At 38.0% G+C, this 72,089-nt stretch overlaps 1 protein-coding gene across 1 annotated transcript; it reads right to left on the reverse strand.

Moving 5' to 3' along the window:
• Window positions 1–50,991: 50,991 nt before the first annotated feature.
• Window positions 50,992–55,307, reverse strand: LOC122824215 (serine/threonine-protein kinase pim-1-like). Its single transcript, XM_044104557.1, has 9 exons — window positions 55,180–55,307; window positions 54,536–54,781; window positions 53,288–53,422; window positions 53,057–53,151; window positions 52,274–52,321; window positions 51,958–52,176; window positions 51,573–51,750; window positions 51,304–51,474; window positions 50,992–51,203 (listed from the first exon to the last, which is right to left on the reverse strand). The coding sequence occupies exons 1-9, from the start codon at window positions 55,232–55,234 to the stop codon at window positions 51,112–51,114; spliced, it is 1,239 nt and encodes a 412-aa protein (XP_043960492.1). The 5' UTR covers window positions 55,235–55,307; the 3' UTR covers window positions 50,992–51,111.
• Window positions 55,308–72,089: the final 16,782 nt, after the last annotated feature.

Below are 72,089 nucleotides of genomic sequence, written 5' to 3' on the forward strand. Positions count from 1 at the left end.
TTGTCAATGGGTGAGAGGCGGGGTCACCCTAAAAAGGTCACCAGTTCATCACAGGGCAACACAGAGACAGATTGGACAAACAATCACACAAACCTAGGGAGAATTTATACAGACCACTTAACCTAACAGTCATGTTTTTGGATTGTGGGAGATAGCCAGATTACTTGGAGAGAACCCGCCATGCACAGGGAGAACATGCAAACTCCATGCATAAAGACCCCGGACCGGGAATCAAACCCATAACCGTTTTGCTGCAAGGCAACAGTGCTACTAACTGCACTATTATATTTGGTATTTTATATTATTTTACATAACATTATAGAGTCTTGGACACATTTAATCATGTCTAATGTAAAATGTGACAAAATAGTATGAAAATATTCAATCACTTTGGAGAAGCAGAATTCAGTTTTTTGGCCCATTAATCTGTAATAAGCTGTTAGAAAATGGCAAAACATCCTTTGTTGAACCTCTTTGAACTGTCTTGTGGCTGAAATGGTGAACAATTCCTCACCTTGTCACATTACCACCTCAAACATCTACGTATTTTAGTGTGATTTGATGGAATAGCTAACAAAAAGTAGGGCACACAACAAAGCAAAGGAAGGATAAATGCTTTTGATTTTTTTTCTTTGTTACAAAGAAAAATCTGAGAGACATGAAATGCATTTTTATCTTGCTTACCCTGACTCTGTATTTTGTAAGAATCAGCTTTTGCTGTGGTTATATTATAGTCTTTACCAGCTCTGTACGTCTACAGACTCACGTTTTCCCTCGTTCCTCTTAGCTAGATCAGTCATGTTCGATGGAGGGAGCCTGTGAGTATGATTAAGTCATGAATATCCAGTAAGAGCTGCTGCCAAAGTGGCTTTTGGAAAAAACGAAACATGAGAAAGGAAAAGATTTCACTTCACTGAGACATTTATTACTTGTTCTAAAACAGTTGTCTCATGAATGATGTCCTCAAGCCGCTGGTAGAGACTGTATAATAACATTTTATGGCTCCTATGTGAACAGATGCTATCACATGGGAAACCTCTATTTTGGTTTTGTAAAATTGCTTTTCTGAGTTTTCCTTTTTTTGGTTTTCTTTTCTTTGACTTACTTCTGCCTGGTGATAATATCAGAAATAAATACCCCAGGGTCGTGTTTTGGCCTTGTAGTTTGTAGTGCTGCAGTTCACTAAATCTGAGTCTGTTATTTTTTAAAAAGGCAGCTTAAAAACAGCCTACTGCTCTGGTTCTATATGGTTTCCAGACTTTGGACAGGTAAGCTTTAAGGCTCAGTGGAACTCAGTCAGTGAACCACAGCCAGGTAATGTAGCAATGCTAAAAGCTTCAGGTCCAACACAATCACAGGTGTGCAGCCAATGAGCTGTATTCAGTCAGGTTTGACTGATTGCAGTCAAACCTGAATTGAGTTTTCATGGTTAGAATGAAAATGCTTTCATTCCAACCATGAAAGCATTTTCACCACCAACGGCCTCTGTGTGGGGCCAAGGCATGTATGGAGACGGGATTCACAAAAACCTTTTTTGTGTTGTTTCTTAAACAGTTTAAAGTTGAAACAACATATTAATGCGCTCTGTAAGACATTTTTTTTTTCTCCTTGAGTGTCTTTGGCGTATTTTGACCTTTTCCTCTCGACAGAGTGAATCTACCTGAGTCAGATCTGTAGTTGACCTTAATTAAATACACTTTTTTTAGCTCTACAGATTTTTATTACGGAACTGACATCAAGATTTTGTGATGGCCGCGCTTGATTCCCTTTAGTCATTTCGCAACTAATTAGGCAATATGCTTATCTTCATTGTTAAGTTGGACGTTCTACATATTGTTGTGATCTGTGTTTTTCTCTGTGTTGATTTGAGTTCTTCTGTGTATTTGAGCCCTGGCGTCTGCTCAGACGTGTTGCCTGTGTTTGTGGACTATTTTTGAACTATTATCTATCATTAAACAACCATCAATCATCATACCTGGGTCTCGTAGAGTCTGCCTCAACATTGATCACCCGCACCTCTTGACACATATGACCAGCTTTTATATTCCTGGCTGATGTGTCCAGGTTTTACTTTTATAAATTCGTCTCTATTGTGTTTGCTTGGGATGGCAGGCTCACCAGTTACTTCTGTTCTTGGTTAGAACTCACCTTTTACACCAGAATACAGTCATCTCTGTAGAATCCGACTATAGAAAATATTACTAGACATTTTCTACTTTTTGGTCAGATTTCATAGATTATTTATTTTTTTCTAAATACTATACTTAACTAAATAAATGAGTTTTAAATGCTTTGTTCAAATTCCGGTATTTACAACACTACTGTGGTGTTCACGGGTCTTTCAAATGCATAATAAAAACAAGCAATCAAATTGGTTACAAAGTGGTTTAAGATGTCATCGATCTGAATTGTCTGTCACAAATTCCTAATATCAGTAGCAAAAACAAAAATGGGCAAAGCAGCCTATAAACCTGCCCCAGATCACCAGTTCTGTCTGGGGGAATGGGACAACATTCTACTAAACTATTATAAGTCTGTGGAAAATTACTGATGATTTGATCAAAATCATCATTTAAAGGTTGCTCTAAAGGAAATGTAGGTAAGATTTAAAGCTTAACGAACATTTTTATGGTTTTTCATTACTCTGGCATTAGTCAAATGCAAGTAACTTTGATAATCATCCAAATCAGGAAAAATATTGCTTGATTTAATATCAGGCAGTGAAAATGAAATCTGTTTTTTCTTGTATGCAGGTTATGTAAAACCTGGTTTCAAATGTACGCATGCATCATTTATTTCAAATAGTTGAGCATCTCACATTATCATTACACCGTGATTCCAAACCTCTAAGGGATTCCAACATGAATGAGTTTGTCCTTGTTAGCAGCCCCACTCACACACCATGTCCTTGGGAAGCACCAGAGTCCTACCAGCCTCCATGCAGGATGGTTGTCCTTTGAGATAGGCAGGAATGTTTTCCACATGAAAACAAAGGCAGTAAACAAAGCCGGCTCAGAAGGTTTCCCACCAAGGTTAACGCAGCATCTGTACTGGAAACTCCAAGTCACCATTAGCTAGGAGCAAGTCTACTGCATTGACACATAACTGCTCACCAGTGGCCCTGCAAGCTGCTTTTCATTAACTGCTTCCCTACTCACAACACTTTATCAGAGGTGTAATTGTTGTGGGATTTGGTGATGCTGGGGGAAAGGAGTGCTGAAAATAAAATTGATGTTCAAACAAGGGAACACCTGTCAGGCGCAGCCACCTGGGGATTGGGGGGATGGGTTCCTCTGCAGAGTCTTAAAGAAAGAAAGACTTCCATTGAAGACGGCCTGATTCCATTAAGCATGATTTGGTTCCCTGACTCAGTTCAGCTCCACTATACCAACATGTGTATATGTTCTAGATAAAATTAAATAAATTCACAATAGTTGGTGGAAGCTTTGCAGAGTACATGCTGAGTCACTTCAAAGCCGCATGCTGCATCCTTCAGAGACACTCGCAGTCTGATGATTGCTGGCACCTAATGACCATTAAAAGGCTCCACCTCCACAGGCTGATTAGCAAAGTCAAGGGATGTAGGATGGCAGTGCAATGTTGATCACATCAATTTGACTAATCAAGCTAAACTCACTTTAATAAAAACGACACTCCTCATTTGACATCTTTATTTATGCTTCATTACTCAAGCATTGTTCCCAAAATGTGTAACAACAGCTGAGGGAAGTGGGCTATCTGAGGAGTTAATCAAAGCAGGAGTTTTTTAAGCATATTTAATCGCAGAAAGATTCTTTATGTCTAAAAACAAGTCATTAATGTGATTCATCAACATGTACATGCACAAACATGCCTGAGAACATACTTTTAAGAGCTCATGTTGAATTTCTGGGGAACAGCCAAATGTGTTTTTATTCAGTTTGAGAAAATAATCTGGCTCTAGCTAACTGAAAACAAGGCATATCTATTTCACTTCAATACTTTAACAGTGAGCAGCTTAAAATTGAAGGTTTATGGATTCTTTTGTCAGTTTGTATGGTAGAAAATTTGAAGGAAATATGTTGCAATAATTCTAATCTGTACAAAATGGACAACACACAGAGATTGAATGAAGGAATAAAGGAAACTAAGTGCTTCTTATTTTTGTTTTTCTAATACCTCTGTTCACTCATTCATTCCACTAACTGAAGAATTTCAATATTACTAGGAAAAATGATTAAAATACAAGTTCAAGACAATTGTAAGCATGTTAAAGTGAATTTATTACACATAAAGTTGAATTCCTGAAAGTGTTTTTATTGTCATAACAATGAAGTAAAAAGGTTGGGTTTATTTGATCATTACAAAAACCAAACTAGTTCAAAGAGATGGAGAGATGTCTTTTACAATACCAGCTTTTTATTTATTTATTTATTTTTTTCATGTCTTGTCTTGGCATTTCAGGAGTTCCGTATAGAGAAGCTTTTTTGCCTTACTCAGCTATAACATTTTTTTTTATCCATAGGAAGGAAATCTGAAGATGGAGCTCTAATTGTATGATTAACTTTATTTATATACTATATAAACGAGACAACAAAAGAAACAATAACTCTCAGACAAACCTTTTAGTATTCAACTCAATAATAATAAAACAATCTGACATATTATACTGCATTGATTAGAGCAGCTTTTATGGAGTTACAATATAGACTCTGATTTACTGCACATTTCCCACCACAAATGGAGAACATTTAGTAGTTTCACTCTGAATATCAAGGCTAATTAATATTTAAACTAAATTTATCATTTGTTGCTACTTTTTTTTCCCTCTGTCTGTGTAAAACCAGACAGAGGGATACAAAACAGAGGGATTGCTGTATAAAACAAAACAGACACCAAAGAAATTCACATACCAAAAACTGATTCTGCATAATACAGTCCTTTGTTTGAAGCCAGTCATCATGGGGGTGCAAACCGGTGAAATGCGGTCAGAGGAGGCAAGTGAGGCAGAGAATTGTCTTTTTGCCCTTCAGCATTGTTCGCATGTGTTCGCATATGTAAACAATAACATGCAGGTGGTCTACATCTGTATATCTGACTATGATTACGTCAGTACATCACCAGGTTTGCACCTCACTGCACGTCACTGGTGCAAACATATTCGAGGTTGGACTCTCTCACCCACAACATGCAGTGCAGAGGTCCTTACTGGTCCTCATGCCTGAAACTCTTCTCCTAGAATCAGAAGTAGGAATGCTCAACATATTTATGCTTCTTTTGAAGAATATTAGTTCAACACCATTTCTAAAAGTAGAATGGGAGGCAGATCTTTCACTTCTCAGGGTCCTCTCATGTCAAACCAGATTCTAGTTGTAGCCTGCAAAGCAGACCCCTTCATACTTTTAAGACTCAAAACTTTCCCTTTTGATAAAACTTAAAGTTAGACTTAGCAGCTGCCATAAGCTTCACTACTCGACGACAAACTGACCACATTTTCTCACTTTCTTCTTCTACTCTTCTACTGTCTCTGTAGTTTGCATGGTTTGTTATTTCAGCTGTTAACTTTGTTTTCTCTCAATTATTTTTCTCTCTATAAAAGTTACACCTAGTCTGGCACTCTGTTTGGTTGTGAGGACATCATCTGACATAATGCTGACATCAAACAATTCTCCCTCTCCTACTGTTAACTTTTTACTTTTCATAAACAGAAAGCAATCCTACATCAGTTCTTCTGGTTTTTTGAGTGTCTCTGCTCTGTCTTCCTAAACCCTCAGTTTAGGAAGGATGACTTTTTTAAATCATCACAGTATGATGAATCTGCACATTTTAGTTAAAATCAGACTTGGTTGTTTTTTTTGCTGTTCCTCATTGTCAAACTCACAGCTGGAGGATTTCTGTATCTTATGTTTTCTCCTACATATTATGTTGTTTTTAAGTTATTTAAGTGCCCAAAGGTCTGTATTATTATTATTATTATTGTTGTTGTTTTCATTTTCTCAAAAGAGAAAAACAAACAAACTTTACATCAACGTTCTGATGATGCAAACATACATGGCACAAGCTCCTAGAAAAATTACTTCTGCAAATATGACAGTGTTAATTTAACCTGAAGCAGCAAATGACTGAATTTAAAGTAGAAAAATGTGGGTTAAAAAAAAAATAAAAAAATAAATTTAGATGCATCTTAATCATGTTTCCATCAGAGAAACTTCAGCTTGATGACGGTAACAGGTGGGAGCGAAAAACATTTGGTGTGAAAGAAAAAGCAAGAAGCAGAACAGAGATGTTTCACCATCAGCAGAGAAGAAAAAAAACAACAAATAAAAAAATGGTGGCAGCTTTTATTTGACCTGTTTGACCATGGTAGATGGCCTTGATATTGAAACAGGTTCTGGTTAGGTTGGAGGTTTCCTTCTCTTAAGGAGAGTTTTTCTTCTTCACTCTCTCTACATGCATGATTAGTATGAGGGATTTCTGTAAAGTCACTATTTGCTCATCCAGAAGGGGAGAATGTTGCATGTCAATGACTGGATGCAACTTGCTGGGTTTCCATATAAAGAAACTTTGCTTTGATATATCTTGCTTTTGACTAAATAATGTACCTCCGTGGACAATTAAGAACCTGTTAACCCTAACTTTTATGTTTGTTGAGAGGATCTGATAATGATACTGAGCAAAGCTCTTCGACAAATATGAAACAGCTGCTGTAACAGAGAAATAAACAAGCTTTTTGCTGTTTTTTTTCTTAGAAATCTCAAACTGCCAGTGATAAAGAGCAGAACACCTTCACCTTTCTCCCACAGTAGAACAACAAGCAGAGAGAAAATGCTCAACATTCTCTACCTGCGTCCGGAATGGGCAGAATGTGGGATTATGGGTAGGCATGAGGGGAAATGAGATTGACTGTTTTTCTGAGCTTCCTTTTTATAAACAATGCACATTTGAAATAGTGGTCAGCCGTGTAAAGGTGCTATCAGGGGCGCCACTACATACTTTCTGAGGTGTATGCAAACATGTCATCGGCGCCACCCCCCCAATAAATAATGACATAAGCTTGTACAACTCATCTTAAATTAAAGTGTCAATAATAATAAATGTACAGATATGTGAATAAATTGCTGCCTGCAGGGCAATTATAAAAAAATAAAACAAAAAACAGGGCAATTTAATTTAATATTTTGACACAAAGAGCCACTTCTATTAGCTCGTGTCTAGAACCGCCTTTGAGCTGCAGGTCTGAGGCATTTTGTTAGCATGTTTTCTATGATTCGTATAACATGATATCTTGATGTCCTATTTAGGTCCCGCAAAGACAGTTTAGCTGACCTTAATATTTCCCGTGTTTTTACTATTGTTGAGATGTGTGTGATAGCTGTGTCTATCAGACATTTATAGCAATATGGAATAAATCGTGTCCCATATTGTTTCAATACGGGGTGAAGTCAACAACATTGGAGTCATTTTAGTCTAGCTTAAGTTAACTTCAATATTTACAACTCTCTTGTTGATACACTGACATTACTTACCTACTGTCTTTAAACCACTTTGAAAAGCTTTTCTTTGTCTCTCCAACATCTTTATCCTTCCCCTTCTTCCGTTTTCTGTTTCGTGCCCCGGAGTTTTCTTTCTGCCGCTTGATCTTTCGCTCCCTGTTGTCGAGTGCATTACTACAATTCAAATTTAAACAATAAAAAAAAAAAAAATGCACCTCAGCTTCTCGTAAGGACGCTGCCCAAGCTACCTATATGGGAGGGGAGAGCAGCTGGTTGGAAGGGAGGCGCCTAATCAGTGCTGTTCCTCTGTAATTGATCATTTCATACACAAACAGCTGTTAAGTACATAAAATCCAGACTAGAAAAAAAATTCCCACATCGTTTTTGCGCCCCCTCGAATGGAGCAGCCCTAGTAGAGAGAATCTTTTGATTTGACAGTAAAGGTTACCAGAGCAAAACTGAATAAGTCTGACTCAGCGCCCCGCTGTCTGTGCTGCATCCTCAGCGACTGGCTGTCTGCTGAAACTGACTTATGAGTCCAGTTACGTTTTGGCCACAGTAAATGTCCTGCTGATAGTTTAGCCTTAATATTGCAATTTGTCTTGCCCGTCACTGTGAGGACCTGTGGAAGTGAGCGGTATGTAAAGAAGGCCCGGAGGAGTTTGCGTGCCTGGCAAGTGAAAGATGACAAGCAGCATGTCTCTTTCATTCAGGAGAGCGGTTCTGCTTGACTGGCTACGCCTAGAAGCAGGCAGACACAGTGGCACTTCACCTAAATTAATGGCTGACCCACTCACTACACAGCAGAGTGAAGAGTTATGGCCAGAGAGCGGTGGCAGGATAGGAAGCAAACATGGCTAACAATGGGGCAGCAGGATGTTTGATGAGGGGAATCAAAGCGGAGGCTCGGAGGTTAAGATGGATGGATTAGCTTTGTTATCAGGGAGGCCATGGAGGCGCAGTGCCAGCTGTCCTCACTAGCTTATCTTCACATCCAAATGGCTAATCCAATCACTGACCTCCTCTGTCTCCCTTCTTCATATTCAGTGATGCTGCTAAATTTGTGACTGATGTATCAGTTTGGTGATTTACTGCTCTGGATTTCCAGGTGTCTCCTTCAGAGGTGCCCACTGTATTTTGAGAGTTTATTTATTCATCAGTCTTATAATGTGTGTGTTTATTTAAATTTTTTACTACTATAAATTATAGGTTATCAGTCAAATAAAACTAAATGTTTATTCTTTGCCCATTGGCTGTCAGTTTATTGATCAGACTTTTATTGCATATTTTGTCTTTTTTTAATTATTTGTTTATTGTTAGTATTAATTATATCAAGTGTCCTACAGGAATGGTTGGGATTTTTCAAAGAGGTAAATATCAGCAAAAACTTTCTTACCTGTGGTAGATAAATGTTATCTCACACTCATTCTGTAGGAGAACAAATCCTTAAAGCAGTAGAGTGCTAACATCTATCCCGTCTTCAGCTAATATTAGCCATTTCAAGGTCAGCCTAAAATATTCATGTCCTTCTCAAAACCATGGAGGGGTCCAACAGACAGAGACCTGGATAGAACTTGCCTTACCTTTAGAGGGGGCAGTATTATGTATTCTCCAGACACACAGTGTCATTTATAACACAATCAAGTAACTGTGTTAACTTCAGTTGCTATAAAAAAATTTAAAAAATGCTGTTTTATCAAAAATTGCATCATGGCTGTAAGTGACAGGTTGAAATTGGCCTCTGTCTCTGTAAGAACCTCCTACTCCTTCCATCACTCCCCACTAAACACATCATTACAACGCTTAGGAGTGTTGAAGATCCTATGATGAGCTTAGCAAGCCCACCAGGCGTTTGCTAATTGCTGCTGTCGCTAGTCTGGAGGAGGTAAGTGGGGGAGTTTTCGGGAGGGGTGCTGGGTGAGGAGCTCGGCTGGAGACGCAGCTCCAAGGCAGAGCTTTGTGGAAATAGGTGGAGCTCCGTGAGAGCATGCAATTACACACCCCTGAATGGACTGAATGGATTGCAGTCCTTTGAGCATGAAGAATTGCTCCTTCATGCATAAGAGAACAAAGCAACACTCCATGTGTTTCTTGTTTCTGATGAGGGAATAACATCATAACACAATGTAAGATTCACAAATGGAAATGGTAACATGATATAAATCCTTTTAAAAGTTAAGAGTTATAAAGAGTTATAAACGACAAGGCTCAGTCATCAATATACTGCAACTCAAAAGATTCTCGCTACTTTAAAACAGTCTGTGGAACCTTCTGGCTTTATTAATTTTCTGATCATTTTAATATTATATGCTCTAATGTTTGTGTTTGTTCATTTAGTCATTCAGTGATTTTGTGATGGCTTTCTCTGGGCTCTTCATGTTAATTGTTTTTATCCCTACTGGAAGAATGTCATGTTATGATGAGCCCAGCATGGAATAAATGGTTTTGAGGAACCATTTATTCCTCAAAATAAATGGTTGGTTCTAGTTTATTTCAAAGAGGAAATGCTGATTAAGAAACTTGAATACTGTGCCAGACTTTGCCAAATAAATTATTTTTCATTTTTAATACTTGGTAGATTAATATAATGATCCATTCATCCTACCAGACCAGTGCTGTTTTTTAATCTTTAATGTTATGTTTTTGTTGCCTAAACACAGAAAAAGCATCATAAATAACCAAAATGAAAGTTCAAAAACATCAATCTGTGTATAATTAATGTATAATTGTGTTTTACTTTGTTGCATCCCATTCATCTAGCCCACAGGTGTCAAAGTCCAGTCCTCGAGGGCCGCTGTCCTGCAGTTTTTAGATGTGCCACAGGTACAAAACACTGGAATGAAATGGCTTAATTACCTCCTCCTTGTGTAGATCAGTTCTCCAGAATCTTGCTAATGACCTAATTATTCTAGTCAGGTGTGGTGCAGCAGAGGCACATCTAAAGGTTGCAGGACACCGGCCCTTGAGGACTGGAGTTTGACACCCCTAATCTAGCCAAACCACGTCAATAATTAAAGATGAGGGCCAGAGTTTAGAACAGTTGTAGGAAACTCCAGGCCTCGAGGGCCGGCTCCCTTCAGCTTTTAGGTGTATCTCTACTTCAACACACCTGAGTCAAATAATGAGGTTATTATCAGGACTCTGGAGAACCTGACTACACTTGGGAGGTGATTCAGCTATTGGATTCAGGTGTGTTGGATCAGGGAGACATCTAAGAGTTGCAGGACACCGACCCTTGAGGACCAGGATTGCCCACCCCTGGTTTAGAAGGAACTCTTACTGTTAAATATAAAATGAATCACTTGAAATCAGTTTAAAGTCTAGATTTTACCCATTACGTTTCTGCTGCTTTAGTTTTGTATTCTCTGATAATAGGTTAAAATACTTTAACTGGCTCAGTGCTTCCTCGTTTTGTGAGTTTCTCAGATATCAGCACACATTAGTTCTATTTGATTAGCTCACAAAAGGATGTTGAAACCAGTTTTCATTGACATGACAAAAACATGGTGGAACATTTAAATCTCAACTGAAAGGATAATTAATTTTGATGAACCAATATCTTCAATATCTTTAGATCAAGTTAGGTTAGTCATGCATGCTTAAAATCAATATGACATGTAAATCAAAAATGAATGAGCTTTTCTTTTGTGCTCCATGAACAATGATTTCTAATTAATGGTGGAACAGACTTCAAGGTCTGAAGGAGTCCAGAACCGATCCAGGACTGTTTTACATAATGCATATAGTGCAGGCTGGATTTAAAACAATTTACTTGTGGGGTAAACCAGGCTAATGACATTTTCATTTTCTGCAATGGCAAGCTACACACTGAATACAAGTAATGAGTTTTTCATTGTCTGCTGGCACCCACTCACCACTTAGTGCACTCAGCTCTGGGACAACAAAGGCAGGAAGAAGTAAGATTTAAATGATAATGGGATTGGCCCCCAACTTTGAAATTATGGAACAAAACTTGAATTAATATTGCCTTGTGGTCAAAGTCTTTGTCAGGGCATGATGTTATTAACCTCTTAAATGGGTGAAAACTGTAAATCAGATTGCCCCTGATGTACAAATATGAATGTGGAATGAATGTAATGAAATGAACTGTTGCAGCAGCAACACAGAACATTTCAGAGCCCAACTGGCCTGAAAAATCAGTTAATCAGCAGAATCCTATAGAGCTAAAGTGTGGAGGATGATGTAAAGAACTTTGGTTGTTATAGATGTGGAAAGTCTGAGTTAGAACAGCAACACAGAACTCCTCCAGATACAGATGAGCTGATGATCTGCATTTTGTTTAGGTGATTGCTACAAGCCTTTGGTTCTGCAACCCAGCTTGCAGCATCTGAAAGCACACTCTGATCTCAGTGGACCCACTCATTTTAGGTGAAGAGGAATGTGATCTAAAATGGGGTGTTAGTGGTTATGTGTTTATCACAAAGTTGAGAATGTGTATGTGAACCTTAAAGATGGCATATTTCAAAAATTGTTTGAAAATGTTTTATTTTTATCAATTGTTCATTTAAAACAAACAATATGTGAAATACAATGCCGCTGACCCACAACAAAGAAGCAGATGATAAGTGGATGCATTACAAAACATAATAAATAACATAGAACTTCTGATTGGTTGGTCACAGGTGACGGCTAATCAATCTGGAACTTAGCTAATGCAGCAGATCAGTAGGTCTGATGCATTCATGTGTTAAGAACTCAGAACAAACCTTCCATGTCCAAAACATACGACTTGATGGGAAAACAAACGAGTAAAGCTTGAGACTTTAACGTAAAAGGCTTCAAGAGACTAAATAAACACAACTTAGTTTGTTGACCCATAAATACTGAAGCATGCTCTGATGCATTTATTTCTCCCTTTTGGGGCCTTTCAAAACTGTCATGAATAATTAATAATGCACACATATCAAGCATGTCCCACTGAAGTTCAATAGTGTTTCTACAGTCAGTATCACCTGTATTTCTCTGCTGTTTGACGATGTTGACTGGATGAGCAGTTACAAATTAAAACATTTTGTCATGAAACCTAATTTAATGGAGACAGTTAGAGAAAGGAGGTGATTTTCTTCAAATTGCTTGTCATCAACAGTAAAAGTGCCACAAGAATTTGAAATGACAAAATTATCAAAAATCACCACTGAGACAGATTAGAATGTCATCAGATCAGACAAGAATGCTAAACAGTGAAGGAGTTTGGTTTCCAAACCAAAAAGTGATCACATATTGAAGAGAAGGAAAGTCGTCCACCATGAGCCATCCTGAAAAAAATCCATCTGTAAGTAAAACATCTTTCGGGTAAAAAATTTAAATAGAAAAGACTGGCAACTCAAAAGTGTCAATCCAGTTGACAACTTGGTTGATATACAAAAAATATTGATTGAATCATTATGAGCGTAATGACTGAGATGTTGGCCGATCTAAGTCTTGTAAAAATGTCCTAAACCTTTCACTTGTTTATTACGCAACATAAGCATGAGTGTTACATCTCATGAATGGAAGAATGACATTCCTCCATAATATTGTCTACAAGTTAATGCTGTTCACATGAAGTTCAAAGGTTCAGTTTTAAGATTTTACTGGCAGGAACAATTTTCACCTGTGTTCTGCTCTCTGGAACTCTTCCTGCACTGACAAAAATACCTCTTTGGATGAACATAAAAAAAATCACGGAATGGTTTTCCACCTGATTATTTTGCTTTATTTCAGCACCATGTAATTCTGTTACTCCTATTTAAAGCAAATGTGTTAGGTCAACTTCATTTATTAAGGTTATTCCAATGTAAAGCAATTGTGTTGACTCAACTTATGTTATTATGGTTATTCTATGGGTGATTCTAAATCAAACGTGTTGGCTCAACTTAATTTATTATGGTTATTCCAATTTAAAGCAAATGTGTTGGCTCAATTTAATCTATTAAGGTTGATTCAACTCATTTACTATAGTTGGTCCCAATATAATTTAAAAGAGGCATCCCAACTAATTTGCAATACTTTGGACCAAATAAATTTTTTTTCCCCCAAAGAGTTTTTGCTGCGCTAGTGGCTCGTATTTTTTTGACAGTAGGCAGACATGCAGCAAACGTTGCCGGGACCGGGAGTTGAACCAGCAACAGCTGCGTTGAGGAACAAGGCCTCCAAATGTGCAGTGCGCTAAACACTTGGGCCACCACAGCACGCCTGCGAAATTAACTTATGTTACAGTGATACCTTCACACTACTTATTAAGTTGATCCAACTCATGAAAATTAAATTAGCTCAACAAACGTGCTTCCTGCTGAAAGAAAGCTATTTAATTGTGTGGAAATCCTTTCCATGATTTAATTGCGTTAATTCAAAGACAATTTTTTTTTAAAGTCAAAGACTTTTTTTACAGTTCTTAAATGCACTACAACAGTGCATTTAAAAACTGAACTATTAGAGTGCAGTTCTTAAAAAAACACTTTGAACCACTTTGTAGTCTTCCCAGGTGCAAAAAGTTATGTTGTGTGATCTTTCATAATCTCTTGTGATCCCCTGAACTTGCTAGACCCTCTTCGGAGGGAAATGAATCTGACTATAATGAATCATGTTATCTCAACTGGAAAATATGTTGTTCAAGTTGAGGCAAAAACGATTTTCTCGTGTGAACTCGCGTGATATTTCGTGATCTCACTCGTTTTCTTCAGCACAAGATCAGTCTTACTATAATGAATCATGTTATCTCAACATGATTAAATTTCAAAAACGTGAAGTTCTTAATTTTCTTGTTTATCCAACATGATTGTATGATGTTTTTGTTTGAAACATGAAATCATTTAGTTAAAAGTACATGATATTCTTTTGTTAATGTAATAACCCCCAAAGTTCCTTTTTTACAGTGTGTTAGGGTTGATGCAGAACAAGAACACTGCGTAGTCAGAATTATTGGATATGGGTAAATATTTTTAATATGTTTTTTTTTTTAAATAAAAATGAAACATAATAATGAACAGTATGGCATTTTTAGGTGCACAGTTCATATGGTTCCAAAATGGTCACTTACTATTTCTGTAATATTACATTCCATCATTCTACCTGACAATCTGGAACCACCCAGAGACTTCTCTGATTCTGGGTTTCCTCGGTGAACAAAGTCAGTCAGAAATGGCCATCTTTGCTGCAGGTGGTGAGTATATTCCATTGCTGGCAAGTCAACAAGCCAGGCTGAGCTTCCTGATCGGATCCATCTATGACTTTGCAATGTGTCACAGAATCCTCCCTGTTCGCTTTACAGACCAAGGAATCCAAACCTCTTGGATATTTTGTTGGACTTCAAGACAGATCTATTCCATGTCTGGATGTGCATTTGTCCTCATAGTCCTGTCAGAACATCCAACTGGACACTGGGTGTGATGTATTTTTCCTAGAACGTGGATTTGACAGTCATCAACATGAGGGATTAATATAATATGACTTGAAACCTCAGTGGAATACTTTCAAAATACCTAAGTGTTTTGAAGTAGTTCCTCCAAATCTAAGCCTAAAAATTTATTGACAAAATACGAAGCAAAATATAAAAGTGGCTAAATTATGTAATTGTAACATTAACAGAATTAAGCAACTATTTATAAATTGCGTTAATTCAACTGATTCAGTTTCTAGTTCATCATGAGTGCATCTGTCTCAGCATTGTATTATGTCAGTTTTCATCATTTCATCATTCTGCTAATTGATGGAAGAGAGCACTATGCTCTCTAAGGACAACATATTGTTCCATGAAAATATGAATATCTCTGATGACGAACTTTAAAGTACATCATACCACATTCATTTGACCCTGAAGGGTCTGGGCAGTTTGTGTGTGACTGGGTTTCCATCTGATGAAGCAGAGCGAGTAATGAAGGCTGCGAAGGAAGAAGAAGTGCAAGGCTTTGATTTTTCAGATTTTTTAGACTGCTTAATGCAGTATTAAATAGATAGTTTCAGCCCCATTCCAAGTGCCTGATAGTAACCTCTGGTCCCAAAACCAGAGTGTTAATCAAAAATTAGCTCTCTACATTCCTGGATTGTTTTTTAAGATCTCTGCAGAGGGAGAAATCACACAGCAGTGTCTGCAAAATGCAACATTTGACAAATTCTATAAATTTTCCAGCATGAAACACATTGAGGCCAGGTGGATTTCGATATACTCTCTAATTGCACTGTAAGCTCCATTACATTGGACTCGTGCCTCATTCCAGCTCAGCATTTGTTGATTTTTCTGTGGAATGTAACTCAGAATTATTCACAAATAATTTGTCTAATTTAAGAATTTACATAAAACATGCAAAACAAAATGCAAAGAGGGAAACTGAACCTTGAACAGGCTATTGGCATTTGACAAGTAGCCAATCCTGGAGTTCCATGTATTTTTTATTTCATTTTATTTTTTTTTATTTTTTTTCATGAAAACTAGCTGGACCCATAAGAGCATAAATGAAAACTTTAGATATTAGTTTCTGCTGTAGACAGTTTACACTGTGCATATTAAAGCATATTTGGTTTTGAACTATTGAAATGGTCAGTTCTAGAGGCTGACTAAAGTAGTTATGGGCGACTGTGTTTCTTGACCCCTGTGAATGGGGTTCACTGTACAGTGTATGCTGAACACTCATCTAAATGTAAAAGCACAATGTAAGTACTCACTACAAGTAACAGGAATGTATTTTCTATTATTTGCTGTGATTTTCTACTGATCTAATCAGAAGAAGTTGGATTTGAAAGAACTCTCGGTCTGCTCTTCCTCCAGGTCTTTGTCTTGAAAGATGTGATGTAATGAAAACAAGCATTTTCTTGTTTGATGCACTGTGACAGCAGCAGCTGTGGAACCAGAGTACACATAAGAGCACTGATGTAATGTAGTCAAAGTGAACGTGATGTCCATACTAACAGACTGCTTGTTCATGTGCTTTTAACTTCTGAGAGGCCTTGTTTTCTCCCTTCTCGTCTGGACTCCTTCCACACTACAGAGCTCCCTAATTGTTTTAGTAAATACTAGCGATGCCTTTAAACATTTTCTTTTACATTTTCCTGCTCTTTAAGGGAGACTTTGTCCTCATGGGGATGGTGGTGAGTGACAACAAAAAATGGGTTTTATAAAAGAGAAAGGTTGATGTTGCTGAAAGGTGACAGTTTCCCTGACGTTATTTTGTTAGGGATTAAAGTGCTCACTTCATTTCTTTCATGGCAGAAGTGAAGGGAGATTGAGACAAATAAATGTTTTAACGCAAGCTAGAAAGAATCCACAGGGAACATTTAATGTCAGTTTTTAAATTAATGTGAGAGCTTTATTTTTCTTTTTTAATTCAATCAAATATTTACACTGTAAAAAAGTGCTACTTATATAGTCTTCATCTAATTTGTTTTAAGTTTTAAGGTAATTTAGATGATTAATCACACTTTTTGGAAACACTTTCAACTCTTAATTACATACTTAAACATTGATGCTGGGACTGCATTAATTTGAGTCAATTTATGCAATTAAAACTCAGTTCCATTTTTCCTCCTGTAAGGTTAGGCTGAATCCACCTTCACTTCTTAACTACTCTTTGCTCTGATTTTCTCCAGTCCCCAAGACGATTCCAGCTCCGTCTTTTCTTAAACTTCAACAAAACAGAAAGATGAGCTCTTTTTCTATTTTCATACCACTGCTTAAAACAATTTATGGTTAAAGCACTGGCCAACTGTGAGGCCACTGGGGAATAAACTGATCTGATAGAGTTTTCAGTTGCCTTTGATAGTTTAGATTACACCATCTTAATAAACAGAACTAAAAATAAGTGTTCACAGCTGATCACCTGATAGATCATCAATCAATCATCAGTATTAAATTCCTTGTCATTTTGTTATATTTCATCCTCCCATCCCTATTTAAAGCAGGACCACTGTCGTCTTTCATGAATCTATTGTTTTTTGTTGTGGTTTAGAAATGTTTTAGAATTTCTCTTACTTTTGAATAAAAAAGTCAAAAAATTCTCTACAAGGCTGTGATATTTATACATCAGTGGATTAAGTCCATTGATGAATAGTTGTATAATTGGCTTTGTTAAATGTTTACATGTGAATCTGGACCGCTTAGAAGATGAGGGAACATTAATGTTTTTACACTGGCTCGGTGTGGACAACTATCAGCAGACTGATGATGGCAACATCCTTATTTTGTAACATTACATTGCAGGTTAGACATACTTATTTCTGAATTATTTGAAAGGGGAATCATGCTCTAAAACAACATTGTTAACTTCTGCTCTTTAGTTGTTTTTTCATAGTGTTTAAGATGCATTATTTTGTGTCGCTTACATAAAATCTCTCTTAAATACATGTACGTTTGTGACAGTAATGTGACAGGAGATGGGATATGAACATATTTGCAATCATTGCAGCCCAGTCTCACTGTTGTCATATCTACAATATAAATTTGGAAAAAATATTGAAAACATGCAGCTTTCATGTGCAGGCCAACACCTGGTCCGTCATCAGACCAGAGTTCAGTGATGAATCAACTTTAAGTTCACAAACCACCACCCCACTTCAAATCCTAAAGTAACTGATTCATCACATTTTATGGCTTAATTTCTCTCACCACTCTAAGGATTGATTTCTACTCTACCAGTGGAATTCAGACAGTCTGAAGGCTCTTTGATATATAAATCTGTTTGATGATCTAAAACACTAGAGTGTGACAAAAAAGTTAAAAATGACTGTCTGCTTCTGGAAATGTTAAAATGTTTACAATTAAAAGACACAATAAATCAAACAACAAATTCAGTCTAGAAAACATTCATACATTTTCAGCAGAAACCTTACTAGGAACATGATGATCTATTGGGGAAAAGATAAGCACAGAAAATGTTGGTATATGGTAAAGTAATTTTAGTACATAAGAGGTTGGCTGAGATATTAATTATGCATCACAATAAAAACAACTTATTTATGTATGAAAAAAGCCTATTTTTCATCTAGTAAGAGGATTTGAGTGTAAATATTTTTCTACTGATCCTCACACAAACTCAGCTGATTAAAGTCACTGCTACTTACTAATGCTGGTGTTTACTCCAGCCTTCTCTCCATAATGAAGACACACTGGATAATTAATGAGTGACCTTCACACACTTTAGTCTAAAAGCACATTTCTAACAAGAACACAACTGTTTTCAGTTTGTTGTTCAACAGTGATGGTGATTTTGTTAGAACAGCTTTCATACTATTTTACTTTATCATCTTCATGCTCATAGAAGATGATAAAGACCTTGGAGCCTTTCTGTATTGGTCACTGTGGAAGAGGTGGGGACCACCCTGGACAGGACACTTGTCCACCACAGAGACACACAGGACAGACAACCATGTATGCAATGTAACGGCAGAGAGAGAAGGGGACGACATGCAGCAAAGTTCCAAGGGTTGGAAATCGAAGCCTGGATGGCCATGGTAACGACTAACAGCCTTTTTATATGGAACTACATCAACACCAAGCACCACCCCAATGCTGTCAATCTGTTAAATGCACCAGTCTCTCCTGCTGCCACTGGTCGTTCGAATGGTGGACTTGGTAGTAAGATTTTATGTTTAGCTTATCAAACAACAGAAATTGTTCAGAAGATATTTAATTTCAGTTATGGGTTCAATACATCTCCTAATGAAAATCTATAAAAAATAAATTTAAAAAAAATCCACTATTAGTCATTAATTATGATCACCATGGTTACCTCACATATGGGATGAAGTACCAGCTATACTGGTTTCCACCAACAAACCATGACTTCAAAATGAAAATGACATACTGGGGTCCAGTGATGTGCAGTGAGGTTCATAGCTGATGAGACACTGACTTAATCATAATCATATTTACAAATATAGACCCCCTGCATGTCATTGTTTACATGAGGAAATTCCACATGTACAAAGGACCAAAAGACTATTCCTTTACTTGTCATACATAGCCGCGCTAACGCCGTAGAATAATTCCATTTTCTCAATCAAACTTAGACATGTAGATATTATTCATTTTGTGCTGTGCTCCACAGCAATGGGAATGGGAAAAAACATTAAGGTACAAAACCACATCTTTCTCACTCTCTGAATCACAGAAAAATTGCAAATATCTGAATCTGCAATCTAATACAAAACTGCAAATAGGTGGCATTCCACTGTTCTTCTTTCTCAGAATGTAAGTAAACATGGAAACACCGTTTTCTTTTTTTCATCAAATCTGTAAGGTATGTTGTTGGGTAAATGATAAATGAACTGAATTTATATTGAACTTTTCTAGCCTTTTCTAGCCCCAAGCAGTGATGGCATAGTTACTTTGAAAAAGTAACTTTAATCGGATTACTGATTATTCCTTGAAAATGTAACTTAGTTAGATAACTGATTATTCCTTGAAAATGTAACTTAGTTAGATAACTGATTATTCCTTGAAAATGTAACTTAGTTAGATAACTGATTACTTGATTTGAAAAGTAACTAAGATGCATTAAAAGTAACGTTTTTAGATATTTTCAGCAGCTGCTAACAACAATGCTATGCCACCTGTGAAAATTATATTGACCTTTGCCAATACTTAATTGCAAGTTAATTTATAAAGGTAATATCAACTATGTATCTCTACTTATATGGTTTAACAGAAGGGGAGATTTTTTTAATTGTTACAACAGTACAAAAAATACTTTATTAAGTTTTGTGAGTTTTTGTTTGTTCCTATATTGTCTGGAAAACTGTAAATAGGATTTTAGACACCCACTGCCCCGGCCTGCAGGTTCTGTGTTACGGCCCTGCGTTTGCTGTCAGAGCGCAGCTCACAGCGCTCCTGCTCCACAACTCAAATGGCTGCATAGATTTATGGCAATTATTTTAATATTAATGATTATAATGGCGTTCAGTTGCGCACAACTTTACAGATCTGTTCATTCGTAGCTGTTTTTACGTTTATTGTGCTGTTCATATTAGTCTCAATGTTTGCAGTTTTTTGGAGCGAAACGGAAGCTCAACGTCATTCACAGCATATTTATTTCCTTGACATTAACAGACACATCGAGACGTATCATCCGGGAAATGAAGGAGTAAATCTAACTGGATTTCAGACAAAGTCTGGGGTTTATGTCTGCTTATTTCCACGCCCCAAAACCGCAACTAGCGACGCATTAAATCTTCAAGCGACTTTGAAAAAAAAATAAATAATAATAATAATAATAATAATAATACACAAGCTTAAAGCCGCTTATAATAATCGGACTTGGCGAGCGAAATACAAAATAGTTCCTGTTTTTCCAGCAATAAAATGCACATCTCCCTCCATTGTTTACATTTCAGTCGCTGCTGACACTATTGCATGGAAACGGTGGTCACTCCCCAAGACTTGTAGAGGAAATAAAATTAAAAGTGGTTTCGATAAGTAAATGTAGTCTGACTACTGGATTTGAAACAGCAATGCGTTAGATTACTCATTACTGAAAACAGTGGTCCGACCTGAGTAACGCCTTACTGACATCACTTCCCCCAAACACATGCACCTTCACACAAAGGAGTCAGTGTTTTGCCCAAGGACAGTGCCGTTGTGGGGAGAAGCTAGATCACACCCTAAAAAACATATGACTGCTCTTCCCATTGCTTTATCCCATTAAGACAGAAACATGTCCTCAGAGTGACATGACTCCTGGGGAAGCAAAATGCACACAGGTAAGAGGCAGTGGACCAAGCAGCAAAAAGAAAAACAGAGTAGACTGGGTAGGAAATGTTTCTGTATGCACCAGTGGCCACAAGCAACAGCAGGAGATCACTGTTTGAAGTTATGAAAGTAGAATAGCTTCTTTCCCATGGGTATTCAAATGTCTTTACCAGTACTGTTCGAGATGATGAGATTGAGCCAATGATGAAGCATTGTGCCATGAATTACTGAAAGGGTATAAACTCTGGTATAAAACAAAGTCCCTCATGTCCACTTTAGCTACGGTGGACGTTCTATGATCTTGTGGGCATTTCCAGAGAGTGCACAGCATCATGGGATATCTTTGACTGTGTCAAACATACCAAAACCTTTGAAAAACCTGTTCATCCCCTCGCCTGGGGTGGTGCTGCATAGAAAACCACAGAAGGAAACAACACAAAAACCTGCTCTGTGCTATTGTTTGCTTTTTTCTTTGGTAGCTCTCTCCAGTCCGCTTGGCGTTCACATATGCATTCCAAGTGCAGCAAAGTTCACTTCAACCAAAGCAAGCCCAAGGCTTTTACGCAGACCAAAATTCACTTGCATGATCTTCTTCAGAATTCAATTATTCACTTCTCCACAAACAAGCCAAACCTTCTAGACAAACAAACTAGAGTTGGATTACAGTGGACTACACAGGGCTGGTGTAATTTTGCCCCAATATATTTTAGCATTCTTTGTTCCATTAAAATGAAAATATCAGCTTGTGTTTCTTAAAGGCGTTGTCAATTTGCATTTGTACAGCTGCAACCTAATGACGGGAGCTGAGTCTCAAGAAAATGTTTTTCATTTCTTACTTTGTGAATCTGATACCTATGATACTCAGAACCACTTAATATTTCAGAGAAAAATTAATGTTGAATTTTGTGTGCACACAGCTTTGTGTGCTGTTATTTCACTTTGGTATCTTCTATTTTGAGGGACATATATATACACTTCCAAGGTCCAAACATTTCTGGTTAAGGAAAAATATTTGAATCAATACATATATTCATTTGGATCTTGTTGTGATCAATTGGAAAGACCAGTACTAGATATTTAGTGTGATCATAGATGTCTGGTTATGTTGTAAAAAACAACACAAAAGAAAATATGACAATCGAGAGACATGGTCAGTGAAATAAAATGACAGATTTATGTTGGAATCATGTAAAAAACAATGAGATAACATTTGGTTTTACGTTTTACAAAGCCCATTTACTTAAATCCATTTACTTTAGTCCACCACAGTCTGATTCTAATAAATGAGTGTTTGTAGTCCTACTTCTCCCAAAAGCAATAAAAAGTGTGAAAACACCCAAAAAAGAAATAACAATTTGATTACGAGACATTGAGAGACGCTTTCCACCAACCTGTAAAGAGAATGGAGTGGTAATTCTTCTCAGCATTTACTGTTAAAAACAACAAAACACTGGTGGGTGTTCAGACACAGGTGACATGCAAAACTAGTTTAGTGTCTATTATGGTGTTTGGTTGTTCCTGAGATGCAGGATTCCACCAGAGGGCAGAGCTGAGGCAGGAGCTGCATGTCCTGCGTGGACGACTGTACCAAGCAGGGGCCACCGGTACCTCTCATGTTTACTAGTGAAAAATTCTTTGATTGGACTGAATTGTATTCAGATTAATAAACCAAATGTAATAACTAATCCAATAATGGCGTATTTACATGTTACATGTACTTGTTCAGAACAGTAGCACTGACATCCTGGTGAAAACCAGCTTCTTGTCTAGACTCTCAACTTTTGAGAAACAATTACTTCCTGGAGGCATGGTCTCTGCTGAAGCTTTACATGTTACCCAATCACTAACGTTTGGCCTTGACACATGTAATTCATTTGTTTGGCACTGTGAAAAACCGTCTTTCACTCCGAAGAGTGAAGTGCCAATCCAAATGAAGCAGCTGTTAATGTTACCTCAACATCTGGACTGATCGCTCTGTTCCCTCCCTCCGCTGCCATTGCTTAAACTACAGGCAGATAACAGAAAATCAAGGTCACCTTTCACACTTCTTCTGTTCACTGATTGGCCCGGTAGAAATTCTACCACAGAAATCACTTCGATGTCAGAAAGGCCATCTCAGCTCTGTCTCCCTTCTCAGGCAGAGCTGAGAAGGGAGATGAGAATTGAGGGGAGTAGTGTAGGAAGGCAATGGCCAGGCTAGTGCTGACATGAGCAGAGTAGTAAAATTTTCCCGACAAATACACGAAAATACAAGTGGTTCTTCCAGTGAAAAAAACAATAACAATATAGATTGTGGCAGACATGTGAACAATATCAATAGTAAATACATTGAAAAAAATGTTAATACTGGGGCCCACTCTCTGTGCATGGCATGGGCCCCATACACAGAGCCCTCAGGCCTCCATCAGCCCATCACAGGTTCAAATCCCAGCCTACTCCCTCTCTCACGACCCGCTTTGCTTCACTATGAGATCAGACAGCTTTTTAAAAAAAAACTATCATCACTGAATGTGATGAAGGAAGACACACTGATGGAATAACACAAAAACAGCAGATTCTTATGTGCAACTCAATAAGCCAGTAAATGCAAAACACTTTTTTATATCAGTATTCCTTTCTCCTCTGGTCATGGTAAGACAGAGGATGTCTTAGAGTTGTTTGAAGCTTTGATTAACTTTGTGACACTACCAGGATGAAAAGAAAGAAAAAAAAAAACATCAATGTCAAGGACATTTGAGGTAGCTCACAACTATCAAAGCACGTTTTTATAACCTGGAAAGAATACATCATGGTTTATGATCTTTCAGAATCAGCTTTTTTGGCCAGGTTTGTGTGTACAAACCAAGAGTTTGACTTGGGCTTCAAGTGCTGCCTTATATGGACATAAAGCATAAACATAAACTTTAGAGGAAATATACGAAAGGATAACAAGAAAATGTGTGTGTACTTCTTTATGCACTAAGAAGAAAAACAACAAGAATTCTAGGTAGCGGAGGTATAAATATGTTTCTTTTAGTTCATAGTAGCACATCACTCAGGCTCTATGTTGTTTGTTGCGTTGTCTCTGTGGTGGCTGTTTTGTTATGTTTTTTAATAGCTTGGACCTGAAGATAAAAGTTAGAATATTCCTTCCACATCCTCTTGTTTGTAAAATTGTGGTGTATTTGGGAGAATTGTATTAACTCAGCTTTTATTTAATTATCAGTACATTTGTGAGGCTCATGAAATTCATATTCCATCTGGTATAAGCATTGTTCATAGATATCAGTGAGTCATCTTTAGAGCCTCTGTTCTTATCTTTTTTATTATATCTGTAAAGTGTTTTATTGTGTTATGAATGGACTGTGTTGTTATGAAACTAAACTGTTAACCTCTTGATAATAGGGTAGAAATTAGGATGGTGAGAGTGGAACAAACATTTCTGGAGTAACTGGCAGTCAGAACAGTGAGTGAAAGTCAGAGAGCACAAGGAGTCAAAGAAACTTAAAGAAGGGTCGCGTGCCTTTCCGAATTTAGTCCAATCAGCTGAATTTGTAACAGGTGAACTCCATGTAAGTTGTAGAAACATCACTGTAAAGGACCAGTGAAAACAGCTCAATTACTTATGTGAATGTGACTTCTTGTTTTCTGCTTTTAATAATAATTTTGCACAACAGTGGACACCCTCAGGAGGAGAATTCTGTTTCCTTGTTGACCACCAGTTACTAGCCTGTAGTTGTGGAACAGGTTCCCATCTAATACCTGTATGACTTTGCTGTGCTCTGTGGCATCTGTGACGAGACCATTTTGTCTCTCCTCAGGTTGCAGCACATGCTGTCATCTTCAATTCTAGTCTGAAAAAGAATGTTATCGTTTCATTCTAAATCTGTCTTTATCAGCAGCAATCCAACATATTCTCACTCCCGACTCATCATTTATTGACGCTTTGGGAAGGTTTCCTCAGCGTCACATGTTTACGCGTCGGGTACCTCCTTTGCGTCAATAATTGACGAGAAGGGTTCTCTCATTTTTTATTTTAATCAAGTAATAAAAACGCTAATAAATAAATAAATAAATGAAAAAGACATTTGTTTCCTCAACAGTAAAATGTGTAACATGTTTAATTCGTTTTTGGTCTCAGTCTAACCAGCTTTGTGTTACAGCCACATTATGTTTCATGATATTCAATGGTCATCTTTCTGTTAGTGTGATTAGGTAAATGACTTGTGATAAAAAATACACACTCATATTGAAACTAGATCTTATTGAAACACAAACATCAAACCTTTTTTAAATGCTTTTTTAGCATTTAATTTTATTACTGTGTCTCTTCTGCCTCCTTCACCATGTTAACAGCGGGTCAGATGATCACGTTTCTGATGTGCTTTTCCATCTCCTTTGTGTGAGAATTTTTTTTAAACATAGTCTGTTATTATCCTTCTGTATTGACAGAGTCGCACCACTGCTACTCATAGTCACAGTTTTTTACCATCTTAAAGAAGCCGTTTATTACGAGCACGACCCAGTCATTTATAATATAATGCTGATTTCAGGCTACAACACACACTGTGTATAAAAGACAGCAAAACAACAATAGACACTCTATATTCAAATCCCAAGGAAAGAGCCATTCTGCTTTTAAAATAAACAGGTACAAGTATCCCGCTGATAGTTGCCCACCCGCTGTGCCTTTAAAAGCCTATCAATGCCTCCCCAGCAGCCTCATCTCATCCTGGTGTCATATTTTTGGCCACTGATGTAGCTGCAGAGAGCCATGTGGGAGTTTTATGAGCTGTTTATATGTTCAGCTTAATGCATCTTGCTCATTGCTGATGAACTGTGCATTTTCTGTCTGCCAGAAATAGCATAAAAAATACTAACCTTTGAAATACTATCATATTATTCCTGTAAATGCTTTTTAAATGATGGAAGGTAAAACATATGCACTCAAAACAATATGACGAAAAACACTTAGTAGGATCTGTTCTAGGCTTTTGTGGCAAGGTGGCCTCGTTGTTCATTTTCCGATTTAAATTTATGTTCCTTATATCACTGTTTTGGATTGTTTCTTATATTTTGAAGTTATTTACGTTTTTTTAGAATTATTTGAGTTATATTTTTGGGGTTGTTGTGTTGCATGTTTTTGATTGGTTGTTTTTGAGGTCGCGTGGCACACGCCGGGAGACGCCCCACTGAAGCGCACAGGTGTTCTGCATCTAATCAAGCTGCGTGCAGACCAGGGAGGATATAAGTCGTGGACACCGAGACAGCAGGGCGACGAGGCAGCCAAAGCTGGACAGACCATGGGTGTAGGAGCAGCGAGAGAAGAGGCAGACGGACTTGGGCTGGTGTTTTGGAGGACGGCACGGGCAGGCTCAGGGACTAGCGACGAGAGGACGGATTGCCGAGAAGTGCCATCCGTCTGGTTGCTGTTGGAGGCAGCGAGTCACCCGACTGGTCGCCGTCAAGGAGCGTGTGGCCGGCTGGAGGAGCGGTGGTGACTGGAGCGCGGCCGAGGTTCATCAGAGACTGGAGCTAAGCATCTATCTTATAGACTCGTTTTGACTTGTTGGACAAGGACTGCCTGCGCCTCCTCTTTCTTTTGATTTCCTGTTTTTAAATAAATTATTGGAACTTTTATTGGTCGTTGGAACTCTGTTCACAATCCCTGCTAGTTTATATTGGGTACTCCACTCGGGTGCCACACTTTCAGAGGTCTGCTTGGCTGGATGGAACAGGTCAGGTTCAGTCAGTGGCACTATGATGCCGAAGACAAACAGCTTGAAGCAGAAGAAATGACATTTGCAAACAGGCAACTCACAATGGACGATTTAGTTTAATGATCATATAGTAAAAATTGGAAAGTTATTGTTTCATTCTAAATCTAAAACTAGTCTTACTGTTTGGCCAATAAGACTTTCTAAAACTTCCCCTTACTTACAACTCTCATTCAAATAAAAAGCACTAAAATCCAGGAATGAATGGAATTCTTTACCTTTTCCATATTTATCACCTCCCACAACTTCACATCTTGCTGCACTTAGTGTAGCTCTAAAGAGGAATGTCAGAACTCTTGCTTTTTCTCTTTGGTTTGAATGAAAGCAACATTTATTGGTTGCTTTGCTTGATGTTTTATTTGATCAAGAGCAGCACATTTCTAAATGTTACTGTTTGGCCAATATGATGCTTTAATATCGTAAAGTCTAAATGGTCATGCCTTACTTAAAGCTGCAGTAGGTAATGTCCTTAAAAAAAATATTCATTACATATTTGTTAAAACTGTCACTATGTTCTGAGTGATAATTTGTGAAAAAAAAAAAAAAAAAAATCTGTCACCTCTGACTTGAGAAGGTTTGGCTTGGGTGTGGTCGTGCCATACCCAACTGGGACCCAGTAATGGGACTTTGAGTCAGCTGCGGGGTCGAGGACATGCGCCAGAAAGAGAAGCTGGAAATTCCATTTCAAAAAGCAAATTTTGGATCTTTAGCAAGCATAAACTGTTCTTGAACAGCTCACTTTGCCTTTAAACACCACAAAGAGAGTCCCATGGGATTTTTTTGAGTTTCTGTTGCCAAGTCCGATTAGTATAAGCGGCTTTGGGCTTTTTTTTTTTAAGTCGCTTGCAAATTTAATGAGTGGCGGGTTGCGCCTTTTTGGGCTCATTTTTGAACGTGAAGTTGCTCATTTATGCTTGGAAATAAGCAGAGAGTCATAATAAATTCAAGAATTTGTCCGTCATTAAGGTAGTTTTAGTCAGTCTCTCCCTGTCCATCATTTCCCAGATGATCCGTCCCACTGTGTCTTTGTTAATGACAAGTAAATATATTACCTCTGAATAGGGTGACCAGATTTGGGTTTCTGAAAAGTAGGACACTTCTTTTTTTGTTGGCGGGGGGAGGGGGTGGGTAGAATCGGCGGACACACGTGCTACCGATTTCTTTGCCATACAAAGAAACCTGGAATGGAGTAGTGGAACGGAGTGGCAATGTAATCACAATGCACTGTAAGCTATGTAATGTTTTTTGAAGCAGTTGACCAAAATCCCGGACGATTTTGAAATTCCCCCCGGACATTTTTTTAGGTCTGAAAAGTAGGACATGTCCGGGAAAAAGAGGACGTCTGGTCACCCTACCTCTGAATGACGTCGAGTTTCGCGTTGCGCTCCAGAAAACTGCAAACATCGAGACTAATTTGAACAGCACAATAAACATGAAAACAGCCATGAATAAATGTGTCCATAGTTGCCAATAATTATAATGGCAACTTAACGCCTTTATAATTATTAATATTGAGATAAGTGTCACAAACCTGAGCAGCCATCTGAGTTGTGGACCTGCAGGAGGAGCTCTGTGCGCTGCGCTTTGACAGCAAACACAGGGCTACAAAGCAGAACCTGGACGCTGGGGGGAGGGGAGGCTTTAAAATCCTTCTTGGAGTTTTCCAGACAACAAGTGGACCACACAAATTACTCACGTTTTTTTTTTGTTTTTTGTTTTGTTTTTTTTGTAACTGCAACCATTAAACCATCTCCTCTTCAGTTCAGCCTTATCAGTGGAGACACATTGTTGATGTTACCATTGTAAAATAGCTTACAATTAAGTATTGGAAAAGCTCACAGGAGGCCAAGCGTTGTTGTTAGCAGCTGCTGAAAGTAATTAAAAAGTTACTTTTAATGTAACTTAATTACTTTCCAAATCAAGTAGTCATAAATCTAACTAACTTACCTTTACAAGGAGTAATCAGTAATCCGATTAAAGTTACTTTTTCAAAGTAACTATGCCATCACTGCTTTTGAACATGTAGATAATCAACAAGACTAATAAAAGCTCAGGTGATGATAAAGGGGATTGAATGTTTTTGCTACACATGCTTACTCTGATGTGAGAAGATCCGTATTATGGAATTATGTGAAATATTTTAAAAGCTAATGCAACATCTTTTTGCGAACAGTGTGATGAGCTCCCATTGGAAAACAGTGATCTCTGTGGTCAACCTGGAGAAGAACAGAGAAAACACTCTCATCTAACTCCCTCCTACACGCCTCATCATTCAGGAAGGAAGAAACTGTTCTCCATGGTTGTTCCTGGCTCCTGTCCCAACAGCCTCAGCTGGATGTTCTGCCTAATCACCATCGTCCAGAGCGCCACACGCGGAACAAAAGACTTTATCAATGCTGTATGTTGTTCCAAGACTTTCTGCAAGCAAATCATGAGTCACGGAGGAGGAAGCTAACACTAAGCTTCCAGAAATACTTTACCTTTACATGTTTTTATTGGTCTTTTTCACTTTCAGAATAAGAGCCTGAGGGGAATATGTACTGTCTCCAAGCCTACCTTCTTATGGAAAACAAGCACATTCTTTTTTCCTGGCTTCTTACAGCATTTGAAAAATAAGCGGATGCTAGATAATACATTTTCAAAGATTACTCCTGCTGACTTGAGCTAAACAATTATCTCTCCTGTCTGTATCTGTGGGGTAACACAGAAATATATTAGCAGTCCTTTCTGTGTGCAGTGGGAGCATCTCCATGCAGCAGAGCCAACCACAGAGGAGACGCAAAGGACAGCACACAGCAAAGGACAGAAACTGATCTCCATAATTCATCAAGTTCATTCACAGTACAATTTGTAACTGGAAATTGTGGTTGTTTTGATGCAATCTGATTAGCTAACAAGTTTTAACTTTGTTCTACACCGGTGGTTCCTAACATTTTTATCACTGCAGACCGGTCAAGGCTTGGCAATGTTACTGCGGCCCGGGGGGACAGGTGGGTAGGAGGTCACATGACACAATTTTAAAATTTTTGCCCTGATTTTCCCCTAATGACAATCTTCTAAGTTCTAAGATTGTCGCTTTTGATAATCGCACAATTATCCTGTCTGTGTGATGTGTTACGTGGAACGTTGGACCGCTCCCATCTAAAATCGGGCATATTCAACATATTTGATTGTCTTGGCCCTTTTATCGCAGCATGTGGGATTTTCCCTGACTGGGAGTGAGAATGGGCTGCACAATGGCGCAGTTGGTAGCACTGTTGCCTTGCAGCAAGAAGGTCCTGGGTTCAACTCCCGGCCCGGGGTCTTTCTGCATAAAGCTTACATGTTCTCCCTGTGCATGTGTGGGTTCTCTCCGGGTACTCTTGCTTCCAACCACAGTTCAAAACCGTGACTGTCAGGTTAATTGGCAGTCACTAAGTTCTCCCTAGGTTTGAGTGTTTCTGTATGGTTGTGTGTCCTGTCTGTCTCTTTCTGCCCTGCGACAGCCTGGTGAGCTGTCCAGGGTGTACCCTGCTTCTCGCCCGGAATGTAGCTGGAGAAAGGCACCAGCATCCTTCCTGACCCCATTAGGGACAAGGGTGAACAGAAAATGGATGGATGGATGGGAGCGAGAAAGCAGCCTGTTGAATGTGACAGGTAGCCAATCAGAAAGTCTGTTGGTGTAAGAAAGGAAAAAATCCCAAATAGCTGACATGGTGCAACCAAGACTCCTGTTTAGTGCATTTTGTTACGTCTTTTATCGTTTAAATGAGTCCACAAGCTATCACCATTGCTTCTACATCATCGGACATCTCTATTACTCTAAAGTCACATATAATATGTTGGGGGTTTTTACAGGATTTTCTTCAGGAATCGGGATATTCGTGAGTGGAATTGGTTAATGTGTGGTGTGTTGGTCCTGCCGTGTCGTGTGTGATAACAGAGGTTTGGAAAATCGGTCGAAAATCGTGCCATGTGAACCAGACTTAAAACTCACAAGCTCTACTCCTCTCCTCTCGTCTCGACCACTGCCCTAATGCTCTCTGACTCTGGTCGCTATGGAAACGTATACATATCCCTTCAAAATAAGATACTGTTGTGCCAAAAAACGAACATTTTACTTTTGTAAACATTTTTACTCACGATAACGGCTAATGGGAGCCCTGAGCTTGTTTGTCTGCAACCAGACGGTCCCATCTGGGAGTGATAAGAGACAATGAAACCCGAAGTGTTGCTTATACACAGGGTGCTTGGTCTATACATGGCGAATCAGTTTGAAGCTTCATCGCCTCATTAACAAGCCGGACACCATGTCATGCAGAGCTTGGAATGTGGGAATCACCTGTCAGTCCAGTATAAATACATCCTCCTGTCTCTTCTCTGGGCCTTTTCTCCTTCGCAAAGAAACTTTCCAAAGACATCTGATCTGTTTCTTACTCATTTTGCTGCTTGTGGGCTCAATGTTGGTGCACAAGACGCAACAGAGAGATTCTGGTTAATGGATTTTCAAAATAAAAGACCCATCCATCCATCCATTTTCTATTCACCCTTTGTCCCTAATGGGGTCGGGAAGGTTGCTGGTCCCTATCCTCAGCTAACGTTCCGGGCGAGAGGCGGGGTTCACCCTGGACAGGTCGCCAGTCTGTCGCAGGGCAACACAGAAAACAGACAGGACAAACAACCATTCACACACACACTCACACCTAGGGAGAATTTTAGAGAGCCCAATTAACCTGACAGTCATGTTTTTAGACTGTGAGAGGAAGCCGGAGAACCCGGAGAGAACCCACCCATGCACAGGGAGAACATGCAAACTCCGTGCAGAAAGACCCGGGGCCGGGAATAGAACCCAGGACCTTCTTGCTGCAAGGCAACAGCTCCACCAACTGCACCACTGTGCAGTCCTAATAAAAAGACCCTCCAGACTCAATTAATGCATAAAACAGAAATATTTAATTATTTCTTGTGCGGCCCGGTACCAATTCCGCGGCCCGGGGATTGGGGACCACTGTTCTACACTACCCCCTGTAGGAGTGTTTCACAACCATAGTCCACAAGGCATACTGCACTGCATGTTTAGATGTTTCCCTGTTTACATGCTCCTCATTCAGCTGATTGTAGTTCAGCAAACACCTGTTAGTTGAAATCACCAGTGACTCCAGTGTGCGGCCTCCTGTACAGAGATGCCACCACAGTTTGGCGCAACATGAGCCATCCCGTCCTTCCAAACAGACTCCAGGACCAGTCATGGATGGTGGCTCATGGGATCCTCCAGGTCAGAGCCATTATGCCCTCCTGCGGCATGTCGGCGACATCCATCTGCCCCTGACCCTGTTGTGGCACGTCCGAGTCAGTGAGGCACCTGCTGTGGGAGTGCAGCACTGCTGTGGACCTGTGGGCTAAGGCCGGCTCCTTGCAATTCCCATACTTGCAAGCAAGGGAGGTCCTCGACCCTCAGCTAGTGCAGAACTGGGTGAGCCCCCGGAATATAAAGGACTTTGCGGAAATGTGGCTCTCCCTAGCCACCATCAAAGACGCCATATGGACCTCCAGAAGCTTGCTGGTTACAGGCACAGGCAGATGCCACCCGTGGCTGTGATTCAAATGGTGACACTGAGAAGAGAAACATCCAGAGCTGAGAGAAGAAAAAAAAAGTAGAAAGAATCGCCTGCGCCTCCTTGGACGAAGGAGCGGGCGCTCCACAGACAGGTTCCAGTAGCGGCGGCGGCCTGGCTCTCCGAGTGAGGCAGGCGGGAAGGAGCTTCAGGGTGGGGATCCCCTCTGAGCACCAGTGCTACTTGAAAGAACGGGACGGCTCCATCACCCCAGTCCTAATCAACCTTTAAACATACAGAGATTTTGTTTTAATATCCTTGTTCTTACCTTATTTTAGTTTAATTTAATTGATGAATTGTAATTATTGAATAAAATTAAAAAGAAATTCTGTATAACTGTGCAATACCATGTTTTAAAATGTCCCGAATAGCAATAAAATATTTTGAAAGAAAAAAAAAAAGTCAGTTGAAATCACCTGGGCTGAAGCAAGGAAATACCTAAAACATTCAGGGCAGTGTACCTTGAGGACAAGGGTTGGGAAACACTGCCCTATAGGTCTGGCATGTGTAGGTTCATGTGGATGAGTACATTTCTGGAACCGATCCCATGTGTATGAAATGTTCTTTATAAAATTAAATATCTCCGCCACATTGTTTAATAAAGAGCTGCCTACAAGTAAGGCAAAGAGACAGTAGTTATTAACAATAGTTTTACTACTACTGTTAAAAACAGAGAGCATGTTAGCATGCAGTGCATACAAAAGTGTGTATGCAAACTATATATACAAAACAGCAGTGTGTGTAGCATAGCTTGCTGGGCTGCAATGGAATTAAAAGACAATTTAGTTGTAGAATAATTAGGAATACAACACTTAAAGCAAGCTCTGAACAATTGAGCACAACATGACAAAATCTAATTCAAACAAAAATGCTGAAAGTTTTTGAAATAGATTTTTTTTCATGTGAAAGATTTTAATGATTTAGCTCTGACATCTGATAATTTACTTACAGTGCAGAGATTATAAAAAGGAATTTCAGAATTAACAGAATAAGTAGTGTTTTGATGAGCTGAAAGTGTACTCACAGCTTACATCTAGGCTTTAACTAGAGGAACCCTATAACCAGCTCTAGCATAGTTATAGCTATTTATAGCTGTAGACTAGTTACAGCTAGACAAAGCCTACATCTAGGCTATAACTTGCTGTAGGCTAACAGTATTAGAGGTAATTAAAATTCATACCTAAATCAACCTACCACAGTGTTTGGTTCCAGACACATCTGCACAGTTACTAGGAAACTACAGCTATCACAAATATTATGAAAGCTGTAGTTTAAGTCAATAGTTCACAAATATCAAATGCTAATAAATTATGCTCATGCTAAACAGGAAAAACATGATTATCACCTGATAGAGGTGAGGTCTGCTGCCCACATAAAATTTTGGTTTTCCTCCCTATTAAATGAAATAAACGGTCATTTTCAACCTTAGTCTGAGTAGAAAAGGGGCTATTTGGATTCGAGCTACATATGTTTACTGGGTTTTGTAAAATATATTCAGGAGAAGAGTTGTTTTTTTCATGAAAGGGCAAATCTGAGGTGTTTGTGTACATTACAAAAAAATAAATAAATAAATAAACAAGAAGACAGTACATATCCAGGTGTGAAACTCAAAGCAATTTTACAATTTCTGTCCAAAATGAATCAGGGACAGAAAAAATGTAAAGAAGAAAGAAGCATTTCAGAATTAATCCAAGATAAAGAGCCATGACACTGAAATGACAAGGTTAACCCAGAAACAGAAAGAAAAAGATTGAAGCAAAAAACAAATGGACCATGACACTCTCTTACCTCTATTCCACATCCTCCCTGTATCAGACCTGAAACAATTACAAGGAGCAAACGTAGAAAAATGAAGGAATGCTTCAGTGAGGAACAGATCTCGCTTCAGAACAGCTGACTGTGCAATAGGAGTAAAATGATAAAACAGACAATAACCTGGCCAATGTGAATGAGTATAATACATCAATAAATGGAAGAATAATAAGGAAATGGGCTTCACAAAGGAAGAGCTACCAGCCATGTCTGCTTCTTTGTGACACCATTGTGTATCTTAATAAGAACTTACACACACGCAGAGTTTTAGACAGGGAGCGGAGAGAATGTAATAATGTAGAAAGACCTCTCGGCACACTCACAACAGCTTTCCAGCAGATGATTTCTGCAATATTTTCCGCCTTATACATACCTGAGGTCATGATTTCCTCAACACGCACATTCCCATTGTCTCAAGTGAATCATGATGTGTCATCAAGGCTCTCTCAGACAGAATCCTCCTCAAATTATTTGCAAAAACAGTCTAATCAACTGGCATTTATTAAAACAGGATCAAAAAAAGATATCTCTAAATCAGCGCACATCTGAAAAGAGTGGCCTTCCCCTGACCCTGATCTCTTACAAAATATAGTGTAACTTTCAGAAGTCCCTTAATTAGTCCTTTATGTATGATTTAATTCAATCCATCTGCTTTGTGAAGGTCTCAGAGGTTTGACAAGGAACACTGGAGAACAAACTGCATCATGACACAAAGGAACACAGCAGATGAGTCAGAGACAAAACCATTGAGAAGCAGGTTTTAGTCAATCAGATCTTTAAGGAAGAGTGACAAACAGAAAACCAGAAGTTCACTTTGAAGTTTACAGCAAACCATCCAGGGGACGTTGCTAACGAGGAGGGAAGAGATCTGGTCAGACTATACCAAAACAGAATTTTTTTTGTCTAGATGCAAAAAATTGTTTATTGGAAACCAAACTTTGAGCACAACTTTTCAACTGGAAAATACATTAGTAGCAACACCAGGGAGTTTTGTTGATTTTTTTTCAGTAGGGACAATGAAGCTGGTAGGGATTAATAACTGAAAATGGGTGGAGCTAAAGACAGAATAATCCCACAGCAAAACCTTTCACAGCCTACAAGAGACTCAAGACCGGGGCGGACGATCACTTTCAAGCAGATCGACTCTACATCTACTGGCAGAGGTACAAAGGAATTGTTTGATAATTTACTGTCAACACTCTACTTATGATGATGAGTTACAGCTGTGGTCACTGCAATTTCCCACCAACTGGAGGGAGTAAACAACCCAACTGAGAGAACAAGGTGAGGAAGAGAAAGGAGGAAGGGATGTGTGAATTGCCAGGATATGAAACCTGTGAGGTAAAATACTGCGGTGCTCTTCGGCCCTTCAGCCATCTTTTTTTCAAGTTGAACTTGAGTTGTGGAGAGCTGCTTTGCTAACAGATGCACCAATCAACACAGAGGGAAGCCAGTTGCAAGCCTTGAAAGGATTCTATAGGAAGAAGAAAATCTTGAGAGGAGACTAGTTTTATTAATTAGACAAGCTTTTCTGTCTGGGTAGAGCAAAGAACAGAACCCTTTGATTAGGTTAGATTACATTTTCCTTGATTATTATTATTTTTTTATTATTTTGAAATGTTCAATTAAGTGTAGTTGAGCGTGACACACTAAAATGGTAATTTGATCTAACCTACATGCAGTCCTAGATTGTAATGAACAGCATGCCAAAATTTGAAGGTAAAAAATTTTAAAATGGGATTGAAAGCTCTGCTCACCAATCAGATTAAACTGTGTATGGTGTCAGCTGGCCTGGGTAAATATAATACCAGAGGTATGCTGTACATGAAGAGAATTTAATTCGCATTAAATGTGATGCAACATCAGGTTTTTTATCCAAATTCCATTAAAAATGACCCCTTTTAAATTTAAAACATGTCACTATTGATAAAAACTTGGCTGCTGACATTTATAGAAATCATGGATTTGGAAAATAACAACTGAAGCTTTAAAAGAAAGCCTCTAATGCTTGTACAGGTCAAAGGACTGTATGAACATAAACTGGAGATGTGTTTGTGCAGATATATATATATATGATAAAGGTAGGGACAATGAACGGTAATTAGCAGGCAGGGAGATTGCTGTCAGCTGAACCAAGCTTTTGTGGTTTGCACTTGTGCCTCACAGTTGTGCTGCCTTTACAAGATGATTTGAAATGCTCTCTTCATGTATCTGTGAGCTTTCTCTGGAAGAAAGACGAGAAAAATAAAACCATGAGACAAAATCTTATACAGACACAAAGACTAGTAGAAGCTAAGATGGAAGTCATGGAATTTTTTTGAAAATATTGAAAGGTTTCTGTGTTCAGCATTCAAAGATAGTGCTGTGCGTATCTTGGTTAAAACATGAGGTCATATGACCTTCTATTGCCTTCATCAACCTAAACCAGCCTGCCCATTCTCCTTTGACCCTTTTGCATGTTTGTGGTATGCAATTCAGACTCAGGCACTAGTTCAAGAAGCTTCATAAATAAATAATAAATACAGTGAAAAAGAAACAATATATTAAGAAATCAGCCAAAAAGTTAAAGTTTCAGTAGAAATGAACAAAGCTCAGGGTGTGCTGTGATGGTGCAGGGGTTAATCACAACCCACATATGGAGGCCTTAGTCCTCGACATGACTGTCGCAAGTTCCATTCCCAGCTTGGTGACCTTTGCCACATGTCTTCTCCTTCTCTCATTACCCACTTTCCTGTCAATTCACTATCAAATAAAGACCACTAGAGCCAATAAAACCTTTAAAAAGAAATGATCAAAGCTCTAACTAGACAATGACCCTTAAAATGTCACTGACAATTGCCTACATGATTTAAAAATACGAATTACTCAAATTTCATTCTGTACACACAAAAGCTTTAATAACACATTATTCTCACAGACTACTGTAACTTGAAAAGTGTTGCAGTTTTTATCTGTAGTAATTGGGATAAAAACTAGCGCCATCTTGTGACGGAATGAGGGTACGTCCAACTCTTTGCCGCCTGTGTTCCTACGCACATTGTCCACAGACAGCTGGGATTTCATAACAGTAATCCTTCATAATGCCCATTGCCCGTGCTGATGTCAAATTTCTTCATTTCCCACAATGTGAATGATAGTGGGAAGTAACACTGATAGAATTAAAATAATAACCCATATAAATACTAATCATTATATTTGAGGACTGTTAGATTCTGTCTGTTTCTGTAATGTGTACCTTGTGAGAGATGTCTGCAGGAAGCGATAAGTGTGTCAAACTGAGAACTGACCTGGCAGGACAAACAATGGAAGATAAAGGGTCAAAGGTTATAACCCAGGGACACGGGAACTGTGCTTGAAACCACAAATGCACAAGAATTGTTCTGTGAATTTATCAGTTCCTTATTGCTACAGAAGGAAACAAACAGGAACTGAACTCTGCACTATGCACTACGTCAGCCCGTAGTTGCAACATGCCTGTGACTGAAGAGAACAGAAGAAACAGCAACGCTATATAATTAACTCAAGACAACCGAATAACCTATGTAACTAGGGACTGCCCTGAGGAAATAAAAGAGAGGGCTTGGCAGGACGTACTTCAGAGCGGAAAGAAGTTGTAACTAAGCACGTCTCTGTCCGTTCTTCTTGCAAGTAAATCTAAAACTCACTTATCTCTCTCTTCTTTTTGTGGATGCTCAGATTCTTTGAACCTAACAAACATCCAATGAGCACCAAACTTGCAACATTGATGCCTTATCCTATTTCTTCCCTACCAGGGCAGCTGTCAGTGCTGACCAGAGAGTGGCAGTCTAGCTGCTGTTCATCCACATGACTGGGCCAACTCTCAAGCTTATCAGCTTGGAGTCACATGTAAAACAGTTCAACTTGACCACTGATTACTGTGCAACACCAAGTATGCTTACCAGGGTGTAAAATTGTACCTTTGCTTGGACGTCGGTATTGAGTCCATCTTAAGTAAATGCAGGCTTCCAAGTAGTGAAGTACGCCTGAGTATGTGGAGCCTTCAGTGAATGACCTATTTTGATAGGAAGTGGCTGAAGGACAATAATAGTAATGCTTTTAAGAGACAAAACAACCCTTTGTCCTGGTCAGGAATAAGCTAAAATTACAACAAACTAAGCTGAGAAGCTTGTATAGGCAACAATTCTGCAAACATTAAAAGGATATTTTCTTGACACATTGAAAGTCAATGTGTCAAGAAATATGTCAGTTTTTTTTTTAAATGCTACACACATCAAATATGACTTAAACACATCTGGAATCATAACTGGGCCTCTGTCTCTTTAAAAGTCCCTGCTCCTTCTGAAACTCTACCTTCAGTAAGTCATCACTACAATATGATGACTTACTGAAGTAATTCATCACTTCATCACTGGAAAAAACCTTTAAAAATGTTTTTACCAGCGATTCATTGAGAACTAGCTCCTAGAACAAACTCAGCGGACGTGCAGTTCTAACAGGTGTTTGCTAATTATAACAGGCAGAGTCATAGGGGAGGAGCTGTGTCTTGAAAGCAGGGCTAGATCCACCCAGGTGTTTTGCACAGTTCAAGGGTCGCCATGGGTGACTGAAGGATTTCTCAAACATGCATGAAAGAATCAAGATAGCATGTATGCTTTTGATAATAACATGATGTAAAGCTGAAAAAGGTTGATTTTACATAATAGTATCACTTTAAGAAAATCTATATAAACTTCAAGAAACAAAAAAACAAAACTTTAAATGTGCTGTGATCACATAAATTACTTGCACACACAAGTAATTTATATGATCATAACAGGACTAATATATGAGAAAGATTAGTATGAAATATCAGAGAGTGAAAAAAAGCCGAACGGATGAGAAATACACTTACACCTTGGACAGTAAACAATCCATCCACAGAGGCTTTGCAGTGGGTCCTCCCACCCAATCAGAGCGGCTCCTGCTGAAGCAGTCGATGATGAAGGGAGGGCTCTGCCTTTGCTCCGATTCCTCTGTGGGCTTGTTTGTGCCACAACCTGATTAGCATAAATTTCTCAGCAAGTGAGATGAAACCCCTGCGCTCACAGCTGATGAAACTGTTGCCCTAAATACAAATTTCTACATCAGATTTTTTATTTTTTTTTTAAATCTTGGTTCAAGAGTCTCAAAACTTTCTTGTCCAATGAAAAAACTGGCATGACAATCAAGTGGAAAGATGATACTGTAATTGGATACCAGATGTTAAAACAGCTGCTGTCTTATACCGTCTCCACACCCTCAGTCAATTGTGTGGGGACAGTTTTTCTATCATAATCATAAACTGCAGATACATTTAATCATTTTTTATACTTGTGAGCCAGTTTCCACTTGTTAGTATTTACAGCAGTTTGCTGTGTTTATTGAGCTGGCTTAATATGCGCTGATCGTTGCAGAATGTGTCGCTGTTTTGGATGTGATTTCATTTGTTTGTGCAATGAAGCCATCTGCTTTCTATTCTCCCCATACAATTCCATTAATTAGTGGCATATTTGATAACATTGGAGGGAGAGTGCTGCAGGGAAATCTGAGGAGGTGATGGAGGGGAATACAGGGGAAGTGAGATGTAGAACAGGTAGAGAAGAAAGAGTAGGAAGAAATAAAGAGTATGTGTGTACCTGGCAGTGATTGCAAATGCAGATGGTTGTGGAGCAAAGGCAGATGGCATGTCAGATTGATTATTGTCGCCAGCCCTGCATGATAGATGCAAGGCAAACAGTGAGCTCTCCCCTCATTTCAGATGACTCGGAGTGATAGAGATGTGTCAGCTCGCAAAGTTAATCTTACCGTCATTTGAACCGTTCCGAGCCATTTGTGGCCACCTCTGTGTGCCAGGCTGTTCATTTCCATCAAGGCGATTACACCTGTAAATAAATATGGCCTCCACTCCTGTGATCACGCCGCAGACAGGTGAGAATTTGCCACGGATGTGCTCGGCCGTGGTGCTTTAGCACAATCTCTCCTGAGCAAGAGGGGAGGCTTTTCTGTGGCACCATCATGTCATCTGCGTTTCACGCATGGCTGCCAAAGTCACTGTCAAAGAACACAAACCAATGTCCTATGTCTGTTACTGCAGCTTTACAAAGGTGCGCAAATCTTTGTCTATATTTTGCTGATGTTTAAAAAAGACAATTTCGTAGGTGCAGTGTTTCCATTAAAAAAAGTAATTATAACCACAGATGAATAAGCTTGCTCACGTGAAAAATCATTAAAAAAAAACAAGTCAGTGTGGTGTATTCTGTCAGTGTCTCCAAGATGCTGGGCTTTGATGGAACAGCAAAGACTTTATTACAAACTGCAGCCTAAGTCAGTACAAGCAAATTGGAGGAAATCTTGGCCCAATCATAGAGTAGTTCCCGATCCCTGGACAGCATCCCTGCTACAGGGGTCTGCCCAACACATATTCCCCAAAGTACATATTATCACATACCTATGTTGCAGATTTACATCTCATTTGGGTTTTTGGAATGGATTGTCTGCTATTGCATCTCTATATAGATTAAATTGAAATTTTCAAATTAGGTGTCTATTGAACTTTTGAATTGACCGTTTCTCCCTGACATTTCAAAATGTCTCCCTGTATGATCAGACTACAGCACCAATAGTCATATGTGAAACAGGGACACATCACAATATAAACATTTCCATGAGACTTCCATTAAGGAATTTTATTTTTTGTAATTTCAGTTCATATTGTTGTTGTTTATCACAGCTGATCAATTCCTTAAGGAATCCAAATGTGGTAAAATTCCAATGCTTAATTGGAACCAAGCATTACAAAGGCAAATAAAATAGTGACTGTAAATGAGGCAAGGCTTGCAGTGCCATACTGGCTCGCCATCTACAGATGATTTCAATAATCATCTTTGGTGAACATAGTAACTGCTTTCTTGATGTCAAAAAGTGAGTGAGAAAGTTGCTAAAATGTTGTAGCTAAGGTTTGAAGAATGTCATTTCTAAATGAAGGAAGACCACAGCAGAGACTAAAGGAGTTCTGCAAACTGAAGGACTTGAGCTTTCTTCACTCTGTGGAAGTCCCTGCGTACCTGAGGTGGAAACGTCTACTGGTCAAGGTCAGCTTTTACAAGGACTTATCGTGTGTCGCACAGTAAACTGCTTGAGGGGAACCTATGTTTACATCAAACTGTTTTGTGTGCAACACTGAGTCGATGAGCTGGACAGCTGTGAGATGTGACTGTGGACCACATGAGCCGAATCCGTAGGTGTTAAAGGATACGTACAGTACATCAGGATATGTGGGAACCATAAGGCTACCTGTATTGTAATTCCTTAGAGTGTTTCTTAGTCTTCTAGTTTCTGTTATTTTACTACTCCCTTGTGGCAGGATTCGAGTTAGGTTTTGTTTTCATTAAAATTCAGACTGTCCAACGTTTCCGGCTTGCAACGCCGTAGAGTGACAATCTGCTCATGTATCTTTGTCCTATGTGTTGTATTGTGCTCAAATGTTGTTTTATAAAAGTTTGTCTGCCATTTAAGTTTTGTTTAATTTTTAACTTTGGTAAACGTGTCCAGCCTTCGTGTCGTGGCACTACGTGTTAAAAATTCTTTCATATATCAATGTAGTATACTTGAGACGTGCAAATTGTTCATGTATGTTTTCTTTATGCTTGTTTTTTTCAGTTTTCCCCAAAAAAGGAAAAATAATTAAAGCTCAGACGGCTCAATGCTTGGAGTTTTATGAAGTTTTTTCTTATGTTCGCTATCTGTCTAAGGCAGGTTAGCATATCCGTGTAAGGACAGAATACTACCAATCCACAGGATCACCAAAACCAGACAAGAAAACATTGAAATTATTATTTATTTTTTTTTCTGCTCTGATTAATCTTTATTTAAGCTTCAAGATCATTCTATGTTAAAAAAAATTAACTTAAACCCAAACATTATTTTATTATGATATCACTTGAATAGAACCTGTTTGGTAACATGAGATATGCTGAGGAACTCAAAAATCTACACATGGTGCCCTGATTGAAACTATTTTACAATCAAATAAGAAATAATACCACTAGCAGAAAACCAGGAAAATCTGAGGAGGTTTACTTGGTTTTTCATCCATACCATTATGGATGAAAATATGAATTCTAAGGTTGAAATATCAGTTCTAGTGACTTGGAAAAGCATATTTGGGTTAGGCAACAATAATCCAAAGCAAATCTGAAAGTTTCCATCTAACTAATATGTTGGTTACAACAAAACCAAAATATTAGTTTTGGGTTGGTCCAGTCATAGTTCATACTTTAAATCTGATGAAGATACTGTTGCATGTCCTTTGAACAAGCTGTCCCTGTTTGAAAACTATTCAATGTGGATGAATTAGACCATTCTGCAAAGCAGAGTGGATCAACACAGCTTCCATATTGACGTCATGGTTTATTTCTTCACGTTTGTCTAATAGTTTCTTTGATAATCTGAAACATCTAAGTGTGACACAAAAGTAATATGAAGAAATCTGCAAGGAGGCAAACAGTTTTTCAAAGCACTGTTGATGCTATCAGCAAATGGAAAAAAAAAGAGTGTTGTAAATGTTTTGTAATAGTTTCAAACTGTCTGAGATGCAAAGAAATAAAAAAGTCAGTTACCTCTTGGCAAATCTCTTGTTAGTCTTTGAAGTAAGTAAGAAGTAAATACAATCCTTGCAGATGACGAATATTAAAGCAGTCTTCAGATGTTAATGCTGGGGTTGTTCCTATTCATGAACCCAAAAGGAAAATAAAATAAAAGCGAACATAAGCCCCCCGCCCCCCCCCCCCCCCCCCCCCAATATAGTTTTTGCCTGGTAATCTTCCCTTTGGCAGAAATCACACTCTGCAAGCATGTTTTGTATCCAGATCAAAGTTCTTTCAGATTATGATTTCAGAATTTTCTGCTAGTCTTTCTGCAGATTAATAAACATTGTGAGATATTTTCGGCTGTCTCGCAGCACAGCCAGCTTCAGATCACCCGACTGAAGCTGGCTGTGGGTAGCTTGATACTGCCCCAAGCTTAAGCAGAACACATGACTCTCCTTTCCACTACTATAATAAACTTTAATTACCGACACTCAGTTCCCATGCTATTTGCAGTCTGTTTTAACAATTTCTGTCATCCTCTTTGCCGAGGCAGCCAGAGCATAGCGGCAGAGAGGTTGTTTTTGTTAGCTCATTCAGTTGCTAACTAATACTTTGAATTGTCCTTGAGCAAGATACACAACAACCAGACCTCACACAGACCTCACACAGCCATCAGCCAGAAAACAACATATCTCTATCAAAGGACAGATTCCAGGAAAGCATTTGTAATGACTCAAAGGAGAATGGAAGACTTCAGTGTGGAAATTTGCATTAAAGGCTTATAAACACCCCAGGTATCATATAAACTTATAAACACTGCAGGTAGAGATGTTTTTCCCTGCTCTAAAACCACCCGGGAATGCTATTACATTCCCGGGTGGCCTTAGACACTGGTTTAGAACTTCCCAATGTTTGTTCTCAGCACATCATCAGGTTAGAACTTTTCCTTTTGCACACCACCCTGAAGTTATTCTGTGATTGGTCAAAAAATGTAAGCATCCCATGTTAATGAGGAAAAGTCCAACATTGTGTAGTGATATGGAAGTACTGCAGGGTTTTTTTTCTATTCACATATGAAATCTTCTGGTCAGACTCAATTTTGATTGTGTTCTTGCCACCTTGACATAAACACATTTTGAACTTATTGTAGAGTACAAACAGGCCTTTGGGCTTAACAAATAGCACATGGTGTACAGTCTTCACCAAAGCGATACACAGAGATCTGGGGATCCATATGTCAGAAACATTCAATCAGATTATCATCTGCCTTCAGTTGGCTCAGTTCTTCTTCATCACAAGATGGCAGCCTGATGGACGGTGGGCTTATGCTTAAGGCCAAAACAAATGACAGCAACTATAATGACACACTCACAGTACTGTGGTGGTAAAAATTAAGCTGCCAACCTTTGAGGTGATCTCTAATGGTGAAGAGATGAAAATGGAACATATTCTTGTAAGTTGTCACGGCATTGAGAGCTGACGGGCAATGTATTTGGTTAAAATATGTATACAGGTTATTTTTTAAAAAGTGTCAGACATGACAAAGTTGTGAGCAAATACACTTATTTTTCAACATCACATGTCAGCACAAGATCAAGAGCAGGACATTGAACTCCAGCCAGGGTCCTACAATGTCTAGGTATCTTTGCATCAACTTGACTCAGATAATCAGGTCATAATTCAGCCATTTGACTCAGGGCTATTAGAAACATCAAAAGTTACAGGAATTTGGTGCTTGAGGACTAAAGCTGAAAACTGATCTAGAGAGAAAAGGTAAGAGTTGGTAGTTCTGTGGATGTTTTCAGTATATCCAGTTGAAACTTTGCATTCAAGGTTACGTTTAGGATCTCTGCTTTCAATTTCAGCACACGAACCTCACGAACACACCCACACACAGGCCCACACACAAACTATAATAACAATTTAGAACTTTACACTGAGTCAGTTAAATAATATCGAGAACTGATATAAAGATTGAGAGTAAAGGCATGGTAGACAATACAGAAGAACAAACAAATTGATTTTAGTGGTTTGCAATTCAGAAATGATATTTGAACAGTTAAAGATGTTAACTGGCTTAGGATTGAATCAAAAATTCTGAAAAAAACATTGCTATCTCTATTTGCAAAAAGAAATTCTGTCTAAAAGCTATTTTTCAAGATGGTGATGAAACATGTTAGCATATCTAGTAATGCTAGCTGCTGCAAAGTGTACCGTCACCTCATGCTAGCTTCATTTGAGTCAGGGTTAGAAACAAAAACTGTGAATTCAAAACAATATATAAAGATGGAAAATGGGAGAAATCTTGGAATATATGTAATATCAATCGTCCACCCAGAGTAATGCTCCGGTTCAGTACCAATATCTGAACCATGTAATGAGGAAAAAAATAAAAGTATTGCATGATAATTATTTTATCCAATTATGATTTTGGCTGAAGAGGCCAACTGACTGATAAAACGACCATTTGTATTTGTAGAGACTAATAGCAACAGAGTTGAAATGTATTAAAGCTCAGCAGAGGGTAAAATGGATTCACTGACCTCCAGCTATCACTATCAGCTATTGCTGAACGAACCACTGCAACATGTTAGGTTGATTTACATCATGGAGGATAAATGCCTTCTCGCATAATTTCTATTGCATCCCACAACTCAACGGACTTACCTGTAAGTAGCATAGTATTCCAAGGTCAGCAGCAAATCACAACTATTAGAGATTCTTGCTAAGAGAAATTATCAGCTGGGAATTACGTTTGTGTGGAGTAACTGTCTCGGGAAACAAATTACTAAAATAATTGTTTTTTAACAGTAAGTTACAGCTGTCCCCTGTAATGTAATTGTTGAAGTAGTCCAACTGTGGTTTAAATATTCCCATATACTATGCACAAGATTTTTTATTTTTGCATGCATTTTTCCTTTATATTTGATTGAAGTATTTCAATATCATAAACACAGGTGGATTGTCTATGGGCTGATCACAATATTGCATTCACTATTTTTTTTAAGTATGTCTACCTGCGTGACAAGGTTGCCACAGTTTCAGCAGAAGATGTCACTAGTGAGAAATGAATGAACCACCGAATAATGAACCTTTGGGCAAAGCAATGGGCTAGGAAGCTTCATTGCTTCACGAGGCTTCATTTGACCATCAGTAGTCCACAGACCAACACACTCTTACCTTAATACTCTATATCAGCAGCATTCAACCCTAGTCCTTAAGGACCAGTATCCTGCCGCTTGTACAGTAGTTGTGTCAAATAAGTAAAGTGCCTCTTCAGTAGCCAGTAAACTTTTCCAGAGTCCTGCTAATGACCCGATTATTTGTGTCAGGTGTGTTGAAGCAGAGCCACATCTAAAGGTTGCAGAATATCAGAACTAGAGTTGAAGACCCCTACTCTACAGGTTATCCGCAGGATCCATGCCAGGAACACAGGTTCAAAAAATATATACATTTGTTTATGTTCTATAGTTGTGTTTTTATTTGAACAAAATATCAAGATCCTATTAATGCAAATAACTTTTTTTAATATACATATTTTTTTCTTTTAAAAAGTATAAATAAAATGTTCATTCATTACAAAGTCTTTAGCAGACTGTGGATGAAGAAGAACTGATTCATTCAACTATTCATGTTCACAATACATTTTACCCATTATCTCCATCCACTAATGTAGAGAAGGATTCGTAGATTGAATTTGTTCATCAGTCTAAATTTTGGAACTTCATTTTTTAGAGCTGTCACATTATTCTGTTGATAAAAGCTCCTAGATTTGACAATAACATTTGAAAAAATAAATAAATAAAATCTCCACTACTTTAGCTGTGTCTTGCAAAAACTTGGTAACTGACTTTGTGTATGAGTTCCACTTTTACAAGAGCATCTGGATTTCACAAATAAAAGCCTGGCTTTCATGAACTGTATTACAATGAAGCTCATCCATCACATTTGCTGATTTGCAGTGAGAAAGATTCTCTGAAGAACAGCTCTTATATAACATGTAATAATACCAGCATGTTCAGGTGAGAGTGAAAAGTAGAGTTTTCACAGCCCTGCCTGAGCTTGTTGAGACTCTTGTCACCAAAAGTGGCTGATTTGATGTTTTTGGTGATTGTGGTTCAAGTTAACTGTTCACTCTCACCGTGGAAACAGGAATCATCTCACAACAAGCTTTTAGAAGGAGGATTGATTGTTAATTTGCATTGCATAACCCTCTTAGTTATCCTCTGTAACCCCAACAGTTCCCATGTGATATATCACCAGAGCGGCCTACGTCACTCTTCTACAACAGCTGGGTGTAAAAGACAGGAAATCACATCACCTATGACTGAAAGTGTTATCATTGAGCAGTGGATACTTGTGGTGTCTTGTGATGTCTTTTCTCTGTAAAGTTTGTGAAGAACATTTTCTAATAAGGCCCAAGAAGTTATTCCATTCATTAGGACCTTAGAGATATTGTATTCTCCTTTTATACTAGATATGACATAATTTATAGAGGATGGGTAACTGCAACAAACTTAGAAATAAATAAATGGGTCAATATAATCTTTCATGTGCAAAATATTGCATCCAAAAAAAAAACAAAAAACAAGGACTTTAAACCTGTTGGCACCTTTGACACAGACCACTGTGACGTGCTGATACATACTTTGTAAACTTGGGGAACAAATCTTCTTGACCACAAGCAGGAAGCAAAGCCGGCATCTAGAACACAACACACCATACCCATGGGTATCAGTCATGATTGGTTAACATGAAGCCAGTGGCCAGTCCTCCCACTGTTTCTATGATGACCAAGCCAAACCATGATGATCAAGTTCATACCTCGATGATGGACTGCCACTGATACTACAGTTTGCTTCACTTTTTGTTTATTGTTTTTTTTTGTGGATGCTGAAAGCAGTCTCGGTATTTAACGTGGTGAGAAGTGTGAGCTGAATACCTGCAGTGCTACTGAGCTGAGCCTGTGTGAACTCTGGGAAAATAAAGAATGCATAGTGTTTTATAAAAGGAGGCTGAGGAGAGTGTTATCCTTAAGAACTTTAATATAAACACTTTATGGCTTTTCTTGTCCTTCTTTAAATGAGGAGTCCAAACTGGAGGGAATAATTGCTGATTGGGGTCAAGAAACAAAACGGAGGTCCTGCAATAACAACAGGGTTCTCTATTTATTATGACAGGTAAATGGGAAGAAATAAGAATGATAGTACTGAGAGGGAAGCAGAGACACAATTGAGCCTGAAGATAATAAATAGCATCAGAATAGTTTTGCTAAAAAGTGTTTTTGAGTATTGCCAGTCCAAAAACAAAACATGAAGAAATTTGGATAGAATCAATGGGACACATTGAAAAGGAAAGAAATATTGGTACATTACTGACTTTTGTAACCAAGAAGGGATACTGGTTGAACCATCTTTGAAAGGTAGATCTTACATATGTTAATACAATGCTTTAGTTATCATAGTTTGTAAATGTTGGTATTTTATACTTTTTTACTGTAAATTTTCAGACTTTTTACACTGTGGCAAAAGTGGCAATTCTCAGAATTTTAGATGAACTGAGGACTTGTACTCCTAAATACTTTAAACTAGAAAGGACATGATGTCCCCTTGAAGCTCTTTGTAGCTGTAAGCATTTAAATTATTTTGTCTAAACTCCTCCTTTAATCTCCTTCTATAAAAAACTAACAGTTTGGATAGCATCTTAATACATACATTAGGAAGACTGATACTGACTTCCAAAGTTCCATGAGTGAATACTGAAGAACTTTTCTCAAGCCTTTCAAATTCCAGGACCTAGCTTTGTATCACTATTCATAGGCCAGAGATGAATACATTTTAATGGTAACTTGATTATGGAATGCCAACCCTACATGAACAAATCGGGAAAGCACAACAAAGCAAAATTTAAGAACCACACTGTCCTGCGGTGTGGAGATGCATGGAGGCCGGGGACTGAATACAGATGCATACAAAATTTGTCCAATCTGAATTTGTAAAAAAATAAAAAATAAAAATCCAGAAACTGTAAAATTTCCTGTCAACTTCACCAATATAGCAGTTTTGATAGAACTGTTATATTTCTACCAAAATATAACACAAGTTAGTCAATGAACACAAGTACCTTGTGTTAATCCATGAAATAAAATTCCAATAAAATAAATGGGAAAAATAAAATACTTTGATAAATGAAAGAAAAGTTGATAAGTTTAGAATGTGTGAATACTTTTGCAAGGCACTGTTTTTGCAAATGTGCTGAAATTTCCAAGTATAAATGCTCACTTTTCAGAAATTTGCTGCTGTAAAATCAAAAGTATATGCTTTTTAATAAAGAGAGAAAGAACCTTTTGTATTTATGTCCCTAAATACAGAAATATTCCACTCACATGGCATCAGTTGCATTCATGTTAAGAGGAGTTAATGATGCATTGAGATTATGGAGCGGAGGTCGACCAGCAGTTGCTTGCTAGAAGCTCTTTCCCTGCAGTTGATACCTGTCATTATTTATGGTTTTTCTGCATCAAAGTCTATGAATCGCTCTTGGTCTGACCCCGCCCTGAAGCCTTTATGCCATGTGAGGCCCCACCAGATGTGAAACCAACAGACAGTAAAGACTTCAAGACCAGAGGGGTACTCAAACCCCTCCACCACGTTAAGGTGGCGATTCTGCGAAGGGGAGGAAACCAGCAGATTGCATCAAAGCTTCATATTAATACAATCCCCCTTCCTGAGCAAGCACAGGGCAACAGTGGAGAGGAAACACTCCCCTTTCAAAGGAAGAGACCTCTAGCAGAGCCAGGCTCAGGACGGGCGGCCGTCTGCCTCGACCGGCTGGGGTTGGAGAGGACAGGAAAGTGGACAAGACAAATAAAACATACACTGGATCTCTGGCTCTGATGGACGAACAGACCTAAAAACAACAAAGAACATGTTAATGGTTAGATATTGTTGTCTGTATGAAGTTATAAAATCGCCTCATAAATGTCTTCAGGATGACCTATATGTGGAGGAAAACAGTCAACAGAACACCGGAGATGACAGAACATTACAATAACAATAACATATCAGGTTTGTTGTGTCTGGTGCCTGTCAAATCTTTGGATTTGACCTAAAAAAAAGACAAACACGGACAGTTCTCCATATTGCATAATTAACTCGATCAATCTAAAGAAAAAAAAAAAAAGTCAGATTCAGGTAGTGAAGTAGCCTTCTATGCTGTGAACCCAACCAGAGGAGATGGCAACAAATCACTGATAGAGATAGAGAGGAGCACCAGACCAGGGATAGACAACTGCAGTCCTCAAGGGTCAATGTTTTGCAGCTTTTAGATGTGTCTCTTGTTCAGCACACCTGAGTAAAATAATGAGGTCAAAACCAGGTCTCCAGAGAATTTGGTTGTACTGAGGAGATGATTTAGCTATTTGATTGAAGTGTGTTGAACCAGAGACACGTCTAAGAGTTGCAGTACTCTGGCCTTGTAGGACTAGGAATTCCCACCACTTCACTACACACTACAAACAAAATATGATGTACTGAAGTTTGGAAATAAATAATTGAATTTAAAATATAATTTGAAACAACATTTAAACGCACAATTTAAAGATTTTTTTTTTTTTTTAAGTTTGGGTGTGATGGAAGAAGTGGGATACATCTTGCACAACTCTCCAATTGACCTAACACTGATATTTTTGTAGAATAGTGATAAAAACCAAAGTATCCAGGAAAAACCCACACATCTCTACCTAAACTAGTAGACTATGTGTAGACTATAGGAGGAAAAAGAGTTCAAATCTCCAATTAAAGAATGAAACCAGAGCACACAGAGAAAATTCTTGAATCCCAAAGGAAGCTAATGAGCATTTTCTATACAAATCTTTGACTGAAAATGGATGTTTCAATAACAGGAGAAACCGGAGCACCCGGAGAAAATCCAAAATCATGCATTGACCTAAGGGATATTTTTTAGATTGCAGGAAGAAACTAAAGCACCTGAAGAATACCCACTAAAATTTAATTAGCCTAACCTAGAGGAGAAAACCCAACATTTCTACATTGATATATGGGACATTCTTCAGAATATGAGAAGAAACTGAAGCTCTAGAAGAAAACCCAACATACTAACATGTCATTTAACCCTTAATCCAATTCTCATCCTAAATTAGACTAGACTAAATACTAAAAAGTTATAACTCCAATGTCTGTGTACGTATGTTTATGAAAACCAAGGGTGACTGAGCAGTTCTTCCAGCGTGGGGCGCTCCTTTGGCTGTTCCTTCAGGCACTTGGTCATAAGATCCTGGCAGTCTGGAGGGTCAGAGGTCAAAGTGCAACAACAGTTAGAGTGGCAGACAGAGAACAGACTTATATATGCTGTGAAAAGATATAATACAAGTGTTTGTCTAACTCTTGGAAAGCTTCTTGTTGATCTTCAGCTTGTTTGTGAGGAAACTGATGGTTTTGAACATCTTGTTGTGGAGAATTTCAAACAGGAGCACTCCCAGCTGCCACACCGTTGTGGGTCCAGCAGTATATTTCTTGAGTCTGTAAAACTCTGGTGGGACGTGATCACGGGTACCTAAAGGATGCATGAGAAAAAGAGAGTCAAAAAGTTGAAGAAGGCTAAAAAGAAGTTCTGTTTTCACAGCAGAGACAGAAAAAAGAGGGATATCATACCACGGAGAAGTGCAAATTTCCTTCCGCGGTCAAAGCAGCTTAGACCGAAGTCTATGAGATAGGCTTGTGGGCCTTCTGAGCTGCTCTTAATCAGGACATTTTCCACTTTAATATCTCTATGGAAGATGTTTGCATTCTGAAGCTGAATCGTTGCTTCCACCAGCTGTTTTAAGATGATCTAAAAGAGAAAAATGATTTGAAGCTCAAAATTCTGCATAGTTCAATGTTGGACATTGGTAACTTGTAAATGTATTTCTAATAATATTGATTTTTTTTCACATTCTGTCACAGTAAAACCACATAAATTCATGTATTTCTTAGAGATATTATGTGATTAACATAAAGCATTGGAAAATTTCTAAGTGGAGAAAACATTGGACTCTACCTTGGCCTCCTCCTCATTTAAACAACCTTCATGCTCATCAAGATAGACAAAAAGGTCTTCTGAAGGCATGGGCCTCTCCATCACTAAAAGCAACTCTTCCTCCAGCTCATACCAGTCCAGGAGGGACACCATGGCCAACTGCCCTGATGAACTGGTACATAGATTCTTCAGCTTCAACATGATGGCCACCTCCAACGCGATCTTCCTGCCGTTCTCATCCTGAAACATCAAAGCAAACAGGAGATTTGTGTTTCCACAATGCACCTGGAATCCAGCAAAGTCTTAAAGTCAGTCTTAAATGCTGTTACTCACTTACCTTATGTTTGAGAAACACATTTTCTTTTGGGATGTGTTTGATAGCCACCTATAACATAGAAGCAAAGCATTGTTCAGCAATGGGAATATCATTAAAAGGAATGTTCAGACTTCCTTTGGTCAGTATGTATGGAGTTAACAGTAATACTGTAAGGTGCATTGCCACATAAATCATAGCCAAGTGATCTCATTGATCAATTTTGGTATCAAAGCTTCACAGTTTTACTTGAACAAAGAATTAAAAATAAATTGAGATAAAAATTGAGATAATATCACTTTTCATCTTATTAGATAATTGTTCAGCAACCTGCAGAACCCTGAGTGGCTCTTTAGCTCACTTAATACAGTGTTTCCCCTCCCTGGTCCTTAAGGGACATTGTCATGTCTCAGTACAGCTGATTTGAATGGATGACGTTTGCTAAAATGCAGTCATTTGAATCAAGTGGGTTAAGGTTGAAGCAGGGAAGCACAGTGTGCCTTGATATTACCCATCTACGCATTTACATTTAAAATCTCATTGGTTAATGAAGTAATTTCACTGATGTAGAGTTTTATCTTTCAGACATGGACATTTTCGGTTTGAGTCTTCATTAGCTACAATCAGCTGAAACAGAGAGTCAATCTGACTAGCTGTAAGACTTCCACGTTTATGAGGATTTTAACTCTTTTTATTTTACAGACTTTTACTCCTACTGACCGTTAGAAGAACTATTACTGATAACTTTGTAGTTATCAGTAACTTTGTAGTTATCAGTAATATCTTAAATATTCTAAAGACACCTACAGGCAATTTATCCTCCTGTCGATATCCGGCAAACACAGATCCAAAGCCTCCTTCTCCCAGTAAATGCAGCTCAGTATATTCTTTCTGGAATTTGGCTAAACACATGAACACATGTTTGAGTTTCACAAAGCATGAGAATAAATCCCTGTTCACTAATGTTACCTCAGATTTAATTGTAGAAGTTCTGATTTCTACTTTTTCTTTTTCAAAACTGTCAACTTAAATTCTGACCTCTTTGGGAAATCACTTGTTCTTTTTTTGTCTTCTTCTTCACTGGTGGTTCCTCAAAGTCATCCGCGGTCCTTTTCAGATTCCTCTTTTTTATATTTCCTGTAATGTTAAGTACTGGACTGATGTTGCTGGATCCTAACGTTTAGAATAATCAATAGAAACAACATGAGTGCTTCAGTCTTTAGATACCATAAAGCAAAAATGGCTGGACAGAAAAAAAAAAAGACTCATGTCCCTGCATTCCACTGCATTTGTCATGGTCTCATTAAATATCTCTCTCTATTTACACTGCAGTAAGTAGATTAACATAACTTTATATTATGCATTGTTTTTGGCTTTGTCTGTGCTGTATGTATTGTAGGCTTGTTGAATGTGCCACAGAAACCACACCCGACCAGGCCATCAAGCAAATAATTCTGAATATCGGTTTGGGCTTGGGCCATAAATCTAAACTCTAATTTGATTGGCGAGCTAAATATTTAGTTTGCCATATAACATAAAATAAATGTTTATGTTATATGGTAGTTTACTTGCTGATAACCACAAGTGGGATACCAAAATAAAATCCAGGTCTTGCAAACACCTTTTTAAACTCCTGCTGGTGAGACCAAATTGCTTCCTGTTACCTTTTTACTTTTCGTCTTTTCTTGTACAACAGTTTAGCTTAAAGCAAAGGATGAACCATTTTAAATGCAACACACACATTTGCCAAAGGAGCAACAATGGCTGCACCAGCATTTGACCACCAGCAGTTTAAATAGAGGTTAGTAAGACCCAGCTCTGATATTGATTCTTTAGTGAATTTACATATTACCGATTACGTTTTCATGAATATTTATGACCATTGTCATGAAGTGTCATTGGGTAAATAATGACACTTTTAATGCAAAGTTTACATTTTAATGGACTTTTAACGCATGTTTTAATGCAACATGTAGCGATCAGATTGCTATGCATCTGCTCTTTTCAAATGTGACCTATGTCAAGTGGACTTTATTTGCTTTGTCTGTGCTGTGCTTCGCAGGAAATGAATTTCTGTGAAGGCACTGGGTGCATTTTCATAGGTAATACCGAAACATTTCGGTATTCTCTTGCATCCAGCCTCTTTTACTATGGGGACAAGGGAATTTTACTATAGTAAAAGAGGCTGGATGCAAGGGAATACCGAAATGTTCCGATTTTTCAGATGGAAACCATGCTTTTGTATCAGTTTGTTCTGTCAATATAAAGTAGAGCAAAGCAGCCAACCTGAGCTGATGTCCATTGAGGAGGAAGTCTCTTTGGTTCCCTTCTTCTTCTTGGTTGGTGTTGAACATCCCTGGACTTTTTCTGTCATTTTCTTCTTGATGTGGTCCTGGCAGGTTGTGGAGGCTCCCGTCGTCACTGAGACCCTGATCCTTTTTCTGGGGGTCTTATCTTGAACTCTTTTCCTTTTCTTTGGTTCGCACTCCTGAACAGACTCGATAATTGATGGAGTCATCCAGCTGTTGTTGTCTAAAATGAGATATTGGAAATAATATGCAATGGTTTTGTCATATATTTAATATTTCTGAATCACCTCACAGATATTTGATCTACTACTTTATTACACAAACTATTCAATCTTTAACTGATTTTTACCAAGATGTGGGAGAAGCCAACAGATTCACACATTTCAATGTTCCCAACCAAATAATGAAGTCATGAGTAATGATAATACATTTTATTTAGTGGCCGAATGGTAAAAAATCAAAAAACCACCTAATTATGTATTATGAGCACAACTATAGGCTGACCTTCATTGATCAGTGTGTAAAATTTACTTATAAATCCAAACAAATCTATATTTCTCTAAAAACTGAAACATGAACTATTTCTTGATAGTTTTAAGTGAAACTCATTAACTCAGTTACCTCGTTGTCTGCTGAGGGCCAGTGTTTTTCCTTTCCTTTTATGTTCTTTGACCATCTTTGTTTTTTTTCTAGACTTCAGGGTCAATTACTTCAAATACAAGTGTTGGCAGTTTTGTCTCTCGTAGTTATGTCTCACTCTATCAGAGATTTCTGAGGAACTAAACTCGAATGGAATGTTGGGTTCTGACACCAACTAGTGTGACATCAAAAATAACATTCCAAAATTTTGTCATAAATGTCAGAATGTAGGTGATGTTGCTTTGCAGCCCTCTGACTTAACCCTAACCTCCAACCTTCAGAACACAGAAAAATCCCCACAATCAAATACAAACATTTTATTCAGTGTCAATTTTCCAGGAAAGAGTAGAGGAATGAATGCTAAATATTGGAGCAGCACAGGCATCACTTTATATTTGCAGCAAAAACATGTTAAAATTAAAAGAATTTCAGCTGGTATTTTTACAATTATGTAGAATCCAAAAAAAGATATTTTAGATTTGCCTGGCTTTCACAAAGAAAAACTGTTCCATACATTTTTCAGGTTTATTATTTTTGTGTAGATTAGATTTGTATTTTTCCTTTCCAGCAACAAGAACAGGATATAACTCACTCTTGGGTGCTTGTTGTTTTTCATAATTAATATGTGAATATGGCCCATTCCGCTCTTCGGGAACAGTCACAATTTGTTTGTGGTTCTGTTTACTATAGTATTTAATTAAACACAATAACATGGCTGATAATAAACTAATACTATGTGTTGCAACTTATATTTTCAATTTATAAGAAGGTTTTTCTTTGTTTGCAAATTTTAAATTAGTGTTTTTAAAAATATGTCTGTCCATGAATTGTAATCAAGGGTTCCCTGGGATTGTTCTAAAATTTGGATGCCCTGGGTTTACACAATGAACTAATAGAGAATAAGTTGACAGACATTATCCATCCATCCATCCATCCATTTTCTGTTCACCCTTGTCCCGTAGAGGGTTGCTGGTGCCTATCCCCAGCTACGCTCCGGGCGAGAGGCGGGGTACACCCTGGACAGGTCGCCAGTCTGTCGCAGGGCAACACAGAGACATACAGGACACACAACCATTCACACACACACTCACACCTAGGGAGAATTTAGAGAGACCAATTAACCTGACAGTCATGTTTTTGGACTGTGGGAGGAAGCTGGAGAACCCGGAGAGAAGACATTATACATTTATAGTTAATTATAAATGAAAACTATTGTTTAATCCTTGGTTAAATCAGTATCTTGAATACATTGTTCAACCATATTAATACTCTTTCACAGAAAGTTTCTTATTATTCACCAAAGCTATTATGGCATAGCCTCAGTAACTTAACATTTATTGTTACATTTTTTATTATTACATTCATTTTTTGTTATTCATCAGAACAGTCCAGTCTGAAGAGCAGTTTAAAACAACCAGTAAAGCCACCAGCACACATTACAGATTTATGCTGTAGTAAAGAATTTCCACCACAGACTAACAGGCTGGTGTCTGTTTTAAAGTGGTAAAGCCTGAAGATCATAAGGTTTCTCAGTCAGTGATGCTTCTCAGGTCGGATTCATGCATAAGAATGTTAACTGAAGTGATACTTAATGAAACACTACAATATGAGCTGAATTAATGTGCCAAATTCTGAATGAAGTTTTATTTTTTACATTTTAACCAAAAACACAATGTTGGTTAATATGCATCAAAATTGGGTTTTATAAGTTTCTCTTGTAGAACTCATTGGGTATTCACAGAGAATTCTGAAAAAAATCTTATAATAATAATAATAATAATAATAATAATAATAATAATAATAATAATAATAATAATAATAATAATAATAATAATAATACATTATATTTTACATCCACTACATCAAAATGACCAAAGTAAAATTTTTATAATGCTGTACACTGACATTTCTTCCAGAGAGCATTGCAATAGAGAAATTAATGCTTCAAAACAAAACAATGCATTCTAATACTGTTCACCTTGCAGCCTGAATTGATTTATTTATTTATTTATTTATTATTTTTTTGTGAAATCTGACTTTATTGCAGTGATCGTTCACACTTCCAAATATATGTGACTTGAATGTGATTTCCAGCGTGAACTGCAAATATCTAAAAGTGTCTCTCATGAGCAGTAGAGGGCACAATAACATCACACATAGAGAGCATGCGCAGTGTTTTCCCAACAGCCATAAAAGAAAGGAAGAAGAAGAAATGCTCAGTGTTTGAGGAAGTAAACATGGATGCGAATGGTGGAGTGTATCTTACGATTTTGAAGTTGTTATTCAACCGGTGCCAACATATTAACAACTTAATCCTCATTAATCCGCCATGGTTGTTGTCTTTCTTGCCAATTGCACGCATCAGGACTCAGATTAGTGACGCTAGTTGAGTATCAATGACGTTCAGGTCAGATGAGTGTGACCTGACCATTCAGACTCAGATCATAGTTGAAAAGTTCAGATACATATCGGAAATCCCAGTGGTCTGGGTTCCATTTGAAAAAATCCAACCTGTGTTCAGACTGTTGTGAAATGATGAGATACAGGTCGCATTAGGGGTAGAAAATTTGGAAGGGAGTCACTACAGGCTGCAGTGTGGACATAGCCTTTGATTCATCAACCAGCAGAATCACCAATTCTGCCATACTGGCCTGCAAGAAACTGTTAAGGATTTTTCTTTTTATCATCCCACCCACAAGTTTTCTGAAATACTGTAAGACATTTATTAATAAGGCGTCTACTTCTGTGCTTACTCTTTGGTTTTTACCTGATTTGTGCATGTGTGTGTGGGTGTGCGTGTGTGTGTGTATGTGTCTGTGAAAAAAAAAATAAAAGTTGTATCTGCTTGAGCTAAACCATGCTGTCATGGATTTTACTCTGTGCCTGGAGAAATGTAAAAGATTTGAAATGTTGAAAGAATTTGTAGACTCTGGATTCTGATCCCTCACCAGCCCCAAGCTCTTCTAGCTCCACAATCCAGCATTTGTGAAAGCTCTGGATCATCAATTTTCTCTCACTTTAGCTGGAAATGTGTTGATAAATAATTGAACCAAGAGAGAGGAATGAATAATATAGGACTCCAAATATTATAACATTCATGATGAGGTACAGTGGACCATGTGAGGGGAGAAGACATTTGCTGCACTCTGTGGTCTTTCTTACCGTCTTCACAGCATCTCATACTCACCATGAGATGCAGCTCATCTAGGGGGCCAAACATTAGTATTTTTCAGCCAGCCTGTTGTGCAGGGCCTCCATCTCCATCACTCTGAGTGTCTCTCCTCCAGCCACCACTGCAGGCTATGAACAGCCCCACCTCCTTTATACCACTTTCCAATTAAATCTCTTCCATTTGTCAAGTTGGAGATGCCACCTTTAAGTGAATTATGGTGGAAAATGGAGACTGATAAAAGGTGAGTGTTAGGGAGGGAGCCTCTTTGTGTCATGTGCAAACGTAAGACAATGTATACCCTCAGCCCTGAAAGCTCTGGAATTGATAGATGGATAAGGGAAGAAACAATACAGGGGACAGAGGGGGAAGAGAGGCAGAGTGATGCATGACCCCCAATTTTTCAAGGCTTTGTAATAAAAGGCTGCAGTGTGGTGTTCTTTGTCTCTGTCACATTAAAAGTAAATAAGACTAATGGCATGGTGTCAAAAACTCCACTGGGCTACGTTGTCCCCAAAGGGAAATCTGGAAGTGTGCTTCACTTGGTTGTGTTGCTGCACAAAGCATCCCGGTCTAACAGCACAGGTCCTTATAATGCATTCATATTCTTCACCATGTCCTCCACACAATGAGCAGTGAAGTTTGGGACATTTATGTTTCCAAAGAAATTGCCCGAACTGTGATGCAGCTCCGTCAGAGTAGATTTAGTGTTGCTAATTTATTCAGCGTAACCATGAGGGGAACATTGAAGCTTGGCATGAAATGTCTTCTTAATAATCATTCTAAATAAATCAAAAATCAAAGGAAGCGATATTTTTGTGTTGCTTAAATTAGTTGGAAAAGGGTCTACAGTGCATGTATTTAGAGTAAAGTATATTCCCATTGTTAAAGTTATAGGTAAAAGGGAGACACTTTCTAAGCCTGAGAACATCATTCCAACAGTGAAGTATTGGGTTAACACAGTGGTTCCCAAAGTGTTATGGATGAGTGAAAAAAAAAAAAAAAAAAAAAAACAGTTACACAAAAGTGTTTCACTGTAAAGATAATTTGTAGTGTATTTTGTTGCAACCTGAAGTGTGACATAAACTTCAGTGGAGTTTGAAAACAAAATAGGTGTATAGGTTTATGTGTCATTGAATGATGTATGTGCCCAGTTGACTTTTTTTCGTTTTTGGAGGGGATTTTATTGTAATCCATAAGGGGACCCAGAAAGTCTTTGGGAACCACTGGGGGACCCAGAAGAAACTCTTTAGGAACCACTGGGTTAACAGCAACATATAATGGGTGAAACGGCCAAAGCGGTTTATTTTAGCCTTTTCAGATCTGTCAGGAGGAATTGACCAGAACTCCGGCAAACCATTGAATAGCTTGGGGAATATAAAATATATCAACAGCTGCCTGTTATGGCTGACTCTGAGATCTGGTCCTGTTTTAAGATCTTCAATCTTTTCATAAACTTGGTGCAACAGTTTGGCTCATCTGATCTTAAGCAGATGGCAGTGGGAAATTGGGGGTGAAAAAAGTTTCCTCTGATTTTCATTTTCTATCATTGTGCTGTTTTTAACCCTAAGCCTTCAAGATTGGCTTTCTTATTAAGAGTGAGGCTGAGTGGCAACGTAATTACCCTGCAACTTTTGAAAATGGTGCAGCTAATTGGACCCGGGGGGATTTGAAGATGTGGGTTGCTTTGGAGAGTGGATGTGAATGAGCTGTTAGTAAAGTTTGGGCATTTCGTTCTGTTGTTCTTGTCAGGATGAGGCTCTGCTGCTGAGCTGCATTTTAAAGTCTTGCTGTCTTAAATTAAGAAGACCTTTGACACTATCAGGTTGCCAATTGTTTTTATGGTAAAATTATTTAATCTTTGGTACAGCACTGCACTTTACAAACTTTGCAATACCACTTCCTAAGAACATCATCAGTGCCAGGTAATGAAGTGAAGAATTTAGTCTGGAATTACCTGGTTTAGTGTAAAATATTTCAGGTCTCATGAGCTCAGCATCAAGTCAAGCTTCAGTAATCAATAATGTGCTTTGGATGTTTCTCTGGAACACTTTTAGGATTAGAGAAGTTATGTCAGGCAGGTGTTTATGCAACACATCATCTTCCGCTTTTTGGGAAAGGGACATTCATGCTCTCAATGTTCAGGTGAAATTTTCTGGCTCATAACAATTTGGAGGATTTGTCGGATATACAAATCTGTTCCACAGCCTGCAGAAAAATCTTTTTGAAATATGAGCAATTCATTCAGCTTATGGTGTTTTTATTCAGCCATCCATTGTTAGTGCTGTCTAGAGAGAGAGAGAGGCTACTGGGTAAACAAGCACACCCAAATAAGTGGAAGACAGTGGATGAAAGGATGCCTAACTATTTTTCATGATGCAGTAATGGTGGGTGGTTAGTGTGCTTTAATGATGGCTTCTCCTCAGAGATACTCCACTGACAATAGCCTGACTCAGCTGTCCAGCAGCAGAAAGTAAACCTAACATATCATCACTGAAATATGTTTAACAGTGAATAAGAAGCCACTATGCACAATTTTTCCAATATTTAGAGGGCCGACAGACACTCAGTGCAACAATTTGTTGTCACAGAAAGAAAAAACAAAACAAACAAAACTAGCAAAACTAGCCACTCTAAATGAATTCCCCAGTTCATTTAAATTGACTGACTTGAAACAGATTTGAAATGTGTGAAACATAATATCCACACATATGTTGGAAGTTTAGGATATACAGTTAAGAATTTGTAAGCTTTGTTGCCTCCTGGCTGCATCCCCTCTGCTGGAGTTTGTATTCTCAACCTGTCAAAAAACATGCATGCTAGATTAATTGGCCATCCTAAAAAACCCTTAGTTGTGAGTTGTAATGTTAAAATAATAATAAAAAAATTGGGGGTAGATGTTAATCTGGGCCATTTATATCCATCATCTTTGGGGGAGCTAATGTTAATGTTAGGAAACTGGGGTCTGGGTTTCCAGTCTCTTCCTCTTCTCACAGTTTCCCAACAGTGGGAGACAGGGAGTTGCATGACTTACGGAGGGTGAACCAGCTGTTCACCAGCCTTGCAGTCCAGCAAGGCTGGTCAGGCAGAGGTTAACTTATATCAGTACTCTAGTCCTCTGAGCACCAGGTGTATTTTCTAGAGGTTTTTTGACACCTTACAACTTACGTACATCATGCTAACTCGCTGTCTACCATTGCACTATATATGCAACTTTTTTTTTTTTCATTAAATGCTAAAATTGGAAACAAGTCTTCTATAAGAGGGACTGTCTGAAAGTTAAGTTTAATCCTATGTCTTTACGGTAGCTTTTTAGGCCCATTTAGGGCAATAACTGCAATTACTGCCCTAAATGTTCAGTAACCGCACAGTAACCTTACAACGTTACAGGCAGATGAAGAACAGAACACACCAGCTTTAAAAAGTGGGAGCTAATGACCAAATGGAGTTTTTTTGTGTGAATGACCTTTTTCTTTTTTTTTCCTTTGGACTGGGCTGATCCTTACCTGATCCTTACCATCAAAGTTTTGGTTCATGGTAAAAACCAAGTTAAACAAAGCTATTAAACGAAACTGCAAAAGGCAAAATGAGTGCAATCAGTTAGAGTAGTAGAAATATCAGGATGATTCAAAAAAGCTCACTGTAGAGTAAGATGTTTTGGAATTAACTGATAGTCTTTAGTTTATATTTTCACAACTAGGTATGATTTCACATGCAGGAATGTTCCCCAGCACTGGGAAACCAAACTGCCTGGCCTGAGAGATAATTTCTTCTGTTGCATCAGCTTCCAGCTTCAAATAAAAAATGGCTGCTTTTGCTAGGGATAGCATCTTTCCCATTTCAGCAGCTGAGAAAACCGATTGAATAATTAAAAATTATCAATATTTATACTGAGATACCACATAAGCATATTTCGAAATTATGTTTTATTTCTTGTATTTCAGTCTTAGTGCTGTGGTGCTACTATTTTTTCTTTTTCGGTGTGAGGAGACATGTTGCTCCTGTGGTTCTTGATTTTTATTATTTAAACATGAATAAACTTGTAAAACTAAAAGCAATAAAAAGCAATAAACATGTGCTCATTATTGTCGATGAGAGCGTTTACACTGCCTCCACATGGCAGGGCAGTGGGGGGCCATGTCTGTCCAAAATAGGACCATTCCTTACCTATCCCAGTTTGTTAGTTAATTTATTTATTTTCAGAAGTCTGATCACTATGACCTTTTACAATATTTTTAGTGCTAAATTTGCTAACTTAGTGATAAGAAAGGGAGGAAAAAGAAAGAGGGACAAGCTCCCCTTATTGGACTGTTATAACAGTGAATGGAATGTCTACTTGAGCTTAGTCACAACTAGGGGTGGCTGATTTAAAAAAAAAAAAAATAATATCACAATATATATTCTTTTTTAAAATATCTCAATAACAATATCAAAGAAAATATTACATATTTTCTGCCTTTTAGGGGTTTTTGGGAGGAGAGTGAGGGGTTGTAGGAGTTTGCCAATCAAATATATAACATCAAAACACATTTTTTTTTTTTTTTTTTAATGTTCTTTATTAACTGTCCATGGAATTAAAAATATATTCAAAATCACAGAATACATTTAATGGGCCAAAAACACAAGATAAATACATATAAACGCAAATTAATTTTGGCCAACAAAACTCTTCTGAATTATCTATGAAGTACAAATAAAACAAAAATACACAAATGAAACACACTTCTCTACGAGATGTTAGTGTTTCACCCTCATATTTTTTTTTTTTTTTTTTAAGAACTCAAACATTTTGTACAAAGGAACTAATTTTGTTAATCTTCCTTTTAAAAATGCTCAACATGAAAATATTTCAGATAAACGGTAAAAGCTTGAGCACATTTCCTAATGTTCTGGAACTTTGTTCGTGTTCATTTCTTCCATCATGGACATCTCTACTGATGTAAAGACTGATTATTAACTTTCCTATTCCCTCCAGGTTTGGACTGTCTCCCGTGGAGATGTAATTATTGTTTTACCAACAATGAGTATGTTTTATTTTTATTTTATTTTATTTTTTAAGAAAATCTGATTCATTGAAATATTCAAGCTGTGGTAGATGTGACTGGCAGCAGCTAGCTAACTACAAGTATCTGAATAGTAGCATCCCGGCACCTGCAGAAAAGATTTCTCCTATTTCATATAAGTCAGTGGCCCTGAACCTTGTAATAATCTTTGGTGTTTCATTGATCATTGATGTTTCAGAAAGTTTCTTTTTTCTTTCTTTTTTTTTTTTTTCTTGCAATGGCCGGCCAATTTATTATGTCTATGTGGAGAGGAGAGGTGAGCAGAAGCTGCAGCTGCCACAACACTACATGAGCTACTGCTTCCCTTACCACAGGTAACAGCTAATTCTGTGAAATTCAGTCCAGTCCAGACTGTGGACCAGCTGACCAGCTTATTCTGTAATGGTGGTTATCAAACAATAAAGAAGCATTACTGTGTAGCACTTCATGCTGTGTACAGGTCAGGCTCTGTTAAATGACATCACAATGTTCATTTTTTCACCTGTGCTAAAAAAATTCAGTGAGACGATATGACACATCCCTAGACGCCACCATGGACAGCACAACTCAAGGTCCAGTACCAGAAATGGGTTGGTATGACATTCTGCTGGTATAATAATGTTTATTAAGAAAATCTCCTTGGTTTTGTTAAGGAAGAAAGTTATTATGTTAGCTTAATTTGGAAAAAGCTTGGCTCTCTTTTCTTCCTATTTCCCGGGTCCTTCCAGCGAGGAGTGTGTGCCAATCCGGAACGACGAGGCGTGATGACGTCACAGAGTTACAGCGTTTAATCTCATAGGAAACCACAATGAAGTAACAACATGAGCTGCAAAGCAGCCAAGATACAGACTCATTACCTGAGACAGACAAAGAATAAAAACAAGGACAGAGAAAGAAAAGGCAAAGACATGTCTTTGGAGAAGGCTGATGCCAAAACGGCAGAAATATACCAGCAATCTGAATTATTATTATCATGTTCGATCTCTTATAGTGAAGGCGTTTCTCTCCTTGTTAATGTATTCATTAAGGCGTAGCTCTGTATGACCAATCAGACGCTACCTTGGACGCCAATATAACTTAGAACTTCCCCTAATTTCACGCAAAAGATCAAAGGCCATTTGGTTTCCGAGAGGACAAAGGAGCAGGGCCAGCTGCATCTTGGTCTTCCCTGCTCTGTAGCCATTTGGTTCAATAAAACCATAAAATAAGACTTCACAGATACCTGTGAATTTCGGAGTGTCTCCTTTCCAAAGTTTAACTCAGTAATTTGGTTTTAAAGGAAGATTATCTTCATCAAACCTGGTTTTGCTCATCTGCAGTCAGCATCTCAAAAGATTTAAATCTTTGCGTTATCGCATAAATCCTGAACAATTTTCTAATACTAAACAACACATTTCATTGAAACAATTTCCATTTGATTCAGATATTATCATAGACAGTACAATTTTCAAATACATTCAGCATTCACCATTCTAAACTTAGATAAAGCACTTTAATTATAAACTTGCTATTAATACTTAGAAAAATGTTAATGATCTCAACATTCTATGTTGCATTTTAGTTTAAACCATGCCAGATATGATTAAAAAACCTTTGATGTTCTGTGAACCCAACCGAGTTCTGTTTCACAGGCAATACTAATTTTATGGCCTCCTGACCTCTGATAACACAGCAGGAGGAACCTCACAGAGAGATCACAGATTTGACCTACTTCTAAATATTTACCGATAGAGTAGTTTTAGTTTCAAATCCTTTACAAAAACCTGTTTAAAATTAAGAAATTTGTTCAAAATCAGACTGTTCATTATAACCTTTACATCTGGGGTAAGATTAGCTGTATTAAGCACTCCAAAATAATAATTTTCCGTAACAGTTTCTAAATATTACAGAATTACCAAATTAAATGAAAACAATTTCTTGAAATTCTAGAATATTTGAATGTCACTTTCCTTTAGCTGAATTTTAGCATGAAGGTACCTTTTTAAAGGGAACAGAATGTTTCACTCAAGTTTTCTTTTTCTAACTAAGTAAATTTCAATAGCTTCAACATTTAAGGTCAAAGGTCATCTCCCCTGTACTCCACATTACTGAGGACCAAAAGGAACTCCAGGCGTGTTCTGATCCATGCAAAATAAATAAATAAAATACAGAATCTCAATTCAGCAAAGGAATCCTAAATGCTACTGCTAACGTCTGATTGTGTCTTCAGGCAATATGAAAAGTCATAGCTTTAATCTGAAAGCCCTGCAGTCATTGCCTGCTCTCTGAATTCTGATTTGATCTTATCCCACATGACAGCCTGAAAGCATCTCCATCTCACTGTTCTTCACATATGGAAAGTTTTTTCTGTTGCATGCAATGGACCAGGGCCGTGCAGAGACCTATGGAGGGGCAGGGGCTCACATTTAAAAAAGGGGCACATTGAACAAAAACTCCGTACAACAACATAGCAGCAAACCATATTAATCAAGAATCTAATTGGATCCTACTATATTATTGCCATCATGCGGGGACATGCAAAGCAAATCTAGCCTACATTTTCCCCAACAGGTATAAAGTTTCTGTTTCTGCTGCTGACAGTCCTGCAGGGCTGAGCTGATCTGAGACTGTAGCTGTTAAACAGACCAGAGGAGAGAAGGTCTCTGGTTATAAAGTTATGAAATAAGCTAAATTGCTGCTTGTGGTGGATGCTCCTCCCACTACCTCATTGTGTTAGTATTTTTTCTTCATATTATATTGCAGTTTACAGTTTAGTTATTTCATTTAGACATTATATTTAGCCCATATTTCCTAATGGGTGCACACTTTTGTTAACGTCTATCTGAATGGTTTATTTACACTTATTTTTTGTTTGAGGTGCTAATACAAACCAGCTGGAGGAGGAAACCTGGAGCATACCATTTTTTTTTTGAAAGACTGAAGGGGAAGACTTGTTTCAAGTTGTTTATAATTAGTTAATTTTGTCACTTAAATATTCACTTATTGTTTCTGCTAAGTAAGAGTTAGTTTTTGCTTTATTTGTTTCACAGAATGCTCTAATTAATTTTGTATTTTTTTGTTCTTTTGTTATGTCATGCCTCCCTCATGTGGTAGATTTAGGTTACTCCACCCCTATTTAAGCAGCCTTTTGTTCTTTGTTGGCAGGTCAGTTTGGTTTGTGTTCAGTTAGAGTTCAGTTGACCTCAGTTAAATTTTTATTCTTTGACTTATTTTTGCATTAAATTTTTGTTTTGTTTGCTATTTTGGAAGAATTAAATTGAATTTTTTCTACTTTGAACACTTTTTTGTCCTCATTTTGAAAAAAATTAAACCCTCATTTTGTCCAAACTTTTGGTCTGTACTGTATGTTATGTAGTATTGTTGACCAAACCTGTGCAGCTGATCTTTTATTCCAAGCTCAAGAGGCAGAAGGCAAGTTTACTAACTCTACTGTATCAGAGATTAACTGGGATAAAACTAGCCAATGGTAGAACTGGATTTATACTTTATGAGATCAACAATAATTAAATGTGAAATGATTGTTCTAGGTTTAGGTAAGATGTAGTATGACACGACTTCCACTAAAGATCTGCTTTTATCTCGTAGTTCAAGGAATATTTTTCCAAATGCCTTGAGGATCATCAAAATGTTTTTTTTTTTTTTTTGTTTTTTTTCAGCACATCTCAGCAAGGCCTGTGTGCTCTGTTTGGCAGGCAATGGTTGTCACCTTGAAATTCCCTCGTGGATGCCATCTTGCAACCTTTTTCTTGTTGTTAAAAACCAAAAACTGACATTAATCGGGACCTGCGGGGCTTCAGATGTCGTTCTGGGTTTCACCTCCTGGATGAATCTTCAGTGTTCTCTTTGTCATGTCAAGACAGTCATGAGACTGTCATTCAGCAACAGACCTCTTCAGATTTCTTACAGGAATGACTGCTACCATGAATCCTTCTTGCCCACAGAATCACCCTCTACAATGATTCTTTGGAGAAACTTGGATGAGTTATGAGTACATTTAATTTTTTCTTTAGAAAAAAGTATTTTGAATTGAATCTCTGATGTATGATGGAGCATATTTATCCTCACTCACAATCAGTCAACACTGAATCCAAATGAGTCAGGGGACAGATAAGCCTATTCTGTCACACACTGCATCTTATTTTAAAAGACTTCAGGGATTATGTATTTTTTTTTATCCCTTGCTTGGCTTTAAGTTCTAGTTGCCAGTAGCAACATTTTCCTGCCATTTTTCCTTCCTTGTTTTTATCATAAGCCTCAGCCACTGTGACAACCCTTCTTTGAGTAGTTTAGCTGAAGTGACTTTATTAACTCCTAAAATAAAATCCCTGCTCCATTTCTTACTGTACCTGGTAACTCAGACAGAGATTTATTAGTCTAATTTTTTTTAGCTATTTTTAGTACAGTAGACATTGTATAATTGCTAATACTTCACAAAAGCCCCATGTGATTTATTTTTAGTTCTTCCACATGACTCTTATCAAGTTACTAGGGAAGAAAAAATCCAGTCATAAAATAGAAGATCTGGAGCATTGAAGAGGATAGAGTGAAATAGAAGAGACTTGGTACTCACTGTCCCAGGTGTGGTTAGACTGACATCATGGACACCATATATAGAAAAGCTGATGTGTGATGCAAAGAAGTGAAGGGTCAAGAGGAGTCAGTCCAGTTGTTAATCAGGAAAACACAACAGAAACATTCTGGGTTTTCCAGGTCTGAAAAATAACCACTCCAGGATTCTGGTTTGGCTTGATGTGACAACGATCTGGTGATGGGCTGTAACTGGGTCAGGCAGTTGAATGCATCATGTACAACTGAAGAAAAACAAAAAGAAGTTGGCTCTCTGCTGAGTTTGGGTAAGTATGGCATACCCCTAGTTCACCAGTACAACTGAAGTACAAAACAAAAATCAGTGTTTTGACTGTCCTGCTGCCTTTTGTTTTTTTAACCTTTATTATACCAGACTTAAAAAAAAAACAAAAAAACATTGAGATTAAAAAACCTCTTGTTCCACGGAGTCCTGGCCAAGAGGCAGCAACAAATACAGCACAGAAAAATACAGTTAAAAGAAAATGTCAAGCTATAAATAAGAAGTCGATTCATTGAATCAACCTCCAGAGCGTTTAGTTTACATTTAAAAGCACTAAACGAGATGAATTGAGTCAATCTAAATGTTTTTTGAAACAAGTTGCAGTGAAGAGGAAGGAGATGGAAAGGGAACCTTTTTTTTGTCAAAATCAGTCAGTTTCTCAATGAAATTGCAGCATAAATGTAAGTTTTTTATTTAATTCTGATTTAGACCCAATGCATTTATTCTGCCACCTTTGTACAGTCCAAGAGCATTGTGCATAAGGACCAGTGATATGAAAAATGTATATATTTGAGCTTTACATCATGTTATAATGTCATTCCCTCAAAAACACACCTGGAGTGTTGTTGTGATTCTTTCACTCATGTTTGAAAAATCCTTTATTCCTGTGGTATTTTGAAGAGACCTTTCCTCAACAATAAATTAAAAACAATAAATTTATTTTTTAAACTTTTTTTTAAATCTCACATTTGTTTTAATTTTCTTTTTCTTTTTTTTTTACAGTAGTGTCTTTGTGGACCATTGAGATTTATTTTTAAGTTCCTGTGGTCTAGAGGGTGTACAGCTCTGAGTTTAAAGAAATATTTTATTTTACTCAATGAAACACTGGTGAGAGCAGCTGGGTGTTGCTAATGAACAACCACATTGACTGTGAGAAATGCTAGTTAGAATGAAACGCCATCCCACAGTAGTGTGTGACCAAGCTTTTGGCTAGCTGAGTAGGATTTCCCACTTTGCTGTGTTATGTCATTTCTTTTCACACTACCAAATTATTTAATCTAATACAATGGCTTTCATTAGCAGTTACCTTTCATCAACAGACAGAAAGCTAACTGTAAACCTTCTGTTCCAGCGAGACGTCCAATCCAGGAAGGGCAGGAGAGAAAGTCACTCCTCTCTGCCAGAGAGTAATACCAAAAGTCCTCTCACCTGGTGCTGATTGGACTGGCTGAGGCAGCTCAGACCTGGTCATGTGGTCAGAACTAAGAAGACCATTGTATTGGTGGAGATCAGTTGGATGAGCTTCCATCCTATTGGTATAGAGCAGGGGTGGGCACTCCTGGTCCTCGAGGGCTGGTGTCCTGCTACTCTTAGATATCTCCCTGGTCCAACACACCTGAATCCAATAGCTGAATCACCTCCCAACTGCAGACAGGTTCTTCAGAGTCCTGCTAATAACCTCATTATTTGGACTCAGGTGTGTTGAAGTAGAGATATATCTAAAAATTGCAGGACACCGGCCCTCGAGGATCAGGAGTACCCACCCCTGGTATAGAGGCTTTTGTCGGGTCTCCAACTTGTATTCAGCTCTGTGTTTTGGTACGCACAGGAGGAGGGTGTCCAAAAGCCATGAAAGATCTGGTGGAACACGCAGCGAAGGGCAGCTATTGGTTATGGCTGAGGATCAAGGAGAATAGTTATAGGGATAAATAATGCAGAGGGCATCAGGAGGGGGAGTAGTCGGAGATGCAAGGAGAGATCCCTGCCTTGGCTTCACCACCAGGATATATATGGGCTAAAAGGAGTGAAAATCAGTGACTGCTGGCCCCAACTGATGACCGTTTATTCCCACAGAGGTGTTCAGGAGAGTGCACCTGCACAAAGGCATTGTGCATCAGGCAGTGGCTCCCAGCAAGGCAGACCACCAAGCTGTGTTTTATAAGTGAAGTATGTTTTTGTAATGATGTATATTTAGCTTAAGGGTGTAAACCGTCCTTCATCAAAACAGGTCATCATTTTTTTCATTGTTTCATTGTAAAAGTTCAACAGTATCTGAACAGACCATGAATGCCCTCAGCTGAATTAATTAGAAAATAAGTTTATAGCACTCTGCTGTCAGAGCACTTGTGTAAATTCCAGCGCATAGTTTTGTCAAATCTTGATTTTTGCTTTTTGGATATTCCCTGACAGGACCACAAAACTGCAGAACATAACTATGAAGTAGAAGGAAAACAATAAAAGGTTTTTATTTGTTTATTTGTTATCAGTCCGCCTGAGTCAATACTTATAGATCCACCCTCCAATGCAATTACAGCTGCAAGCTGTTTAAAGGTTTGTCTCTACCAGCTTTATACATCTGAAGATGAAAATTCATGCTCAACTTTTTTTGCAAAATAATTCAAGCTCGAAGCCAATCTTCAAGACTTTTAAGCCACCAATTTTCAATTAAGGTCATAACTTTGATGGAGCATTGTAAAGCACGAGTATTTTATTATCTAAACCATTTTTTTTTAAAATGGTGGCTAATTTTATTAAGACCAAAAACATCAATAATGTCTTATATTTGCTCTTTGATGGCCATAATCTGAGTTAGAGTCAAATTTTCCATTTGTTTTTATCTGTAATCCATTGTCTGACATCACTGATGTGATTCCTGACTGTGAAACATTTAATTATCTCACTTGGCAACAAATGTGTTTCCACTCGAGATTCTCTGTTAGTTTGATGGCTGTGCCAATCATCTAAAGTAGCCAAACTGTCCTGCATTATTTGTAAAGTACTTTTTTTACTCCTATTTTGTCAGATAAAATGTAAAAATACCATTGTCATAAAAAAAAAAAAAACTAACAAAAAAAAAAAACATTTTAATTAGTGATAATTACTATGGTGGAATAAAAGTTTTGAAAAACAAAAAACAAAAATTCCACCTGTACAAACTGTTCCAAAATGTCTAATTTGGAAAGATATACTGGGGTTTTGTCAACTAACTTCTATGCTTAATTTTATTTGCTGCATATTAGTACACTAAGGTGTATGATACGTGGTCATTTCAATAAACCTTTAAGTTCCTCAGCCATATTGAATTGATTTTGGGCATGCCTTTCAAGCAGATTTCTTAAAAAAAGGCAGAGGATTCAGGAGTTTAAACATATTTTAGTTTATGTAAACTTACAACTTTGAAAAAAGGTCATAAAAACATATTGATTGTCTTTTGTTGAGCAAAGAGGAATAATTTTGATAATCATAATTGACCTAAGAAAGGAAACATTTAGTGTAATTTTATGTCAGATGATGTGAAAAAAAAATAAACGGTCATGTCTCTTTTTTGCGCGGTGACTGCAAGTGGCCAACCAGCCATTGCTTCCTGGATAGAGAAACAGTGAGCTGAAATGAAGTGAACATGTAAGGATGTATCTGAGCACGCCATCAAAGTGGCCATCCCTGATAACACATCTCTGTGTCCGTGATTGCCTGTCTAGAAGTAAAAGAGATTAGGAGGAAACCCAGCTTCCTAGATCCAGCAACCATCACTCTCAAAATAGAAACGGTACACTGACTCCGCTCCAGCCAACAAACACTCAAGTTCACCCTCAAAGTGCAGAATGTGTCCCAATAATCTATCTGGACAGATTGTGGAGGCGATAGTGTCCGGGTTTGTCTCCACATTGTAATTGTTATCACATCCACCTTTTAATACTGCTGCTTCTTATGAACAGATTTTAAAGAGCAGGCATTTAAAACAGTTCAGCTGAACCAGGTCACCCCTGCTGTCTTAAGATTTCAATAACAGGTGCAATATCTGAAGCTGAAGCAGTTATTTTTTCACATTTATAACTTCAAAATGACACCCAGAGATTAGTGTTTGAGAAATATG

Source organism: Gambusia affinis, linkage group LG21, assembly GCF_019740435.1.
Source record: "Gambusia affinis linkage group LG21, SWU_Gaff_1.0, whole genome shotgun sequence".
NCBI classification, from domain to species: Eukaryota; Metazoa; Chordata; class Actinopteri; order Cyprinodontiformes; family Poeciliidae; genus Gambusia; species Gambusia affinis.

Bases quoted from the DNA above. Each gene is read 5' to 3' on its own strand.
- LOC122824215 (XM_044104557.1), bottom strand. From the start codon at position 55,234: ATGGTCAAAGAACATAAAAGGAAAGGAAAAACACTGGCCCTCAGCAGA. The intron at 52,177-52,273 runs GTAAGTGAGTAA...TTGATGTTTCAG, and splicing joins ATGTGTTTCTCAAACATAAG to GATGAGAACGGCAGGAAGAT. The intron at 51,204-51,303 runs GTTAGACAAACA...CTGACCCTCCAG, and splicing joins CAACAAGAAGCTTTCCAAGA to ACTGCCAGGATCTTATGACC.